Source organism: Homo sapiens, chromosome 6 (genome assembly GCF_000001405.40).
Source record: "Homo sapiens chromosome 6, GRCh38.p14 Primary Assembly".
NCBI classification, from domain to species: Eukaryota; Metazoa; Chordata; class Mammalia; order Primates; family Hominidae; genus Homo; species Homo sapiens.
The window spans coordinates 115387133-115459221 of record NC_000006.12 but is presented as its reverse complement, the minus strand read 5'-3'; the positions used below and the strand labels follow the sequence as shown (position 1 = coordinate 115459221).

Sequence of the window (72089 nt, the reverse complement as noted above, 5' to 3'; positions counted from 1 at the left end):
CAATAAAATAATAGTTTAAATAAATTTCAAAAAGTCAGAAAACAGTATAATTCAGGGTGTGGCCTAGATTAAAAGTGGTTCCTAGGCAATGAAGTTGCCACCATCCTAGTTGTAGAATTTATATCTCCCAATACAAATAGATTTAAAGGGTTTGTCAAACGTAAAAATGTGAATAATGATAGCTTTTGGCCTTTCCACAAAATGCTTTAACTTACTATTCTGTAGGTGATTTCACTATTTCTGACTATAAAGTGCTCTATCCTAATTAAAGGCCTTGATATTTATAATGCCTGCTTGGAAATAAAAAGTAGTATGAATTATAAATATGAGGTTTCACCTGTTTTTTATACTCAAGCTATTTGTTTTTAGGCTCATATATATGAAAACACAGTTACAAGAATTCTAATAAAAGTAAAATAGCATAGTGTATACAGAGAAAGCTAGAGTAACAGAATTGGAGTGCTCAGAGAATAAACTATGCTTGTGTTAAGCAGGTCTTGCTTTCCTTATATGTTTAGTGGATTTTTACCAATATTGCACCAGCATCTCATCTCCTCAGCAAGTGCCTCCCATTTGGAGTGTGTCCATTTTGCAATAGAATACGCAAAAAAAGAACCTCCTTTACTTCCCCATTGAGCAAACATTATTCATTCATTCTACTGGCATGAATTGAGGGTCTACTACAAACTAAATGCAACATTGGCCTTTGGAGCAGAAAACAGAAGAATAAAATACGGACCCAGACTAGAGCGATTTCTTTCTTCACAGTAACAGGACCAAATACTCGCAACAAATATGATCCATCATACACACCTAGCATCTTTAATTGTTAGGGTTTCAGAGGTGCTTTATTTTTGATGCAAAAGACTCCAAATAATACACAAAATAAACTGTAGACATCATATATAATATTTATCGGAGACACTAGAGGCAAGAAATCTACTAGAAGTTGATAGTTTGGGTTTAATGTTTCATTCATTTTTATATTAATGAAAGTGAGGATTAATATCAGCTTTTAGTCAACTTCTGAGCAAACATCTGAGAAACTAAAATATCACATTGTCGTGGAATATTCTCAAAAGAGGAATGATTCTGAAATTTTATATTCACTGCATCTGTCATCTGAAGCATTATATCTGTTGTAAAAAGCACAGTGAGTTTGTTGAAGTGCAGTTATTGTGTTTATTCTCTTTACAAAGTAATTGGAATGAGATTTCCTCTGGTGACTTTGCTTGGGATGTTAATGACACATTGTTTGTCTTTTGTGTAGAAATAAATGATAAACCATAAATGATTTGTATGCTTAGTTATACTTCTTGGTACAAAGAATCTTAAATGAACATGCAATCAAAGTTCCTTTTGTATCTACTGTAGATAAGATCAATTACTATATTTGGATATTTTCTAATGCAGAAATTTCCTAATTCTTTCTAATTTTTGTAGTTGTGTCATTACTTGGTATTAATATAGAGCAGCAGCAACTATTTCCAAATTAACTGTAAGCATCTTTAAGTGCTTGTTCAGATTGTCTCATAAGAATCTTTTTTGTTGTTGCTGTTTTGAGAAAAAAAAAAATAAGTGATGAGTCTTTATCTGTTGTCCCAGGGCAGAAATTCTCAAATCTTAGTCAAAGTAAGTGTGCCAAATAATCAACTGGTTCACTTATTGTAGGCCAGTAACAAAACCTGCCTTGTTATTTGAAACACTCTAGTTAATTCTGATTCAAGTAATTTTAAATTACATTTTGAGAAGTATTTCTGTTATAAAAACCTTAGAAAAGCAACAACAAAGCCAGAAAATTCTCTCCAGGGTTCCAAATGAGAACAAAGGGAGGCATTTTATTTAGATTACTTTATTTCAATTGTACAATGTTTCTTATTCCAAGGATTTATGCCATTTGCCTGAAAAATAAAAACAATTACTTGAATCACCTTAATAGTTTGGTATTTCTTTGTGTATAATAATGCTGCAAAACAACCACAGAACTTCAGTGGCACCCCACAATACTTACTTAATTCACCAGTATGTGAAGCTGATTTGGGCAAATAAGCACTATGCTCACATGCATTTGCCATTAGCTGTAGGTGAATGACATTCTTGGTTATGCTGATCTTGGCTGTACTTACAGTTCAATGGATCAGTTGGCTGTTGTGTAATTTAAATGGCCTCAGCAGGGACAATGGAGGCAATTTAGCTCTCTTCCATGTGTCTCTGTGTCTCTTATGCAGCAGATTACCTTGAGAATGTCTTCATGGCCATGGTAGAGGGCAAGAACAAGCAAGCCAAAATATGCAAGACTTCTTGGTGATTAGGCTTCTAACTAGCACACCATACTTTTGCCACATTTCATTGACCAAAACAAGCCACCAGATAAACTAGAATTGAAGTGTAGGGAAATAAATCCTTGCCTTTTAGAGAGAAGAGCTTTAAGTCATACGGTGAAGGTCCTGAATGCTGGGAGGGGTAAAGAATGAAATCCATTAATGTAATTGATTTACCACATACGTAATACAGATTGTTGGGTATATTACAGACTAGTCTCAATGAACATGTATTTTACAAATGTAGTATTTTCTTTCTAATTCTGAAAATAATCTCTACTCTGAGAAAAATTTTAAGTATATATTTAATGCATATGTATTATTATTCAAGTAGCTTATGCATGTGGTAAAAACAAACAATATCAAAGGATTTTAGATTAATAAAGGAATACACTTGCCACTCCAGAAACTCAGCCCTATGTCTCAAAATAGCCAATAGTCTTGGGATGTTCAACAAGAAATTCTCCATAGGAAAACAGGCATCTGTGCATACTTTAAAAAATAAATTAAAAAATTCATACAGTTTTCTATTTTGCTTTCTTCACATAAGATAACTCTTAGTATTCTTTTCTATATGTGTATGTTCCAATATTTTCCTCATTATTTTAAATGTTTGCTTGGTATTTTGTTAAATACATGTATCACAATTTTTAAAGAGTACTCTAGTAATTAGTATTAAAGTTAATTAATTTCAAATATTTTAGATAGAAAGTTTTGTATCATAAACAATGCCAAAAGCAGCATGCCTATTCATATATTTTGTACATGCATGTAATAGTTATTCTGTGGGATTAACTCCAACAAGTGAAATGGCTGGTGAAAATGGTGTGTGCATTTCTGATTTTTATAGATATTAAGAAAGTATCTTTTAAAATATAAGAATATTTATTTTTGTACATCTTCACCAATAGTATGAAACCCCACCAATATAACAGGCAAAAATGATTTCTTATTTTTCTTTTAATTTGCATTTTAATTTGAGAGTACTTAATGTACATACGTCCTAATACTAAACACAAGTTCAGATTAGCAGTCAAACTGACAAGGCAGAATAACTTTAATACTATGCTAGTTTAGCTTTTATAGATAGATCCTGGATGGAAAATACTAAATACACCACATTTTTATTTCAGTTAGAGATCCTGAAGCTTCCATACAAAGCCCCCATCTGCAGCCTCCTTAATAGAGCCCTAATAATAAAGCCCCTGTAGGCAACTCCCTTTTCCCCTCAAACCCAACTCCTCTTTACATGTGGGGTATTCATCTTTAGGAGATGGGATAAAAGTGGTTTGCCTTGACATAGAGAAATTGCATTCCTGAGTTTTCACCATGTTTTTATGTTATAATCATGCAAGCCCAAAACATCCATATGATATCATACCTTTTAAAATCTAGGTGGAATCCACAAATCAGTCATATAGGGCTGTTATTATTTCATATTTCATATTTATATTAGTTTAGAAGTTTCAAAGCGTATGAATCTTTGAATCATACTCAGAGAATATATGGCAGATGCAAAGTCACTGCTCCAGGTGGCTCTAGGTCTGTTCAGGCAAAAAGTTTAATTCTTTACTTAAACTTATGAGCTATTTCTTTGTGTTGTTGTTGATATCTCACCATTCAACCTGCGTTCATAAATTTGCCGCCTTTTTTCTTAAAATTTATAATTGTTTATTTATTAATTGGTAAAAGTTTGTTTTGTATTAGGAAATATATTCTTTGCTGTATGTTCTACAAATATTTTATGATTTGATTTTTGTAATTTGGATTCAGACATTTTTCCCATGCAAATATTTAAAACAATTTCCTTTATGTGTTTTCTTTATGGGTTTACTATATATTGCATACTTTAACCATCTACTTTTTGCATTTAAATATTTATCCATTTAAAAATTACTTTGGCATAAAATGTGGCACAATATTTAATAATTTTATTTTTGCAATTGGCTAGTCCATTATCCCAATATCATGTGAATATTTCCACACTGCCTGAAAATGGCACGTTTACCTACGTAACATATCTGCATAGCCTGCACATGTACCATAGAACTTAAAAGTTAAAGAAAATGAAAAAAAAGAAATAAGAGATCTAACAACAATAAAAAATGTCTTCTTTGTTACTTATCAAATTGTTAAGGCTTTTCTGACTATTAAATTTCACTGATTTGTCTTTCTCTTCCTACAGCTTTACCAAACTGTTCTAATTACTCTACTCCATTGTGTCTTAATATCCGCTAGGTCATTGCCTTCACATTATTCCTATTTCTGAAATTTTTACAGGTTATTTTGTGTTTATTTTTCCACATGTATTGAAATCAGTTTGTTACAATGCAAATAAAACTTATTATTATTAATTTTTTACCTTGCTCCAGTTACATTTATAGATTAGTTTGGGGGAAATAACATCTTTACAATATTGACACTAAGAATGTGGTTTTTTAAAAAATTTATTTTTTGACTTCTTTGCACCTCAAAACAGTTTTTAATGTGCAGATAGAGTTCTATACATTTTTGGTAAATCTGTTTTTAGCAGGTGTCATTTCTTCCAATGTATTTTTTCTTTTATCATATTTGAATATGGTCATGTTGGTAATATTTTATCACTGTTGGAATCAACTGCTGTACTGATACTGAAATCTCTTATCTTTACTAGCATTTTTGTTGTTTCTTAGAATTTCCAAGTATCTAATAATACTTAAAGATTCTACACATCATAGTATGTTTCTTTTTTTGATAACTTCCAATAATACTAAGTAATATTAAATGTACTTGTCTTTTTCTTGACTTTAATGGAAGTGCTATTTAAAATTATTAATTGTAATGCTATTTTATTAGTAAATGTTTTACAAAAGAATGAATGTCAATTTCTGTATATACATAGAAAATCAATCATTCCGTGTAGTTGCTGCATCTATTTTTGTAGAGATAAAGACAAGAGTCTCATATTGCTCTTGTTTTTTCTGAAATCTGTAATTATTTGCAAACACATTCTCTATTGTGTGTTTCTGCATTCTCTGTTTTTTTTTACAAATTATATTAGTTGGTAGTTTTTAATCTTATTTGGATTCCTTTTTAAAGAATCTGCTCTTTGATTTGTATTTTACTTTTTCTTTTGTTTTCTAAATCATTAATTTCTACTTTTACTTTGTGAGTTACACTTTTCTAGCCACCTTAGGTATATTTATTTTTGTTCCTTTTCTTGTTTCGTTTTTTGGTACCTAATTAGCTTTTTTGCATTCTTTAGCTTCTGAACATTTAAGTGTTTGTTTCTTTTGCTGATATATAGAGTATTCTTAAAACTCTTTTTCTAATTGTTCTGTAGTTTCTATTTTGACTCTTATTAACGAGGAATTGTTTAAAGGATAATTATTAAATTTTTATAGAGTTTGAAACTGAACTTCATTTAGAGAATATGATATATATTCTAAAGTTTAGAATATTTTAAAATTTTCTTTGTGTATTTTCTTGTATTAGGTATGAGATTTGATATGGATCATGTCTTTTCATCTTTGCCACTATTGACATTTTAGGCCAGATAATTCTTTACTCGAAGTTGAGGGTAGTGGCTGTCCTGTGCATTGTAGGATATTTACAAGCAAACATGGTCTATAGTCACTAGATGTCAGAACCTGATATTTAAGTTGAATAGTGTTAATATTGGATACTCTGTTTTATTTTCTGCTCCATATATTTGCCAGTTTGCTTATTTCATACTTCCAGGTTACATAGATACATTTTTTTTGTATATACAATATATTTGTCTCTTTTAACACTCAAATTTGACAATTCTTTTTTTAGTATGTTACTTATAGCAATTTGAAGTTATCATGAAGGATCTTTTTAGCATGATAAAGATGTTCTATGTCTCAGTAGAAATTTAGATTACATGGGCATATGTACTTTTCAAAATTCACAGGACTGTTTACTAAATATATTTGCATTCCTGCATGTAAATTACTGCACGCAAAAAAAGTCAGTATAATACGTACAATTTTTGACTGGTCAAAGTCCTTTAGTGTTCAACATATTAGGAAACAGATGATAAGTATTGGGATACTGAACACAAATTGCATTTCCACAGGCTCTTATACTCTCATTTTTGCTGTATAGGAAAGAGCGAGTATTTTAGCTTACAGAAAAACATGGCTTTGGTTTAGGTTTAAAATTTTAAATTCCTGTCTGCTTTTCTGTAACAGTTGTTTTCAAGGTAGTCATTTTCCTTAATACTCAATTGCATGGGCCTGTGTTAATAAGCCTTCTCTTGTTAATATAAATCCCAAATTTATATTTAATAAAATTATTGAACCAGAATATTTCTGATAGAAAAGTTATTATCGTCATAGAAACATTTGAAAGTAAAGTAAAATAAAATGTGCTAAAACAAAAGAACAATCATTTCTTTTAATAAAAACACCAATAGCAGGTTATTAAGGTGGCAGACTTAATAAGGAAGAAAAAAGAATAGTATAATTGGCTATAATCTTAAAACAATTTTGAAAGCATTTAATTAATTTTTTTTGAAAAAGGTGTTGCATTAGAGATATCTGCAATCCCTTTTTCTGTCTTTTTAATTTTTTTAAAAATATCATCTCTATACTTTTGACTGTACTGGGTTGTTAAAATATTTAAAAGCCAAACCTAATAAATGGAACAATTAAAATAGTAGAGTAGAACAATTCAACCCACCAGAATGTTGACAGTTAAGACTGTAACGTATTGTCTGTATAAAATCCCTTCTGATTGAAGTTTAGAATTTTCATGTCGTTAATTACACAGTTTCTTATGCATTTCTTTTAGGCGTGTGCTTAGTGTAAACATCATAACAAGATACAATATTTTTCTCTCTTGAAATATATTAATACCTTTAGGAGACCAATGAATAAATTTTAATTAAGGAGAAGTATTGTAAAACAGAACAGAATAGATTATACTTGAAGCATTTGGTATTTTTGGTGTATAATTTATTGAATGGGCTGTAATAATTTAGAATATTTCTGCCCGTGGTTTTTTATGATATTTGTCTCTTATAAACTTTACCTGAATACACTATTTGTCTCTTGTAAATGTTATCAGAAATAATTTTCAAATTATTAACAGGAGATGATGACAATACAGAAAGAAAAAATGTGGATAAATAAGCTGGATATTTCCATTGCAGGGTTCTTGGATTTCTTAAAATTATGTATTACAATAAAAAATAGCAAACACTTGGTAGTATTTGGAAATGAGCTCTTTAAATAGGTTAATCATTATGCCTTTTGTAGGTACATACTTAGAGATTTGCACAAAACTGGAATCTCTTTTATGAATAACTATTGTTGCTATTTGGTCTTGTGCAAGGAAAAAATGTTCTCTCTAAAACATATAGAATATTAGAATTGAAGGCATTTTATTTTTTCTTTATATTTAAAAATATTCACTTTAAAAAATTCATTTGCACTGTTTCAGTAGTAAATTGTTGAAGTATGTTAAGCTGTAATTAAGTGGTATTTGTTGCTGAAAAGTGCTATGTGGGAGGCAAACATTCCTAAAAATTAAACTGTACAGAAAAAAAAAATCATATAGTTTATCTTGCCAAGGTGGAGGATCCGGTGCTGCTTTCTATTACAATGCATTGATGCATTAACCCAAATGATGAAGGTCCACAAATAGATATCCTAGAGAGCTTGGTATTCATAGTTGGGTTTTGGTTGGGTAGACTATCCTAGTAATAAAATCAGATATATTATTGATGTCTAAGAAGTGGTTAAAGAGCATAAAAATGTTCTGATTTGATAATTTTATTAAATAAAAAGTTTAGGTGGCTGCTCACGAGAAGTTAGTAATATAGGACTATGTAAACAAAATGACTACTTTGAAGTTCAGGTGGAGTTATTATTAATTGAGTTAGGAAGGTTTCTGGATGTATTGTTCATGCTTAGCCTCAAAATTTCTCCTCCTTTTTAAAGAATCAGCTTGGGGCGGCCGGGCGCGGTGGCTCACGCCTGTAATCCCAGCACTTTGGGAGGCGGAGGCAGGCGAATCATGAGGTCAGGAGATCGAGACCATCCTGGCGAACACGGTGAAACCCCATCTCTATTAAATATACAAAAAAAAAAAAAAAAATTAGCCAGGCATGGTGGCGGGCACCTGTAGTCCCAGCTACACGGGAGGCAGAGGCAGGAGAATGGCATGAACCTGGGAGGCGGAGCTTGCAGTGAGCCGAGATCACGCCACTGCACTCCAGCCTGGGCGACATAGTGAGACTCCGTCTCAAAAAAAAAAAAAAAAAAAAGAATCAGCTTGTGGCAGAAAAACTTTTAGAAACATGAAAGCCAAATATCAATGATATTGATGAGAGGTGGAGAGATCAGAACAAAAGAAGAAGCCATTTTTACTTTATACCTCCTATTTTTCTTTTCATTTCTTTTTTTTTTCTTTTTCTTTTTTTTTTTTTTTGAGACGTAGTCTCGCTGTGTCCCCCAGGCTGGAGTGCAGTGCCGTCACCTCGGTTCACTGCAACCTCTGCCTCCCAGGTTCAAGCAATTCTCCTGCCTCAGCCTCCCGAGTAGCTGGAACTACAGGCGCCCCCCACCACGCCTGGCTAATTTTTTGTATTTTTAGTAGAGACGGGGTTTCACCGTGTTAGCAAGGATGGTCCGGATCTCCTGACCTCGTGATCCACCCGCCTTGGCCTCCCAAAGTGTTGGGATTACAGGCGTGAGCCACTGCGCCCAGACCCCTACACCTATTTTTCTGATAGTCACTCAGATTAAGTGGCTTTCTTGTACTATTTGCAACTAAAAACCTGGTGAAAAAAAAATGTATCATAGAGAAATTATTTTAAGATTATCTTTTTTAGGTATCTATCTCTTTGATATCAGTACAGGCTTTTGGTAGGGAAAAAAATCATGCATACAGTGAACAACTCAGGTCTACACAGTGTCTGCCAAAGTGTACTCCATGAATGTTTCTTTATCTTATGCACTTGTGTTTGCATGCAGAAAAGAAAAAAAAAAGACTCCCTACCTCTCTTTTTAGAACAGACATTGGTGGCATTTGGTGTGACGTCTGTTGTGTATCATCCTTCTTTCAGCTGCCTAAAATAGTGTGATCATAATTATGCTTAACACCCTCTTTCCTGTTCTCAACCTTTCCCCTCCAACCCCATACACATAAACTCACAGGCAAATAATCATTTGGCTTCTAAGTACTATTTCTATGATTCCAGACTCCCTTTCACCCAATCCCTTCTCTGCTTCTCCACAACCGCTGGCATAGGTCAATACTTCCCATTTTTCAGCATCACTCTCCACCTCTCACCTGGAACACTATAATAGCTTCTTAGCCAGTCTCTCTGCCTTCAGAGTCTCTTATACTCCAATCCGTCATTCACAGAGAAAGCAGCATCATAATTTTAAAAACAGATTTAGTAGTATACCTGCCATGCTAAAAATAAAAGAAAAACAAAATATTTATGGTTCCCTGTTGCTTGCTAGACAAAGTCCAAATGGTGATACAAAATTTTATTAACATTTATGTTAAAATTCTTAATCTCCATGGGTTACTCATAGATACCTAAAATATATTAGTTGACTCATTTTATAGTAAAATAATAGACATCTATTTTAAAAACTATTAACCTATTTATAATTCCTCTTACTATAGCATTATATTCGATAAAGAAATGTTATTTCTCTTCATTATAGTGATTTTTGCTATGTTCATATGATCTAAAATATGAGTGGAAGGATTAATGATATGTCAGGTCTCCCTTAAATCTATTCTCAACAGCAACACAAACTGCAAAACAAATCTACGCTATTTAAGTGAAAATACATCAATCACAGAAATGAGCAGACTGCAGGTCCAAGTCAATCCCTTCCAGCCCATTAAACAGAGGGAAGGAAAGCAAGTCTGCTTACATTCAATATGCCAGAGAGCAGGGATGAAGTGCAATAATGCAGGTTTGTGACTACAGCTTGCCAATAGTAACTTGGAAAATTATCAATCATTAATCCATCACAGTCCTAATTATTACTGAACTGCTGCATTAACAGGAAAGGAAATTTAATGAAATAGGTTAAAGAGCTTTGGTTTTAAAAATAAAATCTTATTAGATTACATCTAAGGACACGTCCTAATACTAATGAATGTAGACATTTAAAAGGAATCCTGTGGTAGAGTATGAAAGATATTATGTCCATAGAAGAAATTAAGCATTCTAAGATCTACTCATTCCCTAAAAACAGATCCCTTGTTATTCTAATGTTTACTCATCCTAAAGGCAATGTAGGAAATTCCATAGCATTTTTCTATTATTGGTTAAGTCATATATGCTCAGCCTGCTTTCCTTAATAATGTAAGAACCAATGACAGGGTAAACCACATTCTCGTAATAGCCTAAGGTAGTGTTTGGCATTAACAACAATCAGAAGTTTAGTTGAAGAATCTGGATGATATAATAAACTCTGAGAGTAAAGCCCGAGGAGTTTAAACAGAAAGCCAGGCTGTTTAGTTGCAAATGCCTGTAATATTAAACCTGGTCCATCTGTCATTTTCATCCTTCCTTTTTTCTGGGTAGATATGTGGATTATGTTCTGGTTTACTCCTTGAATCATGCCTAGGAATATGTACAGAGTCAAAGATTCATGAGGATGCTATAGCATTTAATTTTATAATATGCTTCATACATCTATAACAATTTATATTTATTTTTTATTTAAATAACTACAAAATCCTTGCTGTGCATTTTATATTCTGAACGTGTCAAATAATTGATATGTAAAGAATAGAACCAGCTAATTAAGATTGTCTTTATACTATATGTTTTTAATAATAGTGATTCTTTCTAATTTTCTTTTGCAAATTATGAATGTTTCATAAACATTTTTATTGCTATTGTTTTCATAATGGTAGCATTTCAGTAGAAGGAGAGAAGACTTCATTTGTTTTTCCTGATTAGAGAATGAAATAAGAAGATTAGAAAATAAAAGCAGGACGGAAAAAAAAAGCTGTTCTTCAAGTCAATAACATCCACCATTAGTACAATATGTAAATGCTTGAAAGTCATGTTTAAAGTTGAAAGCATAGTAAAATAATAGCCACTAGCTTATTCACCTAGATGTGCCTCCCAGGTGATGGTACCTATGGTGGGATATTATATTTGATAATTCATCTAGAGTATAGTCATCCATTAACCTCTGGAGAAGGAGAGGTCCATGGCAAGCCCAAGACACACCTTATGCAATATCTCCATTACTTTTAGTGGTAAGACACTGTAATGCAATGAATGCAAATGTGCCCTGAAGTACTTCTGGCGATTTTTGCAGAAAGACATATTTGGAATATTCAAAGACTCTTGAGTTAATTAAATTTAAAAGATTATAATAAACGAGGTGGTAGCAAAACTGCATTTGGCTGTCTATAGAGAGCATTTCCTATGTTAACTATCAAAGGATTGTAATACTTCTGTAATATTTCCCTTTCAGTCAAATGATCTAGGACTATGCCATATATCCAGAGACTAGAGTTTAGAAAACGTGTGTCACTTTTATATATATATATATATTTTTTTTTTATTATACTTTAAGTTCTAGGGTACATGTGCACAATGTGCAGGTTTGTTACATATGTATACATGTACCATGTTGGTGTGCTTAACCCATTAACTCGTCATTTACATTAGGTATATCTCCTAATGCTATCCCTTCCTCCTCCCCCCACCCCACAACAGGCCCTGGTGTGTGATGTTCCCCTTCCTGTGTCCAAGTGTCCTCATTGTTCAATTCCCACCTATAGTTACCGTATTACATTATCCCATTTATTTTAAGCTCTCTCAAAGAGTCAGTGCAAACAAACTCTATCTCTTATATTTAATTATGTAAATCTTTGGTTTCCTTTTTCTTTTTAGTATATAACTGTAGTGTACTGTATTGTTAAAGCAATATATTTGTTTATATGATGAGTATGAACCTGACAGTGTGCTGTACTTGTGCTAAAATTGTCTTTTTAGTTGTTTTAAAGCTGAGTAAAGGGGCAAACCCAAGGTTAAGTCAAAGCATTCACTACATTCAGTTATAAAAATGGGCTTGGAGGAGGCATTTTAAAAATAAGTAGGCTAGGCACAGTGGCTCACGCCTGTAATCCCAGCACTTTGGGAGGCCGTGGTGGGCGGATCACCTGAGGTCAGGAGTTTGAGACCAGCCTGGCCAACATGGTGAAACCCCGTCTCTACTAAAGATACAAAAATTAGCTGGACATGGTGGCAGGCACCTGTAATCCCAGCTACTCAGGAGGCTGAGGCAGGAGAATCGCTTGAACCTGGGAGGCGGAGGTTTCAGTGAGCCGAGATCGCACCATTGCACTCCAACCCAGGGGAAAAGAGCGAGACTTCATTTCAAAAAAAAATAAAAATAAAAATCAGTAAATACACTCTTTCTAGAGTAGGGGAAAATAATGGTTAGCAAGAAAACTACACTTTCCAACCATCAAGTGATTTATTTACACTTTACTAAAATATTTTGCCAGATCCTTCAGATTTTGTGTTTAAATAAACAAGGCTCATTATGAATATATCTACATGCTGTTCTTTCATTCATTCTTGGCTTAGTGTGTTGTGTACATTCTTTTTATAAACATTGTCATCAGTTCTTCATTTTAATTTTTTAAATTATGCTTCCAGGTGGTTTTTAAAGTAAAATTATTCTACAAGCTTATAAAGAGATAGATTCATTCACTGCTCCCCTCCCTTCCTCTGCAGTTCTATGCAACATGGGCTGTTACCTCTTTTAGCCATTTTAGTTACTTTTTCCCCTAGTAGTTGCTTACATATTCCAAATAAGAATTATATATTGTGTTTTTAAATTTTTCAGTTCTGCACTTATTACTGCATTTTTACTATAAAAAATAAGATTTAGTTCAATGAAGATTTTACCACTTGTAGACTTTCACTTACTTGCAGTTTTCAGCAGAAACTTTCTACCTTCAGTAAACTTTGTGTTTCAGATCTAGGGCTCCTAAGGTGCCACCCCTACAACAGCCAACTACCACACCTCTGTCATGGTGAGGAAGAGGCTCTGAGCATTGAACTGCTTATCAGGCAGGTTTTTCCCTTTCCTGCCCGACTTGAAACCTTACTTCAGTGGGGGTAATTTCTGAGCCCTTTTAAGGGCTTCTGGTGGCAGTCAGCTTAACTCCGTGGCTCTAGCCCCTCTAGACTTCAGTTTCAGCTTTCTTCATGCTGCTGAATCAGGCGTCATTTGTACACAGGTTTTCCAGCTTCCAAAATATTGTCACTGCCAGCTCTTTTCCTAGTCTCTTTGTTCCTGGTGGAATTATGCCATCTCTTTTATACTCTACTTACCTGTGTAAGATTCCAGAGGAGAACATAGGTATACAAGTGTTCATTCTACCACATTTGTGTCATTTTTTTCCTTTCTGCTCTAAACACATTAGAAATACTTAATCCAAATGTAGTATTATCACCAAAAAAGGTTTATATGAAATAGCTCAAATTTTTATGACCTCTTCTGCTTGTACTTATTTTAAATCAATTATCTTTATTTCAATAATTTATATATCCCCATACCACTAGCTCTTTCTCACTCATGTAATAGCTACTCTTACATATGCTCAATAATAACACTGAAATTTACTAACAGCATAAAGAAATTCTCATTTGAGGTTTTCAAATGGCTAGACAAATGTCGACTAATTAGTTCTCCCTTTATCACTGGGGAATAGTTGGTGTGAGGCTACCTTATCTTTAAATTTACAGATAGATTATCTGAGCTATGAGGCACTGTGAAATTTCTTAGGTAACCCACAACACAGTTACAGGAATAGAATCAAGTATTTCTGAACCTCTATTGTTTTACTATAACTATTAGGTACCACTGAGTTCTTTATAGTCAAATTCAGCTAATACAATGAAATATTTTCTAATAGAATCAATCTTTATTGTTTCCCAAAAGCATTTGAGAAAAAATATGAAATATATATTGCAATCATATCCTATAGATAGCACCAAAAATTCACTTGGAGAAATATATCCATCTGGTATTTTTTGCTTCATCAATATTTGTCAAAGATTCAAACTAATGTAGGCCTCTCTTGAGCAAAATGGGCACTTGGTTCCTGAAGATGTGAAAACCTATATGCATGCTGTCTTTCCACTCAACCGTATAATGCAGCACTTTGCCATCTCCATTAAAAGACCGACTTTGCACCATACTATGCATTTTATAATTTTTCTATCTAAATGCAGATTTCTACATTCCATGTGTACCATGTAGTCAGGTTTTCCATAAAAATACCAGCAGGAGAGTACATTGAAATTCATTTTGCGTATTAAAGAAATCTCTCTCTGAGATTCCCTCTTTTATTTGTTTTATTAACTCAAGCAATAAACAAGAAAATTATAGAGTTTCAGCAATGATGGAAAAGCTATTTATGATTTTATCAGCCTTGCTGCTTTTTTCCCCTGCTTAGACAATTTACAGATTCTTAACAGCAAGTCAGCTTAAAATGTTCCCACTGGAAAATGAAATAAGTCTATCTGTATCATTTCACCCAACTACTGTAGTACTGTATTACCCAGCGACAGCTTCACTTTGAGTAACATGCCCCCTGAATGCTTATCTTCCCAGTATCTACAGCACACATAAAATATGTCCCATAGGGATATGTTCCACTTGAAAACATTATTACAAATCCCATAATATTTTCCAGCATATATTTTACTGGCATGGCTGGGTCAGGAATGCAGTCAGAGCCTAACAAACAGAAAATATGTCTCTTCACACTTGTGAAATTTTTAACAGAGAAAGCACATATGAAAATGACTGTCACTGGAATTACGGCAAATTTCCAGCTAGCTTATTATATGCAGTTTACTGAAGCTTTCCACATGCCCACAGGCAATTCGGTATGCAAGGAATAAACATAGCACGTGACCAAAAATGCACATGAAATTAAAGAAGCAGTACTTCTAACTCTGTAAGTACACTGATGTTAAAAAACTATGCTTCCTATATTTATTTTCTAAAATTCACATTACTTTTAAGATATTATATTATAAAAAGAAACCAGGGTAGGTGATACATTCATAGATTCACATACAAATGAGAGCTTATAGATAAAGCCCCTTATCTGATAAATGGCAGTGACTTAGAATCTTGAAACAATTTGAATAAATTTATCCCCATTCAGTTTGGTGAATATCTACACTGGAATTACTGTGATGAGCTGAAAATATTATTTTATAAGCATGTTATTTTGCATTTGTATAGATAGCTTACATCTATAGCAAAAAAAAAAATGGTTTTCCAGTTTATTTTTAATTGTTCAGACAGAGATTTTACAACTTTTAAGACCAAGTTTTTAAAAAAGTATTTAAATGCCTACAAATGCATATTCTTTTTCATTTTAAATTAACAGTTTTTAGCCTTTTCTAAATTCACTATCTCTGCAACAATGAGAACCTGTTTGGGAGAGAAACTAAATACTAACTTTTTTTTGTATATCTCCAAGGGCCAAATTCATATCATAATAAAATATATAGATCTACAACATTGTTATTTTCACACATTCAACAAATATTTTTATTACATTTTCAATAAGAGAAAACATGGCATATGTTTCACTTTTATGCATTAATTTTTTAAAGTTGAAATTAAATTGAGAAAACTTTAGGTATTTCTGATTTTTAATAAGCATTACTGTGGCAATTCCAATTCAGTCAGGATGGATGCCATTCGGAGTTGAAGGATCCATCTTGCTTCTCTGTGACTCTGTCATGGCCCAGGTACAGAGCCATACCAAGCTGTCAGTGATCTGGAAAATGGCATGTGAGGCAATATTTGACAGCATATATTCTCTTCTTAGTGGTAGAATGAACCTTCTAATTACTGTACATATCAGCTATTACTAGAATATAATTTATGTTTTTCAGCACATCACCTAGAAAACTGCTTGCCTGTGTTCACTCTAATCTATATATCTTTCTCAGCAGAAGCCCAATAACTAAAACACATTTGCCCTGCCTCTTTAATCATTGTATTTTAATATTTTATTCTGTTCAGCTGGCAAAAACAAAGGCAAAAGAGCTCAATGTGGCTTTCTGTGGTAAAACAAGAAAAGGCACTGTTATGGTGGGAAGAGTCACGTGTGTCATAGACTTTTGAAAGGATTTGGCATGGAAATCTGTAGAAAAGGAATGATTTTCACAAGTTTTCGAGGAAGAAGTTGGGAATACTAAATTGAAAGAGAACTTACTGCAAGGCCAAAAAGACAACTATTGCTGGCAGCTTTAAAATGAAACAAAACACCTCACTTCCAACAGAAGGTTGCAGATTGTCCCTGGTGAGACAAAGAATTAAATACTTGTCACAGGTGATCTATAGCTGACATTCTGAATGATATGGCAGAGTAAGGTTACAGACCTCTCTGGTAGCTCTTTTCTCCCAGTTAAGCAATGAAAAGCCAAGGACAAAGCTTCAATTCCGTGGTTCTTTTCCCCTTTTAACTACCATTTCTAGTTTATCCATGGGAATACATCTGAAAGAAAAAAAAAAAGTTTAACTGAGTTATTCAAAGAGTATAATGATGTCCTAGTTTATAATCAAAATACTCAATTGCTAGAAATTCTGATACTATGGTATTATTAACCCAGTTGTTAGGTATTGTGATTTTTAGTTTTCGGTCTCTAAGAGCAGGCATTCATCAGAAGAATGTAATATAGAGTAAATACAATTTTATTGAATACCACTAGCTGACCCCCCACCCACTTTAGATGGACAGAAATTTAATTCAGGACAGCCCTTGACCCCTGCATTCAATAGTGACTGTCTGAATTTGTATGATCAAGGAAAAGAATAATCTGTTGATGTGTAGTCCTTTCATTTCTACCTTTTCAATTTTTTAATTTCTGACCCTTTACTGGTGAAGAAAGATGTTTTGACTCAAGTCCCTGAGCTATGATTTGGATTGCTAAATTGTTGGGAATGTCTGTGATTGCAAAATTGCACAATTATTTTGTCCCTCTTTCAGTATGTAGAGCTACTTAGGCCCACAGCAGAATCTCGGGTCATATTTCTACTGAGGCATTTCTACATATTTTTTCATAGACTAGTATGTGGTTTTTAATTGATAGAGTTAGCAAATGTTGAGTAACAAATGGTTCACATATTTCTTAGGCCATTGTTCTATAAGATCTACATGTTCAGCCAAACTTAATGCAATTTAGTTTTTCATCATAAAAATGACCATGTTGTACCTAAGATTCAGAAATTCTGGGTGGAAACTTCAGATAACTATAGACATAGTCAATTGCAACTTGACACTTTGCTTGTGTATAGCCAAGAAATTATGTGTGAAGAGACATTAAAAATATTCAAATTGTTGTGGGAAGTCAGGGACCCCAAACGGAGGGACCGGCTGAAGCCATGGCAGAAGAATGTGGATTGTGAAGATTTCATGGACAGTTATTAGTTCCCCAAATTAATACTTTTATAATTTCTTATACCTGTCTATACTGCAATCTCTAAACATAAATTGTAAAGATTTCATGGACATTTATTAGTTCCCCAAATTAATACTTTTATAATTTCTTATGCCTGTCTTTACTGCAATCTCTAAACATAAATTGTAAAGATTTCATGGACACTTATCACTTCCCCAATTAATACCCTTGTGATTTTCTATGCCTGTCTTCACTTTAATCTCTTAATCCTGTCAGCTGAGGAGGATGTATATCGCTTCAGGACCCTGTAATAATTGCATTAACTGCACAAATTGTACAGCATGTGTGTTTGAGCAATATGAAATCTGGGCACCTTGAAAAAAGAACAGGATAACAGCAATGTTTAGGAAACAGAGATAACCTTAAACTCTGACCTCCGGTGAGCCGGGCGGAACAGAGCCATATTTCTCTTCTTTCAAAAGCAAATGGGAGAAATATCGCTGAATTCTTTTTCTCAGCAAGGAACATCCCTGAGAAAGAGAATGTGCGCCTGCGGGTAGGCCTATGAACAGCCCCTCTGGGCGTGGCCGTCTCTTATGGTCGAGGCTGCACGGGTGAAATAGACCCCAGTCTCCCATAGCACTCCCAGGCTTATTAGGAAGAGGAAATTCCCACCTAATAAATTTTGGTCAGACCGGTTGATCTCAAAACTCTGTCTCCTGATAAGATGTTATCAATGACAATGGTGCCCAAAACTTCATTAGCAATTTTAATTTCGCTTCGGTCCTGTCGTCCTGTGATCTCGCCCTGCCTCCACTTGCCTTGTGATATTCTATTACCTTGTAAAGTACTTGATGTCTGTGACCCACACCTATTTGCACACTCCCTCCCCTTTTGAAAATCCCTAATAAAAACTTGCTGGTTTTTGTGGCTTGTGGGGCATCATGGAACTTACCGACATGTGATGTCTTCCCCGGATGCCCAGCTTTAAATTTCTCTCTTTTGTACTCTGTCCCTTTATTTCTCAAGCTGGCCGACACTTAAGGAAAATAGAAAAGAACCTATGTGAATATCGGGGGAGATTCCCCGATACAAATATATATGTATATGAAGCAATAAATACATGTACATGTGACTGGTTTATACATATACATTATATGCAAGTATTTGTACACATACATATAGTGTTGTAAATGATTATCAATCCTCTTAGCATTTCACTGTAAATACTGTTTTCCAATCATTAACGTGAGTCCTTTGATCCTTCTAGGATTTCTGCACCCCTCTCCAATTCATAGCCCAAAAGAAGCAATGATGAGATGGAAATGTTCTAGATTACACTCCCTACATTTAAGCATATGAACCCTATTTTTAGCCCAGTTAAGGATATAGCTTTATATTACAAAAGCAAATGTGACCATGTGTAATTTACAGAGCAACAGATTTTCTATTGAGGTTCTCCTCCAATGACATTCTAAGTTACTTTTTTCATTCTGAGTAAGCTTGATTACCAACTAACTGTCCCCAGCCCTCCAGCCTTAACTTGTCTTAAGTCACTTGAAGTTAGTGTACTCTCCTCCAAGTCTGTGCACAAATGTTATTTCTTCAGTGGGACATACTCTAAACACCCTAACTAAAATTCAAACCCACCCCACTTTTCAATAGCACTAGCATCTTCTAGAAGAGCATAAGATCTTTATTTATGATGTTTACCATTTGTTGTCTGTCTTCCCACATTAAAATATGGGGACATTAATACAGAAATACTCACTGCAATTGTCCTGGAGAAAAGATTGAATGGAAAGTACTCAATAGAAGAAAAATAGATGCACCTGCCAAAGCTGGTCTTGTGTTTCCTTCTCTGTGTCTCAGATTGCTGTTTTTTTTCTTCCAAAAAGAATTGATTTCTAAGGTAAGTTTAGAGTAATAACCTGGCCTCAGTGTTCTTCTTCTTCTCCTCTTTCTTCTTTTTGTTCTGCCCCTTTCCTTCTTTTTTTTTTTTTTTTTTTTTTTGCCTCTCTACTTTTATATACACTTTTCTTCATTTTCTTCTCTTCTCTTTTTAAAAATAATGACTCGGCCAGGCACGATGGCTCATGGTTGTAATCCCAGCACTTTGGGAGGCCGAGGTGGGTGGATCACGCGAGGTTAGAAGTTCAAGACCAGCCTGGCCAATATGGTGAAACGCCGTCTCTACTAAAAATACAAAAAATTAGCCAGGTGTGGTGGCAGATGGTTGTAATCCCAGCTACTAGGGAGGCTGAGGCAGAAGAATCACTTGAACCCGGGAGGCAGAGGGTGCAGTGAGCTGAGATCATGCCAGTGCACTCCAGCCTGGGCAACAAGGAGAGACTCTGTCTCAAAACAATAATAATAATAATAATGACTCCTTTTAAAAAAATTCCGTATATAAAAATAAATTCAGAGCACAACATCAGAGTTCAGAAGACACAATTAGCTGAAATCTCACTATGTATACAGTTTTATCAATATCATTTTTTCTCTATCACGTACGCGCAAACACATACACATACAAATTCACGCATTCTTTCACATACATGAAAGCACACCACAGATATTTATTCATTCAAATGTAATTATACTAAATGAACTGATTTGTGGAGTTTTCTCCTTCACAATATATTTTGTGCATCTTTCTATATCAATCACTTTAAATACACATCAACATTTTGACGTTAGCATAGTGAATGAATTCAGAATATTTAGCCTATTGCCTTCTTTTTTACTGTGGTAAAATGGATGTAACAGAAGTTTCCATTTTAACTATTTTTAAGTGTCCAGTTCAGTGGCATTAATTACATTCATAGTGTTATACAAACATCAGCACTATCTAGTTCTAGAACTTTTTAATCACCCTAGACAGAAAGCTGTACTCAATAAACAATCCATTCTCATTCTCCCCTTCCTCCAGTGCCTGGTAACCTCTAATTTTCTATCTGTCTCTATGAATTTCTCAGTTCTAGATAATGCATAAAGTGGAATCATACAATGCTTGTTCTTTCGTGTCTATCCTATTGCACTAGCATAATTTTTTCAAGATTCATACATTTTGTATCATATATAAAAACTTTATTCCTTTTTATGGCTGAGTAATAGTCCACTGTATGCACATACCACATTTTGTTTATCCATTCATCTGTTGATGGACCCTTGGGTTGTTTCTACCTTTGTGCTATTCTGCATAACACTGCTATGAACATTGGTTTACCAGGGTCTGTTGAGTCCTTGTCCTCAATTTTTTGGGGAGGTATATATCTAAGAGTGAAATTGCTGGGTAACATGATAATTCCATGTTTAACTTTCTAGAAACTGTTTTCACAATGGCTGCAACATTTTACATCCCCACCAGCAATACACAAGGGTTCCAATGTCTCCACATCTTCATCAACACTACTTATTTCTCTTATTTAAAAAAAATTATAGCCTTCTTTGTTGGTATAAAATGGTATCTTATTGTGGCTTTGATTTGCATTTCCATAAAGACTAAGGGTGCCAAGCATCTTTTTCTGTGCTTATTGGCCATTTGAATTTCTTTGGAGAAATGTCTACTCAAGTCCTTTGCTCACTTTTGATTTGGGTTGCTTGTCTTTTTGGTTTTGAGTTCTAAGAATTCTTTTTTATATTCTTGATTGAAACCCTTATTAGATACATTTTCTTCCCAACTGGGGTAGTCTTTTGACGCTCTTAATAGTGTCTTTTGATGAACAAAAAGTTTTTCTCACTGACTACTAAAGGATATTTAGATGGTGTCAATTTTTTTCAGTATTATTAGCAATCTTGCAATAAACATTCATATGCTTGCATCTATGCATGCTTTTCTGAATTATGCCTTTCAGAAGTAAAATTGATGGATGAGGTCTACCCACTCTTAAAACTTTTGACAAATATTAACTAATTCCCTCTATTCAGGTTGCCAACTATCACTGCATAAAAATATATATTCCCCCCACATTGCCAAACACATTATTACTCTTTTTCATCATTTCATGTAATAAAATAGCTTTTTAATGACTTTATGTTGTTAGAAGGTGAATTGCAAAGTGTGTTTGGGAGTGAAGAAATTTTTGGGAATACATTTTCTAAATAAATTGATATTTAAATGTAATAGTTAAACTTGTTAATAAAGGAAACCCAGAGAAATCATTGAATAAAAAATTTTAAATAAATAATATTTTATTATTAAACCAATAATCACTAATAAAGTTAATAATCATTTCCTAATCAATCTACTGTTCAAATACAAATTTTCACCTCCTAATTGCACAAATGAAGGTATAGCTAATAAGTAATTCCTGTGTATAGGAGAAATGTGTTATCATATGAAAATATTTACTACTTGTATGCTAATAAATAGTCTCATTTCACAATTTTTGTTTTTCAGACATTCTAAAGTGTCATGTGGAATTACTAAAGCAAATAATTAACACTGTAAGATATAATTCTTGTAATGAAGTAAATGAGTCATTTAAAATCCTATAGTTGCCAGAAGAAAATATTTAGAAAAATAAAATAACTGAAAATATTCAGAGATAAACTGTCAATGCTTCTTGCATATAAAATATGTAGTTTGTTTAATTTATACAAACACAACAGTTCATCTTTATGAAAACTGGAAAAAGGAGATTTAGCCATTATCACTCATTATGTTAAGTGGTGATGAAGGAATTCTATAGCCAGCATGATATGGAACAAAGATCATGAAGCTTTGCTCTTAGTCCTAGGTTTTAAATTTGCCTTCAGCCTTCTATCTTTATGACCTTGGATAAGTTACATACATTTTTCTAGGCTTATTACCTTTCTCTGAAAAAAGAAAAAAATACTATCAGCCTCATTGAGAAATTGCAGGAATTAAATGAGATAATTTTATGGGATATATTTTCCATAAAGCCTAGCACATTATATGTAATCAATATATATTAGTTTTTCCTTAAAGTAAATATATTTATATGATACATAACCTATGGAAAGGAAAGTTTAAGGTTTTCCATATACTGGTCTTCCATAGAAATGCGTAGAAGAAATTGTTTGTGGTCTAGTTTGATGTCTGTTACTCTTTGATTTTATGTAGTAATTCTGTTTTGTTAAAATGCTTAATAGCAGCCTGTGGAGCTATTTAAATAATGAAGGATTTGTTTCTGGAATTAAAAGCATCTTTATCTTTAATTCTATGAATTGCATTAATATCAGTGGGAGGTTGATGTAGCTATAATGCATAGGAAGGCAATAGTAGAAATTCCTAACAAGTAACCAACGAGTTCTGTCAGAAAGGGAATTCCTTATGTCCTTCCTGTTGAGATGTTTTAATTCAACATTGCAGACTGCCTATACTATGGAGCATTTACACAGATTATGGAATAAACATTATTTATTTGTTTTTAGAAAAGGTAATTGCTTGAAAGACTAAAGTTGATCCTATTGAGAGACAAAGATTTTATTTGATAAATAAGCCCACCTTCCTAAGTGTGGTGTGCAACTATTGTTTCTTGTCTGTGTTTTTCCTGACTTCAGGACATGTGGGCACAGACCTGGCACATGGTAGGCATTTAATAAATATTTTTTCAGGAAGATGTTGAATAGATAAACATGATACAATTAGAAAGAAGAAAAATAATTGTGGCTTTAGTCATTCTATGAGGTTCCTAGAGTAGTCCATGACAGTCATCTGTTCACAAAATACATAGCACGTGAAATTTTCCCAAGAAACTCTGCTCTATTAGTTTGAAATTTTTAACGAAAAATAAAGAGCCACTGTTGTATGCAAATGCCAACACCTCATGTAGAAGCCACATTTTCTTCTAACCTTGCTAATTATCAGCCAGGCCTAGTTATTCTTTATACTAACCCTGACCCCACTGATTATCTAAATCCAATCATCCTCCACTGCCAATCTACCACTTTCAAAAATCATGATAAAATATTAAGACAAATTAAAATATTGATAACTTGGTTTTTCTTATTTTATAGCTGCAAATAGAATTTTTGAGAAATACATTGAAAATTACCAGGTTTTAAATTTGAAGTTTAATCTCCATTTCTCATTACTACCCCAACTTTACTTTATTGCACTTTTCATTTCCTCTTCTGAGTCTGTTTGCTTCTCCTTCATTTCCTTTGAGAGCCATTCTTACAAAAACTGGGACTCTTGAGGGGTTCAGAATGGCTGTTTGCAGAGTTATCTCATTTGGCCAAATTTCCCACAGATCCTTAGGAATGAGAAAATAGTCTAAAAAGGTAGCATCTGTGATCCTGAGGGGAAGGGGGAGCCTGCTCAGAGACGCTTAATGCTCTCCAAGCTTGCTTTTAAAATGCACCATTTGGGCTTCCGACCAGCTCAGCTCTGGGCTTGCTTCTTGCTGCTTTCGTGTTAAAAAGCTCCTTTGTCAAAGCCCTTAGGCCCATTGGTGATAACTGCTACAGAAAAATACTAGTGATAGAAAGATATATTTTCAATAACCCTTGACTTTTATTTGTTCAGCCACTGCTAGAATAAAGGGTAAGTGGGCCCTTGATACTTTAAATGTTCCATGTCCCCCTCCATATACTTCGTAGGTCAGCATTCTTTACTGATGAAAATTCTGGTCTGGATCTTGGCTAGCTGTCATGGGAAAAAGTGTCTGCAACATTATCTACCTCTGAGCTTAGGTTGTTATCCCCAAAAGCCTAAGATCAATAATGGTAGCATGAGCTTTGTAGTGTTTTCCTTATTTTCATTCTATCTGAAAACCAAGTATCAGATTAATAAATCTCCAGTAGTGTGCTTGAAGGGTGGAGGTTTCCTGAAACAAAGGAGAACAGCACAATTTTGCATGATAAAAAATTTAAACATAATCAAGATTTTTAAATGCCATATAAAACTTCTCAGAAGAGTTCTGTACCTTCAGATCAATGTTATGGATACATTTTTTAAAATTCTATTACTCGTAAAACTTTTACTAGCCTACAAATTTTCAGTATCTTTCTATATTGATTGGTGCTAGTGGGAAAGCATTATATGACAAGAAGTATTTAGCATGAAGATGCATGGAATTAATGTTATGATTTTTAACATAACCTCAAATTTGTGTAAAGGTTTCAACCCAATATGATTGCTTATGTATCTTAGGACAGCAGATCTATACATTACATTTAGGACATTTTAGCTCAAGCATTTGACAATGAATTAAATGTTGACCTTCAAAAGTGTAGGGATGAGCTAGATTTATTGCCTTCTGACTTTCAATGCAGCTTTCTCAGGCTTTCAATCAAATGGCCAGTTGATACAGTGAAAGGAGTACTAAAATGAAAGCTAAGAAAAGTGGGTTCTAGCAATGACACTGGATGGTGAGCAAATTACTTAATGCCTCTGGACTTCAGTTGCTCATCTGTGAAATGAAGGAGCTTGATTACATGATCTCTGAGGACCATTTAAATTAGAAAACTCTGCTTTTGAGATGTGCTATCCATAATTGTTGAACCAATTTTAGGTGACATTAGTCAGAAACTATAAAAAGAAAACATTTTTTATTTATGTGGATTTCTAGATAAAATCTGTCTTCTTGGCCTTGATATTATAACATTATTTCATTGTAAGATTTTCACTATTATCTTCTCTGCTCACCTTCTTAGGTTTTGGATAGAATGGGATAAATCTAGAAAGAAGTGAATATTACTTTTATATAGTACTTCATACATTCTATAAAGAGCCTTCTTTTATCTGATATAATGTACAAAATAAATATTGTAAGGTATATAGGGTGAAAATTATGATTACCACATTAGGTTTGAGATAAATAAATAAATAACTTGTTCATCTTCATATGAGGAAGAAACAGAAAAACAACAACAAAAAGAGCCTAGTTCTGAGCATGTAAAGAGTAAGATTAATATGAAATCAATCCTTTTTGTAAAAATAGGACAGTGCATAAGAGAAACAAATGTAAGCACAAAAACTGAAAATAGAAGAAAAGGATAAGGATTTTAAATTACAGTATTCAGAAAACTCAAATGAGAAGAACCAAAATATATATAATTTAAAAGGAATTTTTAAAAGATACTCAGTGGCTTGCTACAGGGGCTAATATGGGAATATACTTAGCTATCTTTTCTTATCCAGTCTCTGCTCTGAATTACTTGAGACTGAGCACATTTGTTTGGCAAGGATTTAAGATCAAGTCTTTAAATGTCAAGGGTGAGGGTTAGGTGTTCTTTGAAATCTTTTCTCATTTCATCATGTAGATTCTTCTCTTCCTCTGGTGAAAGACATAATAAAGTTTGGAAGGCTGGTAAATAAGTCTGATCTGGGGAAGAATTTAGAAGAAAGTTGGTGACAGACTTCTGAAGCAGTATTTCAACAAGTAACAGCATTGAATTCAAAACGAAAACTCAAAGTTCATAGAATAGACTTTTATGTATTGAAGTGGGCCTTGAAATACCAGAATCAGAAATGTGCTTTGATAAAGCCCGTCTTGTCCATTTGTTCAGATGCCAGTTATGATGTGTTTAAACAAATCCTTTGGACCTAGCACCGTAAAGTTGGTTTTACATTTATTTCGGACAAGGGCCCCCAAACCCTGGCCACAGACCACTACCAGTCCTTGGCTTGTTAAAAACCGCCACACAGCAGGAGGTGAGCTGTGGGCCAGAGAGCATTACTGCCTGAGTTCTGCCTCCTGTCAGATCAGTGGCTGCATTATATTATCATAGGAGCCCGAACCCTGTGGGGAAATGCACATGCAAGGGATTTAGGTTGCGCCTCCTTATGAGAATCTAATAGCTGATGATCTGTCAGTCTCCCTTCACCCCCAGATGGGACTGTCTAGTTGCAGGAAAACAAACTCAGGGCTCCCACTGATTCTACATTATGGTGAATTGTACAATTATTTCATTATATATTACACTGCAATAATAGTAGGAATAAAGTGCACAGTAACTGTAATGCGCTTGAATCATCCCAAAACCATGCCCCACACACCTGCTGTCTGTGGAAAAATTGTCTTCTAATAAAACAGTCTCTGGTGCCAAAATGGTTGGTCTAGGATACAAAAAAAGTGTTTTGTCATTTGTTTGTGTGTTTGTTTTAGATCTGGAGTCCGTTATACAATAGATCAGTATATGATGCTTGATATTCATATAATTAAAACATAATTTAACTGGTATAGTTGAGAGTGATTGATTAAAAGATACAAAGAAAGGATGGTAACTATTCAATTTATACACTGGAAAATAAATGGTTTAAATTTCTCTTGGCCAATTTTCTTCCACTGAAAATGTTTTGTATTAGTAGTCTTGTGTTATAAATCATTTTAAGGTGGAATATTGGACAAAAACAGAAAATGTACCAATTTTTTCCTAAGCATGGCATTTAGCCCATATTTTATATATTTCTCCAGGTTGGTAGCTCATAAACAGCTGTGTTCAATATTTTCTATGCCACCAGCATAAAAGGTTTGGCGTCAGGACCAAAAACATGCTACATTTTTTGAAGAAACGTATGTTCTGCATTGAAAAGAACAACAGCCATTAATATTTCCTTGACATCACTTGGAGGAAAATCTTGTTTACTTTCATATTATAATTTGCTTACTTGAACTGCTAAAGAAGAAATATGGGTATATCTATACCACTTCAGTCATAAGATAAAATATTCCTAATTTACAAACACATTCTTCCTTTAAAAATTGTTTCTTTGTATATTAGCTGTTGTATGAATACTTAAATTTCAGAAATATATTCATTGTGGTAGTTTTGGTCTTTAAGGCAGAATCTTTATAAGTATTCCAAACTTTCTTACTTTCTTGCTAAAAGAGTTTTTTTTTTTTTTTTTCTGTATACTCATTGTATAGAAGAATGCACAGATGCTCTTTAGGATCAGATGAATACCCTCAGAAATACATCTATATACCTAAGATAGCATCCAGTTATTTTAATGCCTATCAGTGGTTTTTATCCTTTCTACTGTTTTCACAGAAAATATATTTAAAATAAAACTGAATTTACAGAAATATTATTTATAGGAAAACCTAATTAAAACCACAATGAGAACATGAATTTAGATGTATCACACTAGCAAAATTTTCCAAATTCCACAAAATAAAACATTGCCAGTGTGGATAAACCAGAATAATTAATTATATTTATCCTAATACAGAATATTCTACTAATAGGAGTAAGATAAATTTTTGCAGCCACTCAGAAAATAATCTGGCTTTATAAAAGTGGGAAATGTATATAACTTCAAACATAACAATTCCGTTTCTCTGAATATTTATACAAATGTTAAGACCAGTGAAAAATCTGAACAACCTAGTACAATGTATAATTATATCGTAGTATATTCAAACAATAAAATGCTACACAGTAGTAAAAATTAACAAACCGCAAATACAGGCACCAATAAAGATGAATATGAAGTAAGATAACATTGAACATAAAAGTCAAATGATAAGAAAAGGCAGAATAGGTAAAATACAATTTCATTATTTAGTTTCAGATCCTACGTTTGGGACAGTATTAACTTTAGATAGATATACGTAAGTACTGAACTGATAAAGAAAAGAAGAACATGACTAACAATATTCATGACTGATTGCCTCCAAGGGTGGGAAATCAAGGGGTTGGATTAAGGGATGGGGTTCATGAATAACACTGGTGACATTACATTTTTAATGCTGGATTAGTGCTGTTCTTTATGTCTTTTACCAATATTAAAATGGTTGTATCTATTCACTATTTAATACAAAAAATATTTCAAAATTAATAGAAAATTTTCAAGAAAAAAATTATTTGTGATAAAGTGCTGTTCAGTAGATCTTTGGTAATTTTGGGATGATTGATATCCACATACATACCATGCTAAGCCATTCATTATCTTCTGAGTCAGTAATTTAGGAGATAGTAAGGTTGATACAGATTAATAAAAAGGGGGCTTGAAGAAAATATTAGGACACCAACTAAAAAAATTAGGTTGCACCCAAATTAACTTAACTGGAATTTGTTAGACTCATTGCTAATGAAAATAATACAAAACAAGCTTTTTTGAGAGACTGGACTGAAAATATTGTGAAGACTGATTTGAATTTGGGAAAAACTACAAGTCACAAGACTAATTTGCAGCAGTAACTGTAGTTTAGGCATAAAGAAATAACGGTCTTAATAAGGGCAGTGACAGAGTGGGAATTAGAATGCGAAAGAACAGAAAAAAGAATAATAAAAAGGAAAAACTACACCCAAAATGAGAAGCAAAAGAATGAGAGATGTGGTTAAAAGAAACAGATGTGAGTAGCTATACATAAAGCTTTAAATTTTACTTTAGATGTTAAGTATAGGTGACATGGAATACGGAGATGTCAGCAACAGAATTAATGAAGTCAGAAAAAGAAGGTATTATTTAGAAAGTCCATGTCATTTTATACTCTGAATAAAAGAAAATAACATTGTTTAAGAAAAAAAAAAGGCTTAACATAGAAACTAAACATACATAATATCTGGTAGTAGATGATATTGGCATTGTCAACTGTCTGGGTCTCACATATCTGGAGGTAATAATACATTTGTTATTCAGACTAATAGACAATTTTTAAAACTTGTTGACAGCCAATGAGTACATAGCTCTGCATCTATTGAGAATAAAGGGAAAATTATCTGTGCATATTGGACTATAATAGCAGAGTAGTAGTGGTTTTTGTTCTCGATTCTACGACTGTATGGCCACTCATTGGTGTTTTTCACCACTGTTATTCTATTAATTTTTCATATTTAAAGTCTTTAATTGACAAAGATAATTTATATTCAAGGTGTAGAATGTGATAACTTGATAAATGTATACATTGTTTAATGATTATCACAAATTAATTGACACATTAATCACCACCCATGCTATACATTAGATCTGAACTTTTTCATCTTATAACTTAAAATTTGCACCCTTTGACCAACTTCTCCCCATTTCTCCCACCCCTGAACACTAGTCAACCACTATTTTGTTATCAGCTTCTACGAGTTTAATTCTTTACAACTCTGCATGTAAGTGAAATCATATGATACTAGTCTTTCTGTGCCTGTCTTATTTCACTTGGCATAATTTCCTCCAGTTTCACCCATGTTGTCACAAATGGAAGTATCACTTTTTTGTGGCCAATAATATTCCACTGTATGTATAAGGGCATACCTCATTTTATACCACTTTGATTTATTGTGCTTCCCAAATAGTGCATTTTTTAAAAATTGAAGTTTTGTGACAATCTTGCATCAAGCAAGTCTACTGAAATCATTTTTAAAGCAGGATGTACTCCCTTTGTGTCTCTGCGTCACATTTTGTTAATTCTTGCAATAGTTCAAACATTTTCATTATTATTATATCTGTTTTGCCAATCTGTGATCATTGATCTTTGATGTTACTATTGCAATTGCTTCGAGGTGCCACAAGCTGCACTCATATAAAATGGAGAACTTAATCATTAAATGTTGTATTTGTTCTGACTTGCTCCATGTACTGGCCATTCTCCCATCACAACTTTTTCTCCTTGGGCCTTTCTATGCCCTGAGAAACCTTAGGCCAGTTAATAACCCTACAATAGCCTCTAAGTGTTTAAGTGAAAGGAGGAGTCGCACATCTCTTACTTTAAATCAAAAAACTAGAGATGATTAAGCTTAGTGAAGAAGGCATACCAAAAGTGAAAACAGGCCAAAAGCTAGGCCTCTTATACCAAACAGCCAAGTGGTGAATGCAAAGGAGAGTTCTTGAAGGAAATTAAAAGTGCTACTCCAGTGAACACACAAATGATAAAAAAGTAAAACAGCCTTATGGCTGATATGGAGAAAGTCTGAGTGATCTGAGTCAAAGATGAAAGATGCCACAACATTCCCTGAAGTCAAAGCCTAATCCAAAGCAAGGCCTTTGCTCTATAATTCTATGAAAGCTGAGAGAGGTGAGAAGCTGTGGGAGAAAAGTTGGAAGCCAACAGAGGTTGATTCATGAGGTTTAAGGAAAAACAATAACTTTTCCATAACATAAAAGTACAAGGTGAAACAGGAAGTACTTATGTAGAAGCTGTTTCAAGTTATCCAGAAGATGTAGCTAAGATCGTTAATGAAGGTGGCTACACTGAACAACAGATTTTTAATATAGACACAATAGCCTTCTATTGGAAGAAGATGACATCTTGAACTTTCCTAACTAGAGAGAAGTCAATGCTTGGCTTCAAAACTTCAAAGGACAGGATGACTCTTCCGTTAGGGATAGTGTAGCTGCTGACTTTAAATTGAAGCCAATGCTCATTTACTATTCCAAAATCCCTAGGGGGCCTTAAGAATTATGCCAAATCTCCTCTGCCTGTGCTCTATAGGCAGAATAACAAAACTTGGATGCCAGCACATCTGTTTACAGCATGGTTTACTGAATATTTTAAGCCCACTGTTGAGAGCTACTGCACACACACACACACAGATTTCTTTCAAAAGATTACTGCTCATTGACAATGTACCTAGTCACCCAAGAGCTCTGATGGAGCTGTACAAACAGATTAAGGTTTTTTTCCCTCTCTGCTAACACAACATCCATTCTACAGCCCATGGATCAAGGAATAATTTTGACTTAAAAGCCTTATTATTTAAGAAATATCTTTAATAAGGCTATAGCTGCCATAGACACTGATTTCTCTGATGGGTCTGGGGAAAGTAAATTAAAAACCTTTAGGAAGGATTCACAAATCTAGATGCCATTAAGAGCATTTGTGATTCATGGGAAGAGGTCATAATATTAGTGTTAATAGAAGGTTACAAACAGTTTATTTTAACCCTCATGGATGACTTTGAGGGGTTTGAGATTTCAGTGGATGAAGCAACTGAAGATGTGGTAGAAATAGCAAGACAACTAAAATTAGAATTGGAATGTGAAGATGTGACTGAATTACTGCAATCCTATGATAAAGCTTGAATGTATGAGGAGTTGCTTCTTACGGATGAACAAGGAAAGTGGCTTCTTGAGATAAAATCTACTCCTGGTGAAGATGCTATGAACATTGTTGAAATGACAACAAGAATTTAGAATATTACATAAACTTAATTGATAGAGCAGTGGCAGGGTTTGAGATGATTGACTCCAATTCTGAAAGAAGTTCTACTGTGGATAAAATGCTATAATCAACATTACATACTACAGAGAAATAGTTCATGAAGGAAGAGTCAATCCATGTGGCAAGCTTCATTGTTGTCCTATTTTAAGAAATTGCCACAAACATCCCAACATTGAGCTGCAACTACCCTGATTAGTCAGCAGCCATCAACATCGAGGCAAGATCCATCACCAGCAAAAAGATTAGGACTGGATGGAGGCTCAGATGATCATTAGCATTTTTTAGCACTAAAGTATTTTTAATTAAGGTATGTTTACTGCTTTTCAAAACATAATACTGTTGTACTTAATAGACTACAATACTGTGTACACATATCTTTTATATGCTATGGAAAACCAAAAAATTCGTGTGACTCACTTTATTGTGATAGTCACTTTATTGTGGTTGTCTGGAACTGAACCCACAATATCTCTGAAGTATGCCTAAATGTATCAAATATCCTTTATTTATTCATCCATCAATAGATACTTAAGTTGTTTCCATGTCTTGGCTACTGCAATGAACATGAGTGTGCAGATATCTCTCCAACATACTAATTTCATTTCCTTTGGATTTACATCCTGAAGTGGGATTGCTGGATTGTATGGTAGTTCTATTTGTTTTTTTTTCTCTGAGAAGGAGTCTCGCTTTGTCATTCAGTCTGGAGTGCAGTGGCGCAATCTGAGCTCACTGCAACCTCCACCTCCCGGGTTCAAGCAATTCTCTGCCTCAGCCTCCTGAGTAGCTGGGATTATAGGCATTTGGCACCACACCCAGCTAAGTTTCATATTTTTAGTAGACACAGGGTTTAACTATCTTGGCCAGGCTGCTCTTGAACTCCTGACCCCGTGATCCACCCACCTCAGCCTCCAAAGTGCTGGGATTTTTAATGTTTTTAGGAACCTCTATGTTGTTTCCATAATGGGTATACCACTTTATACTTTCACCAGCATTGTACAGGTTTCCTGTTTCTCCATACTTTTGTCAATACATTATCAGTTTTTTGATAATAGCCATCTTAACAGATGTCATGTGATATCTCATTTTTGTTTTGATTTACATCTTACTGATGTTTAATGATGTTGACAGCTTTTATTATACCCGTTGGCCATCTGTATGTCTTCTTTAGGAAAATGTCTGTTCTATTACATTTCATTTTCCGGAATCATTTCACAATGATCTGTAAATTAAAAAAAAAATCCTTTGGTGAAATGTACTTTTCTGAAGGAAATTATGTACAGAATGCACTTAGAAAAGTGTTATTTTCTTCACTTTTTACATCACAAATAAAATTAAACAAAGTAAATATCACTTTGGAAATATTCAGGCATATTTCTTCTAACTGATTTGGGGGTTAAAGTCAATAATCATTGCATGTTTAAATAATTATGATTGGATTATTAAAATGCAAATCTCATCAGATTCATAAAGCAAAGATCATGTTGGCAGTGTTGGCAGAACACAAACTAAACTTGTGGCTTAATAACTTATTAGTGGCCAATCATAGGCCTTAACCTAATAGGTTAAAAAGTGGTCAACAACAACAGAAATAAAACAGACAAAATCATCACAGGATAGGCCTATTTAAGTTGGGTTCTGTATTATACTAGCATGTGAATTAAATGATTAAGTAGAATAAATAAATGACAGACACATTACTAGACTTTGAGAGTATAACACTGAGCAAAACAAAAACATAACGCATAAGTATACATATATATAACAAGAGATACATGTAATCAAAATAATCGATAAAATGGACCAATTTCTTAAAAGCCACATTGTTCCTAAACTCATACAAGTAAAAATAAATAATCTGAATAGGCTTATATCTATTAAAGAAATTTCATCAATAATTAATATACTTCTATAAAGAAAACACCAGGACCAGATAGTTTAACTCATGTATTTATCAATCATCTAAGGAAGAAATGATACTAATTTTACACAGAATCATCTAAAAAAATAGAAGGGCACCATTTCCTAAATTATTCTGAGAGATCTGCATTACCCTAATACCAAAATCAGATAAAGACACCGCAAGCAAAGATAACTGCAGACTAATATCTGTAATTTATAGAAACAAAAATATAGAACCTCCATAATTATGACAGTACTCATTTAGAATTATTTCTCCTTATAATTTAATTTATATAATGGAGATATCACATATAGTCCCAAAGTATGTCATTCAATTTACCATGTAAGCTCTAATTAGAGGAATCAGCCTGATAGAATCAAATCAAAGTCTTAAGTAAAAATCATACCTCCTGTATCTCTTGCAATTGACATATTCCTCCCCTGCCACACAGAACAATCCTGACCCCTGCATTATTGTTTTTCTGTATTATTCTATAATCTCTTGTATGCTTCTTCACCAACCTGGAATGCTTACTTCAACTTTCCCACTTTTTCATTCTGTTTCTTTGAGACCATTTAGAAAGTATATCCCTCCAAATCCTTCCTAATAGACTTCCTGATTTATCAGTCGATAATAATGAGCACTTTAGTTGAAGTAAATTTTGTTTTCAGGCTTCCTCTTTATGTTGAAAAATAAATTTTTAAAAATGGAGCTAAAAAAAATTCTGAAGTATATTTGACTATGTATTCTCTGAATTGATATACTGAGGCACTGGAATGTAATCAATGCAAGTCTCATTTACGTTCAACATAATTTTGTGAAAACAACGATATTCTACTATGAATTTTTTTTTAAAAAACAAATTTCCATGGAGAGTAATAAAGTCCATAGAAAATATAAGGAAAACAAAACAAATGCCTCTGAAAAATACAAATAAAGTGCTAGGAAACAAGCAAACAAAAAAAACCCCAAAAAAACGTTGTGTCATAGGGTCAAAATTGAAGCCTCCTCCCTTTTATAACTGAGGACAGAGTTTTTCCTCTGAAGGAGTTTTCAGCTAGAACAGCAATAGCTGGACTTCAAGAAAGCAGGACTAAAAGACATACCTCTCCAAGAAATCTGAGTTGACAAAGGCATTTTAACTGTTCGCAAGATATCCTGCTTGTAACAGGCTTATCAGGGAAGAATCACCTCTGGATACAGACCAAAAAAATTTGAAGATTTCCCATGGCCACACTGAAAAAGTAAGTTTTAATGAAGTAAATACATTTTTCAACTGATCGATCCCAGATGCTTCTAATTTACTCACTTGATGACAAGTGTTTCATGGTTGTTACAGATAGTCCTAGATATTTAATCTGAATATCTAGAAACCAAGAAGAGATTTCACACTATAAACCACTGGAAACTAGGTGGACAGGAATAATAATGTCAGATGCAATACTAGCAATTGGCATGTTTGATTTGGATGAGAGAAGTAAGTGAAGCCCTAATTCATTCAGCTGTAGAAAGTGTTTTTATTGTTCTACTGTATCACTTGTATGATATTAAATATTCTCAGGAGTAATATATCATTAATTAATTTCTCTGACAGTGAAAATTTCATGAACTTTGGGGAGAAAAAGCAATGTCTCAGCAAGTTGTACCATAATTGGGTATTTAAAAAATAGGTTTCCTCAACTCAACCTTAAAAAACACATTTTTTTTTCATACTATTCCAAATACTGGAACACATCACTTAGAAAAGCAACTCAAAATCTTACAAGTTATTCTTTCCTTGACATTATTGGGATCATAAATACACGTTTTAAAATCTGTTCCTTATTTTGAAAACTCATATGTGCATCTTTCCCTTGACAGCTTATATTCTGCACTGAGAGAAGCAAACCTATGCTTGTTACCATTTCTTTGCATAGCATATGGAAATGATGCATCCTTGGTGACCACAATTTGATTAGACTCCCAACTTTCATTGTTTTATTCCATATTTAATCAAACTCAAAAATCACATTGTTGGCCAGCTATTTCCTCTTAATAAAGCTGTATAAAGATTGCAATTTTAAAAATACATTTATTAGTCCCATTTCTTATTGTGTTAATCTATATTGATTCCAACATACTTTTGCAGAGTACATTGTGTGAAAAAAGTTATTAAAAACACTTTGTCTCTTGTAGACTAGCTTCTCAGTAACATACAGGAACATTGTTGTCATGTATCTATACTCTGAATCAATGCCAAAATGCCAAGGAAAGATTCTACCTTTGCACATACATGATCATGAGAAGTAAACAACATGCTAACTAGCACAAGGAATAGCTATTGCTTCCCCACATTGTGTGATGCTAATGTTATAGAACATTCTACAGTGCTATTTCATAGAAGGATTTTGCCAAGAGCTTTTCTGTTTTTTTTTAATATATGCCATTAGCATTTTATTTAATTTTATGAACTTCTTATATATTTGCTATAGAAAGTGAAACTTTTTCAGTGTTACTTTTATTGATGAGAGACTAGGGAAAAATGTATCACTAGGACAAGAAATCCAATTTTCAGATATTCATCTCATTATTTCCAATTTGCAATTTTGTTTTTGGCTTTGTTGGAAAATAATCACATTTTCAGATTCATTTGACCTAACACCAATAGAATAACATTATAAAATAAGTCCAGAGTCTTTTTGACTACATATTTGCGTCTATGATGCTACTCTGAGTTTTAACACATCTATTAATAACTTCCTATCTTTCACTTCACTAAAACAATTTTGAGCCTTTTGTATCACTGGTGAATAAAAAGCAGCACAACAGAAATGCCACCACCAATAATAGATAACATATAAATGATATAAAATGTTGGCTAGGAAAACTCCATCCTATTAACTGATCATTGGATGAGATGAACTGATCAACACAACTCTTCAGTGCATGTACAATTTGCAAAAAATGAATATTAAATCATTACAACGTGGGATGGTTTCTGTGAAAATAGTAATTGTTGCATTCAAAATTAGAAAATATATGTTTAATGAGTTTAATAGTATCTCTCCAAAATACATGTCTACCTGTAATTTCAGAATGTAATCTTATTTGGAAGTAGAATTTTTGCAGGTGTCATTAAGATAAGGTCATACTGGGTTAAAGTGGGTCCTAAAGCCAATAGCTGTTGTCTTTATAAGAAGAGAGGACACACAGACATAGGATGAGGGCCATGTAAAGACAGTGATCAGGTGATCAAGAGATGCAGGCAGATTCAAAAGAGCTTTTAGAGTTCAAAATGACAAACATCTTCAGATACATATGAGGTGAAAAGTGAACGATAAAAGATAAATTAATTTATCTCTAGCAGACCTGTACTACAAGAAATGTGAAAGAAAAATGAAGTGCTTCAGGTGAAAAGGAAATCATACCAATAAGACTTGGAAAAATTATGAGCATTAGAAATGTTAAATATAGAAACTAAAAGCAAAAGATTATCATTTGTTACTTCTCTTCTTATTTTAAAAAGACAGTTGACTGGTTGAAACAAAATTATAACATTGTATTGTGAGATTAAAGATGTATGCAAAAGTAAACTAATGAAAATAATTAAGAAATAATTAAAACAAATACTGATTTTATCTACTTAACAAAAAAGATGGCAAGAAAGGAAGAATAATGAACCGAAAACAGATGATATTAAAATAAAATAAAATTAGTGATTAATACTAATAACTTATTCAGAAGAGTCCTAACTATTTTGGAATAAAAAGTCTGTAAGTAAAGCATAGTCAAGGAAATAACTATATGGGAAATAAAATATGTATTTTGATTTATCTGTGAAAAATAATGAAAACACATTATATCAAACTTTGTGAAACACAGCTAGCACTGTCCTTTAAAGGCAAATTTATACTTTAATTGCTAATGTTAGGAAGTATAGGGCAGGTGTGGTGGCTCACGCCTGAAATCCTAGCACTTTTGGAGGCTGAGGCTGGAGGATCGCTTGAGCCCAGGAGATTGCTTGAGCCCCAGGAGACCAGCCTGGGCAACATAGGGAGACATTTTCTCTACAAAAAAATTAGCTTGGTGTGGTGGCACACACCTGTAGTCCAAGCTACTTGAGGGGCTGAGAGGGGAGGATCACTTGAACCCAGGACATCAAAGCTGCAGTGAGCCATGATTGTGCACCACTGCCCACTGCACTCCATCCTGGGAAACAGAGTGAGACTCCATCTCAAAAAAGGAAAAAAAGAAAACAAACAAACAAACAACAACAAAAAAAACCTAATGAAATGGAATGAGAAGAAAATGCTAAAGAGAACAGAACAGAAAGCAGTAGCATCCCAAACAGGCATATAGTAGAGAAAGTTTTTTAAAAACTCCAAATTTTGTTTTTAAAAAAATTAATAAAATTGTTAAAGCTCTGACTAGACACATCAAGGAAAAACGAAAAGGAAAACACAAATTAATAATAACAGAAATGGGAAGAGGAGATATCACTCTAGATCCTAGAGGCATTATAAAGATAACAAGATAATGCTATAAAACAACTTTATGGTAATAGATTCAATAACTTAGATGAAATTTACAAATTCATTGAAATAAATAACAAAATAACTAAAGCAGATATACGAAATCTAAATAACTAAATATCATTTAAAGAGCTTAAATTGATTATAAAAGTATTTTTTTAAAAAGGCACTTTTTTGGTGAATTTCCTTTTAAACATGTAAAAACGTAATAATATAAACCTTATAGGAACTCTTATTTTAGAAAATAAGAGGAGAAACACTTGTTTTATGGGACTGGCATGACCTTGATACCATAACCTCACAAATACATTACAAGAGAAAGATTAATGATTCATATCACTTATGAGCATTGATGCAAAAATATTTAACTAAGTATTAGGAAATAAATAAAGTGCAATTGTATATTTTTTGAAAAGGATAATACATAATGTCAAGAGAGAATTAGTTTAGGAATGCAAGGTTAGCTTAAATTTTGAATGTTAATGTAATTCATCATGTTACCATGAAAAAAGATAAAGCCATAGGATCATACCAATAGTGTAGAAAAGGCGCTTGTAAACAATTCAACATCCATTCAGAATAAACACTCTGAGCAAACTAGCATTAGAAAGAAATATCTTCTGACTGATAAAGAGGATCTAGGAAAACCTACAGTGATGTCTACATATGCCTCCACAGGTTTGAAGCAGTCTTATTTTTGTAATATTCCAAAGTTGAAAATGATCCAAGTGACCATCAACAAGAAAATGGATTAACAGATTAAGATATAGATATACAATTGAATACTTGGCAGTGAAAAGAATGAACTCTGGAAATATACAACCACTGTGGATGAGGCTCAAAAATACTCTCTTGATCATAAGAAACTAGACAGAAAATAATATATAATTTGTGATCCTATTTATATAAACATCAAGATTACCTAGAACCAATCTTGATGATAGCGTTCAGGTTTGATGCAGGTGGTGATGATGATGAGGATTGATTAGAAAAGGGCATGAATAAACTACCTAAATTGACAAAAATGAAATGTTATCTTTAGTGGAGATACATAGGTCATTTATCAAAACACATGCTTTATACACTTAAGATCTGATCATTTCCTCTTCCTCCTCCTCTTCTCCTCCTTCCCCTTCCCCTTCCCTTTCCACTTCCCCTCCTCCTCCTCCTCCTTCTGCTTCTTTTTGTGTAAGTCTGTCACCCAAGCTGGCATGCAGTGGGACAATCTCCACTCACTGCAACCTCCGCCTTCCAGGCTTAAGTTATATTCCCACCTCAGCCTCCCAAGTAGCTGGGACTTCCAGTGCATGCCACAATGCCCAACTGATTTTGGGGTTGGTTTTTGTTTTGTTTTTGGTAGAGATGAGGTTTTGCCATGTTGCCCAGGCTGGTCTCAAACTCTTGAACTCAAGGAATCTGCCTGCCTTAGCTTCCCAAAGTTCTGGAACTATGGGTGTGAGCCACTCAGCCCTGTTGGATTAGCACATTTCACTGTATATAATTTTTATCTCAAATAATAATTATGTGAAGTGCCTCATACACTGAGATTGTCTTCTATGGAAGAGTTCTATAGAAATAGTAGAAAAACTAAAGTAGTAGTAATCATCAACTTATAAGCAGATTATTTCTAACAATCTGAATTTAGACACAGGCAGGGCATGTGTAAGTTAAATACTCAGAATTTTGGGAACCACATATGTGAAACCTAATAGCCTCAACTGGTTGATTGAATTTTTGAAATCAAGTATTTGGCAAGCATTACACTTGAGATACGCAGACAAATATTCTTTGAAATCACATGTGATATTTTTGTCATCAAGAAATGGAAAATTATTTCAATTTCAAAATGAGCACAGATTAAGAAAATTCTTCAGATGATCATATCTGTACTTATCAGGAAAATCAATAATACATAGTTGAAGGGGTGTTGTCTCCCCATACTGCTCCCCTCCACAATCAGTGAATTTTATTTATATATATGTATATATATACTATCTCTATATATATAGTGTGTATATATATAGTATATATATACTATATATATACTATATATATGCTATAGATATACTATATAGATATACTATATAGATATATATAGTGTGTATATATATAGTGTATATATAGTATATCTATAGTGTATATATAGTATATATAGTATATACACTATATATATATATATATATATACACACACACATTTTGGCACTGAGATATCTGATTTTGCTTGTAGTTTGAACAGGTGGTAAGATTTACCGTATAAATCATTTTACAACTGAGAAGACAAATAAAGATCTTAGAGAGCTTTTAGCATAATGATTTCAATTTTCACTATAACTATACATATAACAAGAAAAATAAAAAGTTTCTGTGCCAATGTTATTTTAGGGAGACTATTTCAGTAAAAGACAGAATTTAAAAGTATCTCTTAGATAAATGATTAACTCACACTTTGTTGTGAACAAGTTATTTCCAAGAAAATGTTGAGTTATTGCTGAATTGGAATGAAGAGTGTTAATTTTGTAGGGCACATATTTCTCTAAGAAATCTTCTAATTGGTGTATTTGATCAATCCTTAAAATATAGTTTAATGATAAAATGAGATGCTCCTTTGTCTTTCTTTCCTTTTGTCATGTTTCCCCATGCCCCACCCACACAGACTTGAGAATCTTTGAGGAGTCCTTTGAATTAAATCTCAGGGTTCAGTGTCTGTGCTCATAACACATGAAGGGAGTTAATTATTTTATTTTCATTAAAAAAATTAAAATAATCAGTACCTACCAATGTGATATTATCTGTTGAATAAGAAAATAGTTCTATGATTTACAAAAAGTTTTGGCTATTATGTGTAATAAAATTAACCATATTCACTACAGAATGTCTCATAGCATTTGTTGCATCAATAAGTATCATGATTCCCAAAGAGAAACACATTTTCTTTCAGAAGATTAATATTACTTTGGAAGAAATTTTTGAAAATATGGCTCTCTATGGTTTTACTAAATGAAAAGACTCTTGTTATGTTTTAAAAAGAAAACTTTATATATAAAATAACTGTGTTAGTTTTGCTACTTATTTTTATTACTTATCTTTTCTGCTATTACCTCAGTACTCAGTAAAGCAAAAATTTGTACAAGAGTAATTATAAATTTCTCACTAAGTACAACTAGCTGAACTCAGACCAAGGTTCTCCCCCAAAATGATAAATATACTACATTTGCAGTCCTGGGCTTGTAGGTGATAGGGCAAAGCGATTTTAACATTCCTTCAGGAAGATGTATTTTCATACTAAATTCAAAAGTTTAGAACTGCTAGAGTAGTTAGTCAAACATGAGCTGGGCAGGAGAGGACCCCAAACCACAAACGACAGGTAATCATCAGCTGATGTTCAGGTGGTTGTTAAACTATCTAAAATAATAATTGTTTGCAGCTTACACCAGGAGAAGGCAGTCTCCCAATAGATAGAAAATACCTGAAATTAGTGATCAATAGGTTCCTGATAAGATATCAAGAGTTAGGTGCATGGGCTCAAGCATGCACACTCAGAGGAAAAATGACAGAGTTTACCTGGTATATGACTTTCTTTTAGTAACACTCAACTGGTAAGGGAAGAACGCCTCAAGTGAGCATACATACAACTTCAGTAAACACATTGTGCATGTGGATGCTCCCAAGGGCTGGCAGACCACTGTGCATGCAGACAGCAGACTTCAAGGGAAGAATCAGGGAAGAAGGGATGCAACCCGCCTAGATGCATGTGCTGTCATATAAAACCCCAAGTCAAAGCTCAAATCATGCACTTGAGTCTTTCAAGTTGCCAGCTTGGCCCTCTTCCAAGTGTACTTTACTTCCTTTCATTCCCTCTCTAAAACTTTCTTAATAAACTTTCACTCCAGCTCTAAAACTTGCCTCAGTCTCTCACCCAGCCTTATGCCCCTTCAGTCAAATTAATTCTTCCAAGCAGGCAAGACTTGAGGTTGCTGCAGACCTATATGAATTTGCTGCTGCTAACACAACCATAATAATCTGTTGACATTTTACTGAATAAAAATCCTATTGAAAGATGACTAAGTTAGAATGAAAAGATGAAAGCTCTCTTTAGCAATCAGTAGATCAAAGGAGGAGTAAATAATTGTGTCATAGTGTTACAGGAAAGGGGTCCCAATCCAGTCCGGAAGAGAGGGTTCTTGGATCTTGCGCAAGAAAGAATTCAGGGTGAGTCTGCAGTACAAAGTGGAAGCAAATTTATTAAGAAAGTAAAGGAATAAAAGAATGTCTACTCCATAGAGCAGCTCTGAGGGCTGCTGGTTGGCCATGTTTATGGTTATTTCTTGATGATATGCTAAACAAGGGGTGGATTATTTATGCCTTGCCTTTTTAGACCATGTAGGGTAACTTCCTGACGTTGCTATGGCATTTGTAAACTGTCATGGTGCTAGTGGGAGTGTAGCAGTGGAGACGACCAGAGGTCACTCTCATCACCATTTTGGTTTTGGTGGGTTTTGGCCGGCTCCTTTACACAACGTGTTTTATCAGCAAGGTCTTTATAATCTGTATTTTGTGCTGACCTCCTATCTCATCCTGTGATTTAGAATGCCTTAACCATCTGGGAATGCAGCTCAGTAGGTTTCACAGCCTCATTTTACCCAGCTCATATTTAAGATGGAGTTGCTCTGGTTCACTCGAGTCTGACAATAGTAAGGCTTCTACTCTCATCTGTAAACACTAGAAAAATTTCTACTTGCATTAATGTATAAGCAATGTTTCCCCTCTGTAAATTAAAAATATAAATAATTGCCACACCTTTGCTCAAAAAGATGCTATAAGTATGACTAGATCATGAACACAGAGCTCTATATAAATATCTTATTAGAGGACATGCTCATATAGAGATGAAATATTCAGAAACAGAACATTAGTAGTGTAAGCCAAAAATAAAATTCTCAGCCCCTCAAGTGACTGAACGGACCCTTCTCTTGGTCAAGGGGACACAAACAAACCTGAAAAACGAGTTCAGATCATGAGAAGAGGGGACATCAGACATGCCTCATTATACTCTCCTCCCTTTGAAGTTTAGAGGCAACTAACCAGCATTAACAATAAAACATAGATCTTAAGACTAACAAAAAAGACTCCCTGTAACAATGAGATACTGAATTCCAGCCTGACTCTAGTATAACATCACCTGACAGATAGTAGGCTCTGAAGGAAATCAAAGTATTTTACTCCAAAATTTATTTCTTTTACATATTTTAAAATGGCCCTGCAAAGCTGCCTCTTAAGGGAGGAATTTGCATTCTATAGAGAATCTCCCCTTACTAGCTCTGAAGCCTTTTAAGATCCATAAGAGACATTCGCATCTATTCCTCTGAAGCCTGCTACTTGTAGGCTTCATCTACATGACAAGAGCCTTGGATTCCACCCCCTACCCCGCACCACCTTACCTTAACTCAAGCTGATTGAAACTCTTCAGTCAGAGTTTAATCCTTTCAACAAATTTCCAATTAGGAAGTCTTTAAATCCACCCATGACCTGGAATCACAACTCCCACCCCACCCACAGATGACCCACCTTTCTAAAATCAAGCTGTAACCCAAACGCCTTGGGCAAATGTTCTCAGGACCTCCTGAGGCTGTATTAGGGGTCACGAATTTTTTTTTTCCTTTTTTAGTATTTATTGATCATTCTTGGGTGTTTCTCAGAGAGGGGGATGTGGCAGGGTCATAGGATAATAGTGGAGGGAAGGTCAGCAGATAAACACGTGAACAAAGGTCTCTGGTTTTCCTAGGCAGAGGTCCCTGCGGCCTTCCGCTGTGTTTGTGTCCCTGGGTATAACCTTACCCCCAACCCCGTGCTCTCTGAAACATGTGCTGTGTCAACTCAGAGTTAAATGGATTAAGGGTGGTGCCAAGATGTGCTTTGTTAAACAGATGCTTGAAGGCAGCATGCTCGTTAAGAGTCATCACCACTCCCTAATCTCAAGGGGTCACGATTCTTAACACTGGCAAAATAAACTTCTAAATTGATTGAGACTGGTCTGAGATACTTTTTGATTTACAGTCTTTTAAGTGCCAGGCACTGTGCCCTGTAGTTGAAGATCCATCGTCTCACTCTGTCTCTAACATTGATGAAAACCCAGAAAACTGAGTCATGGCCCACTGTGCTGCTGAGTATTAATATTTGTACAATTTACTGAAATCTTCATAACTTTTAGCTTGAATATTTTTTGTTCTGGTAACATTTTGTATCTCGAAGTAGAATCCAACTCATTTTAAAAAATCAGTCTCAGTTCACCGAAGAAACTTAATGTTTTTTATATGCTAGAATTTTCAAAATGAACTCAAGATGATTAACACCTACTGTGCTACTGGAAACTTTATTGCATTGGGTTAGAATCTGATCATTTACGTCAATAAAAATTTCCCTTTAAAAATTGTTAGCCAGGTGCAGTGGCTCATGCCTCTAATCCCAGCACTTTGGAAGGCCAAGGCAGGAGGATTTCTTGAGGGCAGGAGTTTGAGACCAGCTGGGCCATTCTGAGATAGTGAGACCTTCTCTCTATCAAAAAAGAAACAACAACAACAAAAACTCCTATTGTAATCTACTTAAACAATTAGTATGTTATAAAGTCTATAAATATTTCTTATATTTTTCTCAGCTGTTATCGTAGGCTTTAATTTTAGTGCCTGGTAGATCATCTTAAAACTATCAGCACAACAAATTATTAATCTAATTTTAAAAATTGTGAACCTGGGCCAGGAAATACTAAGTGTTTAGGTATTTTTCCTAACTTTACAGTGTGCCTTGTAAAACTGCACAGATGGTGACCAAATGGACAATTCCAATTTATTGCCTGTTAAAAAAAGGAGCAGGAAGTATAGATATAAAACTTGTTTAGCTCAAAATATCAGGAAAGCCAGGCTTTTCAATTATTCTTGCCAATCACCAACGGTAACTTTGTTTTGACTACATCAGAAACTGCCTTCCTTGTCTTGATATTTCTTGTATTGTAGCTGCTTAAATAGATTTATTCCAGGTAGTAACCCTTATTTTCATCACTGTCAAAAATACTGTATACTTGGATGGATAAGTTTAGATGACAGAAGCATGTTTCCTTGATTACAGTTTTCACAAAGGGCATGTCTGTTTGTGTGTCCTCCTACTTTACTATTGATTGAGTCATATTGCAACTCCTCAATCCTCTTCACCTTCATTTTCTACCCACTATTTTTCAAAACTCAATTTGGATATAAAATCTCACTCAAAAAGTTGTTGGTGCTTTTCAGTTTACACACATGACTATCAGCTAAGATATAGGAAGTACCCACATTTTTTTTTGTCAGTAATAAATGCCTATCCAAAATGTGTTTTTGGAAACAGTAACAAAGCTTTCAGTTTCTTTCTTCAAATCCATCATAAGAGTTTTGGATTCTGCTGATTTCTTAAAAAGAAAATATCTGTATGTCATGGTGGTTGGACAGAAAATCTAAACCTTCAAGTGTAGAAACGTTGGGGAAAAATTGATATGGGCTCAAATAATACTGATAATTGTTGAAGCAAATACATACATAACACTTTCTATGTGTCAGGCAGTTTTCTAAGATTTTACCATCAAACATATATCATTAATTATCCCCAGAATTCTATGAACTGGGAGATATAACTCTCTCCATTTTCCAGATGAAGACATTGAGGTAAAGACTTAGATATGTAATGGTGAATAAAGAGTTTTTCCAAAGTCATATATATGGTAAGGGTCAAAGATAAATTTGAACCTTGCCAGGCTGAATGTACAATTTGTATTATTAGCCACTACACTACATAAAGTGTCCAACACTGTGCCCAGGACAGAAGTCATGATCAATAAAAATGTTTGTTTCCTTACTGTCTTCCAGCTTTCAGTATCTATATAATCAGTTCTTATAAAGGTGTTTTTCTTTAGCATCCTTACTTGTTGCATCCTTTAGATGTACTAATGCAGATGACCACATTCCCCAGGATTGAACATAATCTGCCCTGTACCACTCATGGATTTGCTTCAAAATGAAAAAATCCCAACACACTAGAACATCTATTTGCAAATCCTCTAGGCCATCAGATACATCAAAATCCTCAAATTGTGGCATGTGTGGAAGACTTGGCAGGGTTTTCCCTCGAAAGGAAAAGAAAAAAAAATGGCCACAAGAAGAAAATATTTTGAATCTTTTTGAGGCAAGAGATACAGAAAACTTGTCATCTTCAAAACTAAAATTTCTCTAAAATGAATCTTTTGTGACAAGGAACAGTGATTTCTAAATAAAATACAAAATTGGTACAATCTTTCCCAGAAAAGGATTTTGAAGAGATGAGAATGGGAAGGGGCTTGAATTTAAGTATACAGACTTGTGTGTTTAACTGTCTCTGATGTGCATTTTATTTTTATTCATTCATTAATCAAGAGTTTCTTCAATGGTACCAGACATTAGGGTAGATGCAGAGATAGAATAACAACACATTATCACTACTCTTTAGGGTCTGTAGTTTACTGGAGATGGCATATAATATAATAAATATAATATAATAATCATGGGATAAAGGCCATAGCTGGAGCTGTGGGAACAAAAGGCTAGATATCCTACTTGTCATTTGTAAGATGAAAAACAGTTAGCAAGGAGGGGTGAAAAGCAAGTGTTCCAGAAAGAGGGAACATCTTATGCAAAGGCCCTGAGTCTAGGAAGCGTCTAAAATGCATGGCCTGTCATTAGCATTGACTTCTGAGTGATGTGCTTCATTTTCCATTTCCAATGGTTTAAACAATATGTCTCCAGTAAAAGTCCTGTATTTAGGAAATGACTGACTTAATTTATTCTCTCTCTGTACAAGCTCACACCCTTGACTCTAGTAGTTTCTTATCCAGCTGTTATCCTCAGAGCGGCTGTACTTGTTAACACTCAGTATTTCAACACATGCCACCACATTTCCCTTTTCCATCTATAATTTGGCATCAAGTTGGAAGCCATTATTTGTCATGTTAGTATTATAATTAACTGAAAATGATTGAAGTGCAGTTTTAAATGTCTTTAAAAACTAGAGTGATGCTTGCCAGGGTCACAATTGACAAAATATGTGGTGGTAAAAGAGACATTTGGGCTGTACTTGCTAAATATATCTTTCATTTCCTAAGAAATGGTGTCAAACGATTCTCTGCTATTTCTCTAGAACCCAGACACATCATCTATTGTTTTATAGCTATTAGAAAATGAAACAGTCTCTTTCCTTCTCTTTAAGCCTAGTCATAAACCACCATGGAGTCAACATCATAGTGTGTATTAATTCAGATGAAATTTTACCACCTGGCATTTAGGCTGCAATACTTAAATCTGTGAAAAGTTGACACTGAGCTCCCTGAAAGATTAAAAACAATGCTTTTGAGCACTTTAAAAAGTTCATAGCTTCTCTGCTGTAATAAAATTTTCATTATAATTACCTATGAAACCATCAATTGATTTTTTTAAAGAAAATATATTTTTCTATCCACATAACCTTGAACTACATATACCTTCACTGTCTTTTTCCTGAAGTTAATGTTCTTAAAAGATATTTGCACTGTTTAATAGGATTAACTCAAATCCCCGCAACTCCAGCCTGCTTTTTTCAATGCTTCTTACATGCCCAGAGTTTTTTCCTACTAGTATCTTGTCTTCTATTTGACTTTGTGTTTTGGACCTACTGCTGAATTAGTGGCACAGCAGTACTTAGACTATTACCAAGGAGAGAGAATAAAGAGACAATAAGATAGTGCTCTAATTCACTTTCAAGAGAAAATCTTATCTCTTTACTCGTAATTTAGAGATTTTTTTTTTTGTTCAACTTAACAAAAGCAAGGTCTTAAGCACAAGTTTTCTGCTTCCTGAAAGTTTAAGCATTGTCATTTAATATTAAAGTTTTACCCTAGTTTGGTTCTCCCTGATTCTAATCATTTCCTCCATCTTACATCTTTTTGGATGTTATGCTGCTTTTGCCTGGACAGCACCATCTCAGCTATGACCTCTTTTAGGTGTGGCTCATTGAACTTGGTATGCTCCCACTAAAGGACATACTACCTTAGCACCACTTTCTCATATTATTCGGCTCTTATTCTATCTTCTGGCAGTGAGGATGAGATTATTAAAGCTAAAACAATATGTTACAGAGACTGCTGGCATCTTATTATTTATTTTCCTTTTCTTTCTTATTTGCAGAACCTTAACTTCATGGAATGGTGATCATTAAACTACTCCAATCAGTAAATTACTTTCCCCATCTCTAGTCTCCACTTCTGTGGCCCCATCACATACTAGAAAATAGAGGGAGTGTATTGGATTTTACAGGCCACAAATATTCAAGCAGAAGTAGTTGAGAACCATCTCAAGCCACATGATGACAGTAATGCTACCTTGGTGAAGAATAAAGAAATTGAAATGAAACAAACATTTCTTCAGTAATGTAGATTATTCTGAACTTACAGTGGGGTTACATCAGATAAACCCATCATAAATTGAAAATATCATTAAGTCAAGAATGCATTTAATACACCTAACCTAGCAAATATAACTTAACCTAACTTACCTTAAATGTGCTCAGCACACTTACATTGGCCTACAGTTAGGCAAAATTATCTAGCAACACAGTACGCTGTAGAATATTGTTTTTTCACCCTTTGGATTACTTAGCTGACTGGGAGCTACAGCTCACTGACGTTGCCCAGCAGCACATGAGAGTATCATGCTGGCAACACAGTACACTGTAGAAAATTGTTTTTTCACCCTTGGGATTGCTTAGCTGACTGGGAGCTACAGTTCACTGATGTTGCCCAGCAGCATGAGAGAGTATCATGCTGCATATTGCTTGCCTGGAAAAAAATCAAAAATCAATATTCAAAATTTGAAGTATAGTTTCTACTTTCACACCATTGTAAAGTTGAAAAATGTACATTGAACCATAGTAAATCAGGGATCATCTGTACTATGGATTGGGAACTGTACTGTTAATCTCATTTCATAGAACTACTTTGTAAGATCGATACCATTAAACTGACTTTTACAGAAAAACAAATAGAATTAAGGAAATTAAGTAAACTTCAAGATCATATCGCTTATTACTTCTACAGCCAGGACTCAAATCTTAATGTCAATCCTCTAAAATCCTCTTTATGCTTTATTAAATAATCAGACAAAATCATGATGTTTTCTATTTCTTTCATGTATATGTATACATATATAAATATATATATATTCCATATATTCCATCACTCTTTCTATGTAAGATACTTTATTTACTGCATATATATGGCTAATAGGATAGAAAAAGTCATCAGAACTCAACAAATTAGAAAGAATGGGAAGTCTTACTCTTTATTTCTAAATTAAGTGGCAAATTCTTTATCTCATCAGGCTCAGCTTATAAATCATAGCATACCCTTATGAGCTGTACTAAAATTAGATGAGAAAGAATCTCACTGAAGTGGAATAACAAGGATACCAGATGTGAAGCAACTAAAGAAATGAATAAATGAACATCTTATCCTTATTAGTTACTCAACACTACATTCATTAAGAAATGAGAATGTTTAAAAAATCAAGCAGATTCTCCATCTTGCTCTTGAATTCACAGAAAAGTGCTGATAACTTGCAAAATATAAAAACGAGATCCCCTGTTTGTCAGTATTAGTAAAGAAAAAAATAATAAACAAGGTCAGTAAGACAGTAAGATATGCTGACTTGTGGCTGAAAATCAGCATTAATTAAATAAACTTTGCCATATATAAGAACATGCTCAAAAATTGAGCTAGACACAATTCTACAGTTAATGGTCAGTACATTAATCAATTCCACTTTTGCTTTCTGACATCTTTTTTGCAAGTGGCTTGCATTCAATTTGCCTTAGATGCTGCGAAAGAGGAAGAGTATCTAGTGCCTGCATATTAGTGGGGTAGGAAGCAACCCTGAGATCTTAGTAGTGCTGGTTGCAATAGGGTTATTAATTACCTTATTAATTTAAGGTTATTAATAGACCTTAAAAGTTGAGGGCTTGGGAGAAGTCACATCTAGATTTGAATTTGGGCTCTAGAAGTAATGAGAGTTTTAAGGCCCGAGTGGTAAAATAAGAATTAACTATAGGAATAAATTGAAGATCCAGGTCACCATTACATTTACAATAAAGCTCAGACCTTAAAAAGTACAATAATACAGAATGTAGCCATGAAGCTTTGAATGAAAAAGAGTTGGAGGTGAGAGCTTTCTTGAGACAAGCTTACCTCTCCATGCCTAAAAAGCAGTTACACAAAAACATCATATTTTTGAATAATTCATGATTCTAACAGAGAAGGGAGACTTGAGTTGTCAAACAGGAAAACTACCCTCAGCCATTCTCAACCCTACAGAAACCCTTCATAAGAGCTTAGGGAAAGCCTAGCTTGTTTAATCAAAGGGAAAAGGGATTGTCTTTGAACTCTAAACTGAGACAGTGGAAGAAAAAAGATGAAAATAGAATGGTACTGGTACAAGAACAGACATATAGACCAATGGAAAAGAATAGAGAACCCAGAAATAAGACTATACACTTACAACTATTTAATCTTCGACAAACCTGACAAAAACAAGCAATGGGGAAAGGGTTTCCTATTTAATAAATGGTGCTGTGATAGCTGGCTAGCCATATGCAGAAAATTGAAACAGGACCTCTTCTTTACACCATATACAAAAATCAACTCAAGATGGATTAAATACTTAAATGTGGCCGGGCGCAGGGGCTCACACCTGTAATCTCAGTACTTTGGGAGGCCGAGGCGGGCGGATCACGAGGTCAGGAGATCGAGACCATCCTGGCTAATACAGTGAAACCCCATCTCTACTAAAAATATAAAAAATTAGCCAGGCCTGGTGTCATTTGCCTGTACTCCCAGCCACTCAGGAGGCTGAGGCAGGAGAATCACTTGAACCCGGGAGTTGGAGGTTGCAATGAGCCTAAATCACTCCACTGCACTCCAGCTTGGTGACAGAGCAAGACTCCATCAAAAATAAATAAATAAATAAATAAATATAAAAATAAAAAGACTTAAATGTGAAATCCAAAACTATAAAAACCCTAGAAGAAAACCAAGGCAATACCATTCAAGACATAGGCATGGGTGAAGATTTCATAATGAAGACACCAAAAGCAATTGCAACAAAAGCAAAAATTGACAAATGGGATCCAATTAAAGTAAAGGGTTTCTGCATAGCAAAATAAACTATCAACAGAGTAAACAACCTACAGAATGGGAGAAAAATTTTTGCAAACTCTGCATCTGACAAAGGTCTAATATCAGCATCTATAAGGAACTTAAATAAATTTACAAGAAGAAAACAAACACCTCCTTTAAGAAGTGGGCAAAGGATATGGAAAGACACTTCTCAAAAGAAGACATTCATGTGGTCAACAATCATATGAAAAAAACCTAAACATCACTGGTCATTGGAGAAATGCAAATCAAAGCCACAATGAAATATCATCTCATGCCAGTCAAAATGATTATTATAAAAAAGTCAAAAAATAACAGATGCTGGCAAGGTTGTGGAGAAAAAGGAATGCTTTTACACTGTTGGTAGGAGTATAAATTAGTTCAGCCATTGTGGAAGACAGTGTGGTGATTCCTCAAAGACCTAGAGACAGAAATACCATTTGACCCAACAATCCTATTACTGGGTATATAACCGGAGGAATATAAATTGTTCTATTATAAAGGCACAGGCATGCATACGGATGGAGCCGGAGGCCATTATCCTTAGCAAACTAATGCAGGGACAGAAAACCAAATACTGCATGTTCTCTCTTATAAGTAGGAGTTAAATGATGAGAACACATGGACACATAGAAGGGAACAATTGCACACTGGGGCCTACTAGAAGGTGGGGGTTGAGAGGAGGAAGAGGATCAGGAAAGGTAAGTAGTGGATACTAGGATTAATACCTGGGTGATGAAATAATCTGTGCAAAAAACCCCCATGACAAACGTTTACCTGTGTAATAAACTAGCACATCCTCCCTATGTACCCCTGAACTTAAATAAAATTTAAAAAGAAAAAAAGATGAAAATGAAATGAGTAATATTCCAATAAATAAATAAAGCACACCCCAAAAATTGTTCCTGAGGACGATAAATTTAATCTAATATTTGAAAATTAGCTCTGTGGATTTTAGAAGTCACAAATACAAAAGCTCAGAAATGATTTGACTAGATAATAGAAGTATAAGGATCATGGAATAAAGTACCTACGGGGAGAATGAAAAAAAAAAAAGAAGAAAATAGAGCAAAATTCAAAACCAAACCCTAAATAGGAACTATGAAGCAAATATACATAAAATAAATCACAGAGAAGAAATGAAAAGAATGAAATGGAAAAAATAACAAAATAAAAATAGAGTCAAGAAAGGTTTGGAGAAAAAGTAATAAATATAAAAACACACATAAAGATATCCAACGTATGCATAATGATGTCTCTAAAGAAGAAATGCAAGGCAATAAAACATAATAGTTATAACTATAATTCAGAAAACTTTCTTAAAATAAAGGTAACTTGAATGTGCATGTTATAAAGGTACATTTTCTATCTTGAAAATTCTATTCAGAATATTCAAAACTGAGACAATTCCTAACAACTATTAAACTTTAAATACAGGGAAAATTAATTCTGTGGAACTCTGGTAAATGAGTATCTTAAAAAGGAAAAAAAAATCAGGATGGAATCAGCTTTGACTGTAAATATTTACCTGTAGAAAGGAAGAGTGTTTTTAAGATATTCAAAGAAAGAAAATGTGAGTCAAGTATTTATATACAGATAAACTGTTCTTCAAGTATAAGATCATAGACAAATAGTTATGAATAGACAAAACTTTGGAAATGTTATTTGTGTGATCCCCTCCTGAGAAATCTATTAGAGAACAAATTTCAGGTAGCCATAAAATAATCAATAAATTTTGACATGAGTTTGCATGAGCACTGAATATGTTTATCAGTAGAATTAAAACTAAAATGTGAAAATAAGGAAGAGATGGAAGAATGTGTTATATTTTCTGTAAAAATAGAAATAATCAACTAACCAAGATAATACCAGTGAATAAAATTGGAGAGTGAAAGAAAAGGTAGGAGGGGAGAAAATGTTGTTTGTAGTTTGATGGTAATATATAACATCTAAAGAAGGGTTGACTAAGAATTTTACATAAGAGTACTAATATAAAAACAAACTAGGAAAAAAAATGCAAATGATCTTTAATAAAAAAAGCCTTCCTCTGAAAAAAGCAAAATTAAAAGGTCAAATAATAAAAATGTAATATAAAGATTAAATATTGCATGAAATAATATGACAGAACTAAAGACCAAATATGTTTCTATCAAAAATGTAAATTAGAATAGTTCACTATCAAAAGACAAAGTTACACAAAATTTAGATATAGATCTTTCTTGCTTTTATTTATGATTTATGAATCAGGGCCATCCCCCATTCTACAAAATAGAATGAGAGATTGCATTGGTCAATAGCAGAACAGTGAGTTTTTCAAGGTGAGAATGAGAAAAATGAACAGAAAAAAGCTGAGTGGTTAATATAAGTTTATTTCAGGCTACTTTTTTTTTTTGACTTAACAGAATGAATTTTCTTATTCAGTTGATTCTGACTGGAATCTTCTGTTTTCAGGAAAAATTGATCTGTTTTGGGATCTATATGCTTCCTTAAATTTTCAGTTTGATTATGTGGCATTTAGTATGAGTGACTCCACTTTGGTTCAGTCTGTTTTTTTGGGGCCCAGTGCAAAACAGTGGTCTTCCATGTTTTTTGTTTAACATCACCTCCTAAGAAAAACTCATTTTTGCAAAGTGAAATGCAAAATTGGGCATTTTCAAAAAAATACATTAAAAACAAACTGATTCAGGATGTGTAAATATAAATGTATGGGGATAGGGGTGGGGTGACCTGTGGCAGTCATAGCAATAATTGGATACAATGGCCATGCCTGAGATGTCAAGTTGATGTAGACCTGTGATACAATACCAATGATTGATGGGGTATTTTAAATTACAGAAACAAGTACAGAAAGAGTTGATAGTAGGACAACTTGTAAGGAAATGCAAGAAATCTCCCTCTATTTTCAATAAACATGTAAGGCATTTGGTCAAAAGCCCAAGTGATATGACACCAAGGGGACAAATTATACCATATCTAACTTGATCAATATGGTGCTGAAAACAAATGCTTGAACAATATCCATGAGTTATATTTGCACATTCTACTGTGATGACTATACATTGTGGGAAATACTGCGGTCATCAGTTCATCTATCTCTAGAGGGAACAGAACCATGTGATACTCTTTCTGAATGAGAAACAGTCAAGAATGGGTTTCTATAAAAAGACCAGACCTTGAAGTTGAAGGAGAGCCTGATCCATTGATTGCACATGTTAGCTAATTATATGTTGATATAACTGTAGAAACCAGATGCCAGAGGCTGAGCACAGATGGTTATGAGAAAGGTTGTCCAAAAGTGGAGACTTTTCCAACATTCATTGGTAAAATTCATACATTTGCAGATACAAAGAATCACTTCTAGAACACCCTGAGAAGTGTTTAGAAGGGTCTAGAACATTACAACTAGAATTACTTAAAGAAAGGGTTAGCCAAAGACACCATGCAAATGCAAATAAAAGGGAAACAACAGTCAATACTAGATATAATAGACATATAGATAAGGCAATATAAGACAAAGATAAGCCAAGACAGACATATAGTCAAAAACAAGAAATAAGACAATGAAGAACTCTATAATGCTAAAGGGTATAATTCACATCAACATAATAATAGTAATAATATCTATTAATTAAATAATGTATCAGCAGCTTTCATGAAGTAGAAAATACAAAAATGCACAAAAAAATGGATAGACACACTTAGAGTAGAAGAATTTAACATATCTCTCATATATCTGGACACATTAAGTGGAAAGTAATTTAGAAAGGATATCAAGACCTAAACAATATAATCAATAGTGTATCAATCTCTGCTCCCCAATAATGGAAGTTATAATTATTTTCAAATGAATATTACTTTTTTATAAAAGTTGATCACTAGGCCACAAATAGAAACTCAGTGAAAATTTTTAAAAAGACAAACAGCATCTCTCTGGCCACAATGTCATAAAACCAATATTAAAGAGCTTTACACCTGGAAAGTTAAAAGTACAGCATTAGGAAAAATAAATTTTTAAGCATAGCAAAAGGCAGGTTTGGTCAAAGGGGAAATAATAAATGAAATGACAGTTTTTAAAAAGTGATAATAACCAAAATAACATATAGAATTCATAAGATGCAGATAAAACAGGAAAATTCATCATATGAAATATTTATGTCAATGCAAGTAGAAAAAAGAAAAATAAATAACCTATACCTGCAATTTGAAAAGCTTGAAAAATATTCAAAATTTACCCAAAAGAAAGCAAAAAAAAAAATTGGTAAAAATAAAAGCAGAAATTAATGAGTAAGAAAATAGGGAAATGGAATGAACCAAAGCCCAGTTATCTGAAAACATGAACTGTTGCAGGAAGTCAGGGAGGGACCCCAAATGGAGGGACCAGCTGGAGCTGCGGCAGAGGAACATAAATTGTGAAGATTTCATTTTAATATGGACATTTATCAGTTCCCAAATAATACTTTTATAATTTATTACACCTGTCTTACTTTAATCTCTTAATCCTGTTATCTTCCTAAGATAAGGATGTAAGTCACCTCAGGACCACCGTGATAATTGTGTTAACTGTACAAATTGATTGGAAAACGTGTGTTTGAACAATATGAATTCAGTGCACCTTGAAAAAGAAAGAATAACAGTGATTTTTAGGGAACAAGGGAAGACAACCACAAGGTCTGACTGCCTGCGGCATCAGGAAAAAAGAGCCATATTTTTCTTCTTGCAGAGAACCTATAAATGGACGTGCAAGTAGGGAAGATATTGCTAAATTCTTTTCCTAGCAAGGAATATTAATATTAATACCCTGGGGAAGGAATGCATTCCTTGGGGGAGGTCTGTAAACGGCCGCTCTGGGAATGTCTGTCCTATGTGGTTGAGATAAGGAGTGAGATACGCCCTGGTCTCCTGCAGTACCCTCAGGCTTACTAGGGTGGGGAAAAACCCAGCCCTGGTAAATTCGTGGTCAGACTGGTTCTCTGCTCTTGAACCCTGTTTTCTGTTGTTTAAGATGTTTATCAAGACAATACATGCACAGCTGAACATAGACCCTTACCAGTAGTTCTGCTTTGCCTTTGTGCTGTTCCCTCAGAAGCATGTGATCTTTGTTCTGCTTTTTGCTCTTTGAAGCATGTGATCTTTGATCTACTCCCTGTTCTTACACCCCCTCCCCTTTTGAAACCCTTAATAAAAAACTTGCTGGTTTGAGCCTCAGGTGGGCATCACAGTCTTACCGATATGTGATGTCACCCCTGGCAGCCCAGCTGTAAAATTCCTCTCTTTGTACTCTTTCTCTTTATTTCTCAGCTGGCTGACCCTTATGGAGAATAGAACCTATGTTGAAATATTGGGGGTGGGTTCCCCTGATATCAAACAATATAAAAATACAAGAGCATTTTGATAATAATCTGCCAAAAGTAATTATAGTAAAGGTGCAATGTCTAAATGTACCAATTTCCATAGGAAAAATAGAGAAAATTTTCAGAGATACCCCACATCAAAGAACAATGTCCAGATGTTTATATCAAACTTTTAAAAATCAGATAGTTGTAAGTTTGCTGAACGGAGTCTAGAGAATACTAACAGAAGAAAAACATTTAAAGCAAATATAATAAAAATCAAATTATATATCACTAATGAATATCAATGCCAAAATGTAAGTAAAATATTAAGCAATAAAACCTAACATCGTATTTAAAAATAATACAGATTGTCCACAGTTTATTCCATGATGGCAAGAATATCCATTAATATTAAGCAAGATGACCTTACTGTCCCCTCAGCTTGATGAAACTTTAGATAGATTTCTTTCTACTGTAGGCCTCTAATCTCCCTTTTCTTAGAGCCTTCACTTAAAAAAAATTGTAATTATAAATTCTTCCTTTGCCCCCATGTAATGTAAATAAATTGCCTCCCACACTGTTGAAAATTTTAAAACCCAGAAATGTCTTTCTCAATCACCTGAGGGTCATCCCTTTGCATTATAATAATCAATAAAGGTATCATTTGGGAGGGTAGGTGCCTGACTGCCATAAGTACTAGTTAGTTAAACAGATGACCTAATCACATTGACTGTCCTCCTCCAGTATCCTCCATTACTTTTTCCCTAGCTCATTCCAACTCTTAAAAACTCTCTTGTCTTTTGTTTCAATCACTCTTGAGTTTAACCTTTCTCTACTATTGGAATAGTCTTGAATACAGCCCTTTTTGCCGTTTAACTCCATTCAGTGCAATTTTTCTTTGACAACATAATACATTATTGAGAGATTTAAGGAGAAATATTTTATGATTTTTCCACAGATGCCAATAAAAATATGTTAATTTAACACAGATTTCTTATGAAAGCATCAGCTGAATATAGATAAAAATGAATACATTCATATGTAAATGAACATACACATTCATGCACATATCAGACCATTACTGTAAATGAGATGCCCACTACTGACAATGGACAAAATGAATAACGAACAAAATCAAACAAAAGCTTAAGAACAAGTAATCATAGAGTAAATTCTAAAACTATTATAAACAATAAGAAAATCTATTTGAAAAGCTGAGTATTAAATTAATATACAGAAATTAATAGCCTCATATATACAGACAATAGGCATTCAGAATAAAAAGGGAAGAGCATGTATAATAGTAAAAAATAATTTTAAATTTCTAGAATAAAATTAGCAAGAAATATGCCAAAACTACCTAGGAAAAATATTAAGACATACTTGAAAATCACAAATGTTGACTTGAATAAATGGAAATAAATTCCATGTTCTTGGAAACCTTGTCATCATTAAGACTTTAATTCTCTCCAAATTGATATACAAATTCAATATGACCCCCCAAAATCAGCAGTTCTTTTTTTAACTGGAGCCATACACATTACTTTCAAAGTTTACATAGAAAATAAAAAAAGAATAAATTGCTAAGGAATTTGTTTTAAAAAGCAACAATATTAATAAATATTATACATATACATAGCGAAGTCTTTATGGTTAAATTAGGAAATGCACAGGTGGATGAATAAAACAGAAGGGACATTTTAGAAATAGACTAAATTGAAGTATTGAAGTTTTTTATCTTTTATTTATTTATTCATTTTTTGAGACCAGTCTTGCTCTATTGCCAGATATGCTGGTGCAATCACAGCTCACTACAGCCTCAACCTTCTGGGCTCAAACGATCCTCCCATCTCAGCCTCCTGGAGTATCTGGTACTACAGGTGTGAGCCACAATGCCCAGCTATTTTTTTTTCAGTGGAGACAGGGTCTCCCTGTGTTACCCAGGCTGGTTTTTAATTCCTGGGCTCAAGATATCCTTCTGCCTTGGCCTCCCAAAGTACTGGGATTGCAGGCATGAGCCACCCTGCCTGGCCCCAAAATGAGTTTGGTCATGTATAATAAAGTTGACCAAGAAAATCAGTAGGGATAAGTCAATTTTTTAAAAAAAAATCCTTGGATTAATGCCATTCAGAAGAAACAAATAGAATTGAATTCATATCATTCTTACATTGTATAGAAGTTCCAAATGGATCAGAAATTTAAATAAAAAAAAGTGAAGTCACACAAATACTAGATAGAAATGTGGATGAATTATTTTGTGCCTAGCTATAGTAAAATTTTTCTAATTATGATTCAAAATTGGTAATAAGTAATAAAAGAGTAATATGTTTGATCAAATAAATGTAAACATTGGAATAGAAAAAATGTCAAAAGATAAATGTCAACGTGAGAAAAATATTTGCTACTTATATGACAAAGCATTAATAGCTCTAACAAATAAAAAGCTTCTAACATGAGAAGAAAACATAATCCAGCAACTTAATATGAAAATTGCAAATGACTTTACTGAAGAAATACACAAATGTCCATTAAACAAACAGAAAGATATTTTAAATCACTCATAAAAAGCAAAGAATAAATGAAAGAGCACTGAGATACCATTTCTCACTTTTCAGATAGGAAAACAATAAAGATAAAGTTTCACAATATACCTTGTTGGCAGGAATGTGTTAAGACTAACACATTGTTATTAGAAATGCAGTGTCACAACTCATGGAGGGGATGTTTACAATATTTAGCAAAATTATATCAAACTTTGGATAACACAATCCCTTCTAGGAACTTCTAGAAATCTACCCCAAAGGTACACTGGCAAACCACAAAAAAGAATTTATGTATAATATTTCATAAAATTATTTGTAATAGCAAAATAATAAATAATAACAGTACACTCTACAATGAAACACTATGAGTCTTTAAAACACAATTAGGAAGATCTCTGTTCACTGATATGTACTGATTTCCATCACATACATGCACAACACTGTATATGTTACAGTATGTTTTGTGTAAGAAATGAAGGAGGAGAGCTAGATGGATAGACAGATATACTCTTTATTGCTTATTTTGCAAAAGGACATTAAAAAAAAAAGCTGGCTGGGCATGGTGGCTCATGCCTGTTAATCCCAGCATTTTGGGAGGCCGAGGTGGGTGAATAACTTGAGGTCAGGATTTCAAGACCAGCCAGGCTAACATGGTGAAACCCTATCTCTACTAAAAATACAAAAATTAGCCAGGCATGGTGGTGGGTGCCTGTAATCCCAGCTACTGGGAAGGCTGAGGCAGGAAAATTGCTTGAACCTGGGAGGCGGAGGTTGCAGTGAGCCAAGATCGTGCCACTGCACTCCAGCCTGGGTGACAGAGCAAGACTCCGCCTCAAAAAAAAAAAAAAAAAAAAAAAAAGCTAATAAAAAGTATTACCCATAGGAGAGGAGAGGAAGGGAGGAGGATAAGATAGATTAGGAATATACCCTATTTTTTAGTTAGTGTTTGAAATCATGTGACTGTTTTTTATGATAAAGTAACAAAACCTGGTACAAAATGAAGAATCCCTAAAAATTAAAAACAAGACAAAACAAACATAAATAATTATCAATTTGGTGACGTAACCACTTAGAAAAAAGAATTATTCTTTCTGAGTTTAGAACACAGTGTTTCACTATAAATCATAGCAAGCTACATTAGAAACTTCAGCTGTAGGAAATAGTCTTATTATTAGTGATAATATTAGTATAATTATTTAGACATAATTATATGTATATTGTAAGATAATTTTTAAAAGTTGATATTTTAAGGAGCAATGTTTTTTAGCATTAAAAGTGAAATAAAACCCCTCTAATTATAAGTTTAAATTTGAGTTATCAGTCTGTATAAGTATTGATGATTACAATCTTCATAAAACTTACTTTCTATCTCTGTCCACTAGAAAAAGTATATGCTAAAAACAATAAACTTGCAAACCATGTCTAACATGACCGTGATTTCTAAATACCATTCTGTACCTTAAAACAAAAAGTTACTTACATTAATGATTATTTATAGTTATGGATTAGGAAGTGTATAAGATGAGCCTAGAATGTAAGATGAAAAAGAAAAAAGCCAAAAAGGTTAATAAGGTTGTGTCAAAATAATACAGAGGTAATCTTGAAGTGCTCTGGTCTACATGGGGCAATTTGAATAATACAAATAATAGTAACAACTATATTTGATTAAAATAGTGTATATACAGAAAAAATGATCTCATAATGATACAGGAAAAAAGAGAAATAAAACAAAACTTCTTGGCCACCATTGGAAATTGCTACAACACCAACTCAATACAATGAACATCAATTGCAGAATTTAATAATCACAGGAAAATAATTCTGCATTCATTCTGATATCCATTATGAACAGAATTTGGAGTAATTAAATAAATAGAATGGACAAGGAAAAGTTCTATACAAAATAATTCCACCTAATAAATGCAGAAGAAATGATAAAATTGGAAAAATCATCATTTTCAACCATGATGAACGAACTGATCCAGGCAAGTCATCAATAGATAGTAAAACCATTAGGTGAAAGGTTGATTGGAAATTTTAACTTCATGTAGGCTTGCTGTCCCCTCCTGAACTCACTAACCAATGTAGCATTACTAACATGCATGAGAAAACCAAACAATATGAGCCTAGTGATAAGATGTAATATGAAATAAGCTGCAGCACCTATTCAGTATTAAAACAAAAAGAATCTGAATCAAATCAGGCTGACAGAAAAGTCATGGAATAAAGTGACAAATTAAATGACATGAAGGAAGCAATCTATCAAATGCAGAATATAAGACATTCATCAGACATGTAACGTGGTTTCTAAAAGAAGAATATTTCATGCAAAAATAGCAACAGGTGAGCAAAACAGAAAAGAACAACTGTACTAAATTATTAGACACAAAATGTTAGGAGGAGTTTAGGAGCCAAATATATAGTGAGTATACCTTGTCTAGATCACAGTTTGAATGAATTGACTAGACAAGAGTAATTTTGTTCAATAAGGACTAAAGCACATTATTAATTTTCCAAGGGTGATAATGATATTGGATTATTTCAGAAAAATTCTCCATATTTTTGAGATGTATACTGTTGTATTTATGGGTGAATATACACGGTGCCTAAATTTTGCTTTGAAATATCCCAGTAAGTGGTGAGGGTTCAAGATCACTGATTAGAAGCAGCTCCAGTTGAGAAGAACAAAAATAGCAAGGGAATACTGCACCTTCAGCTGAGGTATCCAGGTTCTCTTGCTGAGACTGACTAGGTGGTTGGCACCACCCATGGAGAGTGAAGAAAAACAAGGTGGAGTGACAGCCCACCCAGAAGCTGCATGGGATAAGGGGAACACCCACCCCCTGCCAAGGGAGGCAGTGACTGATTGTGCTACCCCTCCAGGGAAACCATGCTTTTGCCATGGATGTGTGCAACCCACAGATCAGGAGATCCCCTTGTGGTACCATGCCACCAGGGCTTCAGGTCCCAAGCATAGAACTGTGCAGACTTTTGGTGGTCTCATGGGTTGCAGCCAGGGTCAGGATTCTGGAGACTGCCTAACATAACCAATATCCCAGGGGGAGGAGCAGCTGCCATCACTGTGACTCCAGTTGGCTGACTTGCCCTGCCAGTTCTGGGGAGACTGGGTGATTTGGACCAGAAGGAATTCTCCACAGCGCAGCACAGCGGCTATGGCAGATTCTGGCCAGACCACCTGTTTATGTGGGACCTGTATCCATTCCTTCTCACTGGGTGGGGCCTTCCTGTGGGAATTTCAGTAACTCCAGCCATGGGTTCATGGACAGAACTCTGATCTTTCTGGGACTGAGCCCCTTGAGGGAAGGGGCAGCTGTGGTTTCCAGTTCAGCTGGCTCTGAGGACCCCAGGCAGTTCAAATCAGTGGACTTACCCTCAGTGCAGCATACCCGCCCCTTCAACGGGCAGCCAGACTGATTCTTCAAGTGGGTCTCTGAACTCATGACACTTGACTGGGTGAGACCTCCCAACAGGTATTGCCAGACATCTCATATAGGAGAGTTCCAGCTGGCATCAGGCCGGTGACCCTCTGGGACAGAGCTCCCAGAGGAGGGAGTAGGCAGCCATCGCTGCAGCCTCCACTGGTTATACCATCAGGTGTGGGAGGGACCTGGATGAATAGGGTCTGGAGTGTACCACCAGCAAACAGCAGAAACCCTGTGGAAGATAGGCCTGAGTGTTAGAAAAACAAACAAACAGCAACAACAAGAAGAACATCAACAAAAAAGAGCCTGCAAAAACCCCACCTAAAAATCAGTAGCTTCAAAGATTGAAAGCAGATAAACCCACAAGGATGAGAAAAAAATCAATGCAAAAAATGCTGAAACCTCAAAAAGCCAGAGTGCCTCTTCTCCTCCAAATAATTGCAACACCTCTCCAGCAAGGGCAAAGAACTGGGCTGAGGCTGAAATGGATGAATTGACAGAAGTAGGCTTCAGAAGATTGGTAATAACAAACTTCACTGAGCTAAAGGAGCATGTTCTAACCCAATGCAAAGAAGCTAAGAGCCATGATAAAACATTACAGGAGTTGTTAACCAGAATAACCAGTTTAGAGAGGAACTTAAACGACCTGATGGAGCTGAAAAACACAACATGAGAACTTCACAATGAAAACACAAGTATCAATAGCTGGATAGATCAACTGGAGGAGAGACTCTCAGAGCTTGAAGAGTATCTTGATCAAATAAGACAGGCAAACAAGATTAGTGAAAAAAGAATGAAAAGGAACTAACAAAATCTCTGAGAACTGTGGGATTATGTAAAAAGACTGATTAGGGAACCTGTAACAGATGGGAGAGTGGAACCAAGCTGGAAAACATACTTCAGGCTATCATCCAGGGGAAATTCCCCAACCTAGCAAGAAAGGCTAACATTCAAATTCAGAAAATCCAGAGAACCCCAGTAAGATACTCCAAGATAAATAATATTCAGTTTTCCAAGGTGTAAATGAAGGAAAAAATAAGGGCAGCCACAGAGGAAGGTCAGATTATCTACAAAGGGAAACCCATCAGACTAACAGCAGAACTTTCAGTGGAAACCCTACAATCAAGAAGAAATTGGGGGCCAATATTCAACATTCTTAAAGAAAATAATTTCCAACCCATAATTTCATATCTGGCCAAACTAAGCTTCATAAGTGAAGGAGAAATAAAATCCTTTCCAGACAAGCAAATGCTGAGGGATTCTGTCACCACCAGGCTTGTCTTGCAAGAGCTCCTGAAGGAAGCACTGAAAGTGGAAAGGAAAAACCATTATCAGCCGAGACAAAAACACACTGAAGTCATCCCTCTGGCAAGATGGCCAAATAGGAACAGCTCTGGTCTGCAGCTCCCAGCAAGGACAATGCAGAAGGCGGGTGATTTCTGCATTTCCAACTGAGGTACCCAGTTCATCACACTGGGACTGGTTAGACAGTGGGTGCAGCCCACAGAGGGTGAGCAGAAGCAGGGTGGGGAGTCACCTCACCCAGAAAGTGCAAGGGGTTGGGGACCTCCCTCCCCTAGCCAAGGGAAACCGTGAGGGACTGTGCCATGAGGGATGGTGCTATCCGGGCCAGATACTATGCTTTTCCCATGGTTTTCGCAACCTGCAGACCAGGAGATTCCCTTGAGTGCCTACATCACCAGGGCCTTGGGTTTCAAGCACAAAACTGGGTGGCCGTTTGGGCAGAAACAAAGCTAGCTGCAGGAGTTTTTTTCCATACCCCAATGGCACGTGGAATCCCAGAGAGACAGAACCGTTCACTCCCCTGGAAAGGGGGCTGAAGCCAGGGGGTCAAGTGGTCTTGCTAAATGGGTCCAACCCCTACAGATGACCTGATGGACAGGCAAGCTAAGATCCACTGGTTTGAAATTCTCGCTGCCAGCACAGCAGTCTGAAGTTGACCTGGGATGCTGAAGTTTTGTGCGGGGAGGGGCATCCACCATTGCTGAGGCATGAGTAGGCGGTTTTCCCCTCACAGTGTAAACAAAGCCACCAGGAAGTTTGGACTGGGCCGAGACCACCACAGCATGGCAAAGCTGCTGTAGCCAGATTGCCTCTCTAATTTCCTTCTCTCTGGGCAGGGCATCTCTGAAAGAAAGACAGCAGCCCCAGTCAGGGTCTTATAGACAAAATTTCCATCTCCCTGGGACAGAGCACCTGGGGGAAGGGGCGGCTGTGGGCACAGCTTCAGCAGACTTAAACATTCCTGCCTGCTCTCTCTGAAGAGAGCAGCTGATCTCCCAGCACAGCACTCAAGCTCTGCTAAGGGACAGAATACCTCCTTAAGTGGGACCCTGACCCCGTGCCTCCTGACTGGGAGACATCTCCCAGCAAGGGTCAACAGACATCTCATACAGGAGAGCTCCGGCTGGCATCTGGCACGTGCCCCTCTGGGACAAAGCTTCCAGAGGAAGGAGCAGGCAGCAATATTTGTTCTGCAGTCTCCGTTGGTGATACCCAGGAAACAGGGTCTGGATTGGACCTCCAGCAAACTCCAGCAGACCTGTAGAAGAGAGGCATGACTGTTTGAAGGAAAACTAACAAACAGCAATAATATCAACATCAATGAAAGGGATGCCCATGCAAAACCCCATCCAAAGGTCATCAGCATCAAAGATCAAAGGTAGATAAATCCATGAAGAAGAGGAAAAACTGGTGCAAAAATGCTGACCAGAATGGTTCTTCTCTTCCAAGGAATCACAACTCCTCGCCAGCAAGGGAACAAAACTGGATGTAGAATGAGTTTGACAAATTGACAGAAGTAGGCTTCATAAGGTGGGTAATAACAAACTCCTCTGAGCTAAAAGAGCATATTCTAACCAAATGTGAGGAAGCTGAGAACCTTGATAAAAGATTAAAGGAAATGTTAACTAGAACAACCAGTTTAGAGGAGAACATAAATGACCTGATGGTGTTGAAAGACACAGAACAAGAACTTTGTCAAGCATACACAAGTATTAATAGTCAAATCAATCAAGTGGAAGAAAGGATATCAGAGAGTGAAGATCAAATTAATGAAATAAAGCATAAAGACAAGATTAGAGAAAAAAGAAAGTAAAGGAATGAACAAAGCCTCCAAGAAGTATGGGAGTATGTGAAAAGACCAAACCTGTGATTGATTGGTGTACCTGAAAGTGATGGAGAGAAAGGAACCAAGTTGGAAAACACACTTCAGGTTATTTTCCAGGACAACTTCCCCAACCCAGAAAGACAGACCAACATTCAAATTCAGGAAATAGAGAGAACACCATTAATATACTCCTCAAGAAGAACAACCCCAAGACAAGTAATCATCAGATTCAGCAAGTTTGAAACGAAGGAAAAAATGTTAAAAGTAGCCAGAGAGAAAGGTCAGGTTACCTACAAAGGGAAGCCCATCAGACTAACAGCAGATCTCTCTGCAGAAACCCTATAAGCCAGAAGAGAGTGAGGGCCAATATTCAACATTCTTAAAGAAAAGAATTTTCAACCCAGAATTTCATATCCAGCTAAACTAAGCTTCATAAGCAAAGAAGAAATAAAATCCTTTACAGACAAGCAAATGCTGAAGGATTTTCTCACCATCAGAGCTGCCTTACAAGAGCTCCTGAAGGAAGCACTAAATATGGAGAGGAAAACTTGGTTCCAGCCACTGCAAAAACATACCAAAATTTAAAGACCAATGACACTATGAAGAAACTGCAGCAACTAATGTGCCAAATAACCAGCTAGCATCACGATGACAGGATCAAATTCACAAATAACAATATTAACTTAAATGTAAATGGGCTAAATGACTCAATTAAAAGACAAAGACTGGCAAATTGGATAAAGAGTCAAGACCCATTGGTGTGCTGTATTCAGGAGACCCATCTCATGTACAAAAACGCACATAGGCTTAAAATAAAGGGATGGAGGAAGATCTAACAAGCAAATGGAAAGCAAATAATAATAAATAAATAAATAAATAAAAAGCAGGGGTTGCAATCCTAGTCTCTGATAAAACAGACTTTAAACCAACAAAGATCAAAAAAGACAAAGAAGAGCATTACATAATGGTAGAGGGATCAATGCACCAAGAAGAGCTAACTATCATAAATATATATGCACCAAATACAGGACCACCCAAATTCATGAAGCAAGTTCTTAGAGACTTAGATTCCTACACATTCATAGTGGGAGACTTTAACACCCCACTGTCAATATTAGATCAATGAGAGAGAAAATTAACAAGGATATTCAGGACTTGAACTCAGCTCTGGACCAAGTGGACCTAATAGACATCTACAGAACTCTCCACCCCAAGTCAATAGAATATACATTCTTCTCAGTACCACATAGCACTTATTCTAAAATTGACTACATAATTACAAGTAAAATGCTCCTCAGCAAATGTAAAACAATAGAAATCATAACAAACAGTCTCTCAGACCACAGTGCAATCAAATTAGAACTCAGGATTAAGAAACTCACTCAAAACCACTCAACTACATGGAAACTGAACAATCTGCTCCTGGATGACTACTGAGTAAATAATGAAATTAAAGCAGAAATAAATAAGTTCTTTGAAACCAATAAGAAAAAAGATACAATGTACCAGAATCTCTGGGACACATTTAAAGCAGTGCTTAGAGGGAAATTTATAGCACTAAATGCCCACAGGAGAAAGCGGGAAAAATCTAAAATCGGCACCCTAACATCACAATTAAAAGAACTAGAGAAGCAAGAGCAAACAAATTCAAAAGCTAGCAGAAGACAAGAAATAACTAAGATCAGAGCAAAACTGAAGGAGATAGAGACACGAAAAACTCTTCAAAAAATCAATGAATCCAGGAGCTGGTTTTTTGAAAGATTAACAAAATAGATAGACTGCTAGCCAGACTAATAAAGAAGAAAAGAGAGAAGAATCAAATGGACACAACAAAAAATGATAAAGGGGATATCACCACTGATCCCACAGAAATACAAACTACCATCAGAGAATACTGTAAACACCTCTATGCAAATAAACTACCAAATCTAGAAGAAATTGATAAATTCCTGGACACATACACCCTCCCAAGCTAAACCAGGAAGAAGCTGATTCCCTGAATAGACCAACAACAAGTTCTGAAGTTGATGTAGACTCCCATACAATAATCGTGGGATACTTTAATAACCCACTGTTAATATTAGACAGATCATTGAAACAGAAAATTAAGAAGGATATTAAGGACTTGAACTCAGCCCTGGATCAAGTAGGCCTGATAGGTATCTACAGAACTCACTACCCTGAAACAACAGAATATACATTCTTCTTGGCACCACATGGAACTTATTCTAAAATCGATTACATAATTGGAAGTAAAACACTCCTCAGCAAATGCAAAAAAACTGAAATTATAACAGTCCCTCAGACCACAGTGCAACTAAACTGAAACTCAAGCTTAAGGAACTCATTCAAAACCATACAGCTACATGGAAATTGAACAACTTGCTCTTGAATGACTCCTGGGTAAGTAATGAAATTAAGGCAGAAATCAAGAAGTTCTTTGAAACTAATGAGAACAAAGAGACAGCATACCAGAATCTCTGGCACATAGCTAAAGCAGTGTTCAGAGGGAAATTCATAGCACTAAATGCTTACAGCAAAATCTAGAGAAATCTCAAATTGACATTCTAACATCACAACTAAAAGAACTAGAGAACCAAGAGCAAACAAACCCCAAAGCTACCAGAAGACAAGAAATAACCAAGATCAGAGTGGAACTGATGAAGATAGAGACATGAAATGCCCTTCCAAAAACAACAAATCCAGTTGCTGTTTTTTTGAAAAAAAAAAAAAAAAAATCAGATAGATAGACCTCTAACTAGACTGATCAAGAAGAAAAAAGACTCAAATAGACACAATAAAAAATGATAAAGCAGATATCACCACTGACCCGACAGAAATAAAAACAACCACCAGAGAATACTGTAAACAACTCTATGCAAATAAACTAGAAAATCAAGAAGAAAAGGATAAATTCCTGGACACATACATACTCAAAAAACTGAACTAGGAAGAAGTTGAATCCCCAAATAGACGAATAATGAGTTCTGAAATTGAGGCAGTAATAAATAGCCAACCAAAAAAGCCCAGGACCAGACGAATTTATAGCTGAATACTTCCAGAGGCACAAAGAGGATCTGGTACCATTTCTTCTGAAACTATTCCAAACAATTAAAAAGGAGGGACTTCTCCCTAATTAACATTATGAGGACAGCATGATCCTGATACCAAAACCTGGCAGAAATACAACAAAAAAGAAAACTTCAGGTCAATATCCCTGAGGAACATCAATGCGAAAATCCTCAATAAAGTAGTGGCAAACTGAATCCAGCAGCACATCAAAAAGCTTATTCACCACAATCAAGTCAGCTTCATCCCTGGGATACAAGGCTGGTTCAACATACATAAATCAATAAAGGTAATTCATCACATAAGCAGAACTAAAGACAAAAATCACATGATTATCTCAATAGATGCAGAAAAGGCTTTTGGTAAAATTCAACATTCCCTCATGTTAAAAACTCTCAATAAACTAGGTATTGAAGAAACATATCTCAAAATAATAAGACCCATTTATGACAAACCCACAGCCAATATCATACTGAATGAGCAAAAGCTGGAAGCATTCCCCTTGAAAACTGGTACAAGACAAGGATGCCCTCTCTCACCACTCCTATTCAACATAGTACTGGGAGTTCCGACCAGGGAAATCAGGCAAGAGAGAGAAATAAAGTGTACTCAAATAGGAAGAGTGGAAGTCAGATTGTCTCTATTTGTAGATGATGTGATCCTATATCTAGAAAACCTCATCGTCTCAGCCCAAAAATTTCTTAAGCTGATAAGCAACTTCAGCAAAGTCTCAGGATACAAAATCAACGTGCAAAAATCACAAGCATCCCTATACACAAACAACAGACGGGCAGAGAGCCAAATCTTGAATAAACTCCCATTCTCAATTGCTACAAAGAGAATAAAATGCCCAGGAATACAGCTAACAAGAGAAGTAAAGGACCTCTTCAAGAAAAACTATAAACCACAGCTCAAGGAAATTAGAGAGAACAAGGAATTAGAAATTCTTGTGAAAATGGTCATACTGCCCAAAGTAACTTATAGACTCAATGCTATTTCCATCAAATTACCTTTGACATTCTTCACAGAATTAGAAAAACAATTTTAAAATTCATATTGAACCAAAAAGAGCCCATATAGCCAAGGCAATTCCAACCAAAAAGAATAAAGCTGGAGACATCACACTACAAAGAATACAGCTGGAGGCATCATGCTACCTGACTTCAAGCTATACTACAAGGCTACAGTAACCAAAATAGAATGGTACTGGTACTAAAACAGACACAGTCTAATACAACAGAAAAGAGAATTCAGAAATAAAACTGCACATCTACAACCATCTGATCTTTGACAATCTGACAAAAACAAGCAATGGGGAATGGATCTCATATTTAATAAATAGTGCTGGGAGAACTGGCTAACCATATGCAGCACATTGAAACTGGACCCCTTCCTTACACCTTATCTAAAAATTAACTCGAGATAGATTAAAGACTTATTTGTAAAACCCAAAACTGTAAAAACTCTGGAAGAAAATCTAGGCAATATCATTCAGGACATAGGCATGGGCAAAGATTTCATGATAAAAATGTCAAAAGTAATTGTAACAAAAGCAAAAATTGACAAATGGGATCTAATTAAACTAAAGAGCTTCTGCACAGCAAAAGAAACTATCATCTGAGTGAACAGACAACCTACAGAATGGGAGAAAATTTTTGCAATCTATCTATTTGACAAAGGTCTAATATCCAGAGTCTACAAGGAACTTAATAATAGCAAAACTTAACCTCTTACCAGCTTTAAAAACTACCAACTATTTACTATATTTATTTTAGCTATTTCTTCCTCTAGTTTTTAATGTATTATGGCAAATTTCAAACATACAAACAATGTTCTAACTAATGTTGGCATGTTTGGATATTTTTGTCATAATTTTAATTGCTCTGTAAACATCTAACAAATTATATAGATAACCTTGGGATCATTTTGAAGTGTTTAATTTTTTATCTGTTATCTCCTAAATATATTGGAATAAATTAAGCAAAGCAGTTCCAGAAACATTTTTCTACCAGGTATGCTTACTAGGCTGAGAAATGAAGGCAGGCCCCTCAACCACCATTTTATAAGTAATTTAAAATGAGACTATCAGAAACACTTGAAATAACATGCCAAGAACAAATCCCTATGAGAAAAGCAGTGTGTTGTGATGAGGGTATTACATAGAAATTATACTTTCATAATTTTATTATTTTTGTAGAAAATTTCTCCCAAGTTTTCACATTACCACATTGAAATGCCAGAAGATTTGCCTCTCAGCATGCAGACTCATAGAAACACAGTATAGAACTTGATAATTTCTCCTGAAAATGCTTACTGCTGAGACACCAAATGACTGAAGTGGTTTGTTAATCATGTTCAGCTTTCATGACTTAGAAAATCATTTTCTTCCCTCCACCTTCCTCATCAAATATATATATAGACACACACACAAATATATATAGAATATATATATAGAATATCCTAGAATATTCTAGTTTTTATCCTAAGATGAAAATGCAATGAAGTATGTTGCAGTTATTTATTTTGTGTTTCTAAATGTATATATATATATACACACAGATATATATATATATATATAAAGTAGCGATCAGCACATTAAAGTATGTAAAATTTCATAATTTTATGTTTAAAGATGACAAAACAATGTCAATTATGGATTTCCTTGGGGCATTTTAGTTTGTAAGTTAGTAGTTTAGAGTTGTGACACCATTTAGGAAACATACTCGGACGGCTATTTTGTTCATATAATGATTACATTGCCAGGCTCTTTCAGCTTTTGCATCATATGGAGATAGCTAGGATTGTTCTATAAGAATCTCAGTGAGAGTACAATATAGCAAGTTGCTCCGGGGAACAAACGTATCTTATTAGAAGATATGTTGGATTCAGTTTGCGACTACTTTATTGAGGATTTTCGCATTGATGTTCATCAGGGATATTGACCTGAAGTTTTCTTTTTTGTTGTATCTCTGCCAGGTTTTGGTATCAGGATCATGCTGTCCTCATAATGTTAAGAAACATATCTTATTAGACTTTTTATCCCTTAAAAAATAATAAGTTTAGGACTTCAGTATTAGTAGTAGTAGAAA

The 72089-nt window shown here is 34.6% G+C and overlaps 2 annotated features.

The window, feature by feature from the left end:
- Positions 43022-43733: an enhancer, noted in NCBI's record as "OCT4-NANOG hESC enhancer chr6:115736653-115737364 (GRCh37/hg19 assembly coordinates)". NCBI's record gives its function as "activates a minimal SCP1, AML or CMV promoter by ChIP-STARR-seq in naive and primed H9 embryonic stem cells {active_cell/tissue: H9 hESC(naive and primed)}" and the evidence as "EXISTENCE:reporter gene assay evidence [ECO:0000049][PMID:30033119]".
- Positions 43734-44446: an enhancer, noted in NCBI's record as "OCT4-NANOG hESC enhancer chr6:115735940-115736652 (GRCh37/hg19 assembly coordinates)". NCBI's record gives its function as "activates a minimal SCP1, AML or CMV promoter by ChIP-STARR-seq in primed H9 embryonic stem cells {active_cell/tissue: H9 hESC(primed)}" and the evidence as "EXISTENCE:reporter gene assay evidence [ECO:0000049][PMID:30033119]".